The 72,089-nt window shown below is 44.0% G+C and overlaps 1 protein-coding gene and 1 long non-coding RNA gene across 2 annotated transcripts; one reads left to right on the plus strand and one right to left on the minus strand.

Annotated features, from left to right (window-relative positions):
• Window positions 1-6,719: 6,719 nt before the first annotated feature.
• Window positions 6,720-36,026, minus strand: TBL1Y (transducin beta like 1 Y-linked). Its single transcript, XM_031661130.1, is given in 13 exon segments — window positions 6,720-6,953; window positions 8,205-8,306; window positions 11,022-11,187; window positions 11,832-11,959; window positions 12,286-12,360; window positions 17,326-17,435; window positions 24,680-24,752; window positions 25,771-25,777; window positions 27,849-27,885; window positions 27,888-27,978; window positions 28,998-29,217; window positions 29,607-29,739; window positions 35,778-36,026. Coding segments are annotated over 13 exon segments (1,335 nt in total). The 5' UTR covers window positions 35,944-36,026; the 3' UTR covers window positions 6,720-6,926.
• On the plus strand, window positions 21,499-23,843 carry LOC116272385. Its single transcript, XR_004181089.1, has 2 exons — window positions 21,499-21,845; window positions 22,342-23,843. It is a non-coding gene; the product is annotated as an uncharacterized LOC116272385 (long non-coding RNA).
• Window positions 36,027-72,089: the final 36,063 nt, after the last annotated feature.

Below are 72,089 nucleotides of genomic sequence, written 5' to 3' on the forward strand. Positions count from 1 at the left end.
TTTAATTTGACAAGCATGTGTTTGGGTTCATCAATGTGAACTATTTCCAGTAAATATTTCAGGGAGAAGTCATATACATCTTTCTTGAGCAAATCATGTTATTTGTTATTTTTTAGTGTATTGTGTTTCCATGAATTTTCACGGAATTTTTTGTCATTGCTTAAATTGTCAAGCTTTCAACAATGAGAAGTGTTTTATGCTGACCTATTTGTCCAGTTAGCACCATCCTTGAAGGTATTCAAGCTTCTTGATGACAACAAAGTATTCCAGATTCTTTTTGGCTTTTCCTGCCACAAGACATGGAATCAACTACTTTCTAAGGATCCTTGTGTCTTCATACTGGTGAAAGTTTTCAGAAACTAAAATCTTGGCTACCTGGGGCACATCAGGTTGTTTTACAAGAGTATTAGTAGTATGTAGACCTTGGACCCATTATCTTGCATAAAACTGAAATTCTTAATTCTCTCACATTTTTTTTTTGGCATCCCATTGTCCATTCTACAGATCCATGTTTATCTTTATTCTTTTTGCTACAAACCAGTATGATGTTTGTGCTTTTTAAAGCATCAAAATTCCGTTACCTCTTTATTTACTCTCCTTTCTAATTTCAACTGTGCATCAGGAAAACAGTGTGAATAGACTTCACTTATTTTCTATTTTGTGCTCAGAGGCAAGGCACACCCGTTCTGTCTTCCAGGTTCAAACTCTATTTCTTTTTTTCTTTTTTTGAGACAGAGTCTTGCTCTATTGCAGCTAGAGCAAGGCATGTGACCCGGCAGAGCCAATTAGGCATCTCTCTTAAGTTACCAGCTCACGCTCAAGGTAATGAGTTGCAGAGAGGCACTTCTGGAGAGGCCATGGCAGCAGGCAAGCCCACTTTGGGAGGCAGTGTTGAGTGTTCCTCCAGAGTCAGTCCAGCCTTCAGGGTGTGGGCAACACCCACTGCCACATCTGTCATCTTCATGAGCCAAGTGTTGCAGCCTACTTTTCGCAGTTCCTGTCTGCGTGGCCTCTGAGCCTCATTCTCTGATTTCTCAAAGCTTGCCAGTATCAGGCCCATTTATTCCTTTGGGCTTACATTAGCCAGAGTCAGATTTTGATGCTGTCAAACAAGAACACTGAGAACCGATTATTCAGCCAAGATGATGACTCCCAGTTGAGACACCAAGCATCACCAGCTGATACTCATGCATATGGCTTTGACCTGATGAGCACAGCCAAGTGAAAGGGTGACTGGATGCCTTCTCATGGTGACTTGACAGGAACTGGGCCAGGCCTAGGTACTGGGGACAGAAAAATGATCATCAGGATGTGTATTAGGGCAACATAGGAAATGAGACAATTGGGCAAACACATGAAGAGATGATGGCCAGCCTTGGTTCTGAGTGACTTCCCTATAAAGCTGGTTGCTGCAGAGAATTTGGCTTGTTTTGTTATCAATGTTTTGCAGATGGCAAGTGCTCAAGTCACTGTTTTGAAGATGGCAGGTGCTTGAGTACATTGGGGGTGCTACAGGAATGATGGAGTAGAAAGAAAGTTCTTGAATAGGTATGAGAGAACAGCCAGAAGTGTGTTGGCCTGTGAGAAGGAGCTGACAACGGAGGTGTAGTTTGGAGTGAAGACTGGGTGGAAAGATGAATATTCCATCAGATGGATTGTATTTGATTTTAGTTTACTGCCTAACCGTAAGAAAAAAGTGTTTTGCTTTGTTTGGCAGGATCTCACTCTGTCACGTAGGATTAAGGAAAGTGGTGCTCTTGCCATGGGTCATTGCAGGCAGCCTCAACCTCCTGGGCTTAATGATCCTCTCGCCTCAGCCTCCCAAGCTGCTGAGATCACAGGCACTCGACACCATGCCCGACTAATTTTTTTGTAGAGATGTGGTCTCACTATGTTGCCTAGGCTAAAAAACTTTTTATAGTCTACTCATTTCACCCCATTTCAAAGTGAGATTATTATCAACATGTGCAGATATTACAGAAGAGTGCATACTCCCATCTGTTTACTTCCTGCAGAGTATCTCTAAATAAGTATCTTTTACATGAGGGTATAACTCTTCCTAACAAAGGCACTGTTCTGCAGAACATTCACCTCACATTCTACCTGAAGGTTGCTCCTATAAATATCCTCCATTTCTGTCCCTGATTTTCCCTTTGTGTTCTCCAGAAGGTAACGATAACCTACCTGTTCTTGCTTTGCTTAACATGCCTTGGATGAGACACTCCAGAGACAAAGACTGGAAAGAGTGTGTGTTAAGCAAACGATTTGTTTCTAAGCTACCTATGACCTGGAAGCCCCTTCCCTGCCTTACCTGTGCTTCAGGTTGTCTCGCCTTTTCTGGACTGAACCAGTGTTTATCTTACACATTGGTTGATGTCTCCTGTCTCCCTAGGATGTATAAAACCAAAGTGTGCTCTGACCACCTTGGACAAATGTCATCAGGACCTCCTGAGGCTGCCATGGGCGTGCATCCTCAGCCTTGGCAAAATAAACCTTCTGAATTAACTGAGATTGAGGCCTGTCTCAGATATTCGGGCTCTCAGATCCTTCCCAGGGAATCACCCATAAAAGCCTCTGCACCCCTAGCCATTTGCTTTGCACTAGTGTGGAACAAGCAAGATTACAGGGAAATGACTGTGACTCACCTGCACAGTGAAACCTTAGACTAAGAGTAAGCCATGTCTTTGCCTCCCAGAATCTACTGCCTCCTTCATAGAATGCAGATGGAAATCAACATCCATTAACTAATTACATTATTTAACAGTATAACGTACAGAGCAAATGTCAGTAAATGTTTGCCACATGTTAAGTCTGCAGTGTGCAGACATCCATGCCCTAAATTGCCCCATCCTGTAACTTTAGGTTCTTCAAATTACTCATGGCTAATTTGGGAACCCAACCAACCAACCTGCTGATGAGAGAACTTTCATTTGCTTTGACTTTTCCCAGTAGGCAGTCTGAAATAAAATAATGAAAAGGAAACACACTAAAAAGCCTACCTTTCAGCCAGAGGCTGCTGTGAACACCACATCACTGCATTCCACCCCCTGCTCCCTATCTCACACAGCAATCCTGGATAGAGGCATGCAAGGTATTTCCTTCTTGAGAAAATACAGAACTTGGTCTTCAGTCACTGGTGTCAACCTGGGCCCAAGAGCTCCAGAGTGACAGGAAGAAAGCACACCCACCAGGTTCTTCAATATCAAAATAGAGCAATGTATTCATGATGCCAAATACGATCTGTTGATTCTGTCTTGAAACAAATGAGCTACAGCACACAAGGTGATGTTTTTTTTTTTCCAAAGGGCATGAGGGTGAGGTGGTGGGTGGAATGAAATGGGTTGATGTCATTTGAACAGAATCTGCAAAGTGTGGACAAAGAACATGTCCAGCTGTACATCTGACACACAATAAAAACTGCACAAGCCAGAATGCAAAACTTCAGTGATTGCCAGAAGGACCATTTCTGCATTTGACAAGAAATACAAGTTTTTTTTTTTTTAAATGATGGAAAATAAGGTTAACAAACAGAAAATAAGGAACAAGCGGACCCTTACATTTGACAAAGTGCACTTCACTTGGCTTAATGACCTATTTCTTAAGAAGACAAAAAAGTCATGTTCTACAGTGTCGTGAGGGGGTCAGAGAGTTTCACCCTGTAATGTTCTACCCTTCTGGTCCTCCTTCGATAAGGTCATGTCTGCCTTCAAGGTCAAGTTTGGTCAGTATGACTTAGGCATTCCTCACTGTGTTTTAGGAGCTGTAAACAACATTGAACAATAACATTCCACTCAGGCCATTCCTTGATTACAGGGATGGCTCTACTAACATTCCAGCAGCACACAGGGTGAGCAGTGTTGTATAAACGCTGGAGGCTCTGAAAACAGCTATCCATGGTGGTGTTCTGTTGAGAACTGGGGTAGATGTAGCGGGGTGGGGGTGGAGGTGGTGCTAGCTGCATTCTCATGCTTGGTCCTGCATGCAGCCACAGGAAGGACCTCTCCAGGCTTAAGCTAGAGAAGCCAGTAATACAGCCTGGGGTTCTAGGCCTCCCAGACCAGGCTTCTACCTAACAATTCATCCAGACTAAAGCCAACCCTTGGGAGAGACCCTGGTTACTGACCTTCATGTGAAGATTGTCTAGTGAATCGCTTACAACCACATCCCACCATTACTGTGCCACAGTTGTTTCCGGTTTGTCGAGGGTTTAAGTTATGTCCTGATGACAGGCTAACCTCTGACAGCTGATGCTCTGCAGAGATGGATGTATCTTTATTTGGGAGGCGTAAAGATGGTGTCATTTGGTCCTTAACAAACCATACCCTAACACTTAGTGAGTCCCTGGGAGGGGAAATCGTCACCTCATCTGGGGATACTAGCTCCATCAAAGATGGGTGTGGTGAACCCACTACATCACTATGGCCTGCTTTGCTAACTGTTTTGGAACAGAGCCCAAATAAGATACTCATCTCGGAACGAGACATTTTAGTCTTCTCAGGCTTGAATAATTCACATATCCAAGCAAAGGCCAATCAATGATATAGAATGAACAATGGACTCTGGCTTTTGTAGGGGTTGTGGTGCATTCCAAATTCCACAGGAAGCCCTGGACCTTGCCTGATGTCTGATTTTTGGCTCTACAGATGAATGTCACCCTCACAATAACAACACCCCCGTCTCACTTCTGGAACACACAAAGCAGACTGCAACACCGCCAGCGAAAAAGCAGCCCCCACAGGCCAGGCCAACTTCCTTAGCCCTTCTTCTGCCCACAGGAAAAAAAATGGGAGAAGAGGCCCTTGTATTTGACATCTTTTCCCCCTTGCTAATTAAAAAAGTAAGTCAGTGTTGGGTTATGACAATGAGGATGAATGTCACCTGATCCAATGAAATGAAGCACTTCAAGAAACACAAAGCCTTGTTTAATTTTCTTAAAAAAATAGAAGATTCATTAAAATATATATATTATATATACGTAAAATTATATATATATAAAAATATATATTTGTCCTAATCTTCAAGAGAGAAAGAAATTATAAAGACAACAGAAATTATTAGTGACATTCTAAGTCAGTATTTCCCCTTCAGGACTAAAATCTTCCTTCCACATGCATTTTTGGCATTGTTAGAGCAAGTGACGTGCAGGAGCCTCTGCAATGACTCACCAAGCCAGCTCTTGGAGAAATGACCATCACTTAACATGGCTGTGGCAAAGATGTAGCCAACAGGCCAAATCCAGCCAAGCTGTGAGTTTCTAGAACTTCTGCAGTACCTTTTTGTTCTGCCAATGCTCCCTTGAAGCTAGAGGGCATGTGGTCCTTCACTGCTTTCCTGCCAGCTTCCAAGGTATGCACACACTGAAAGATGCAAGGTTCTCCTTCCAACCAGCATGGCTAGGACCTCCCTCACTGGCTGAAGAGCAATCTCACTACTGACCCCTAGGGGTAACCCTTGTCCACTGGAGTTCTCTAACCACCTTTTCTGAGGGTGAGGAGAAAGCCAGGGACTCCTTCAAGCCCCACCTGTGGCTTCTTCAGTTCTTTTTAAAACATAAATCAAACAAAGCTCTCTCCGTCTGTTGGTCATTTTAGGATTCTAAAATCATTTTAACATAAAAATATTTTTTCCCAAAAATATTCCAGGCTCTTTTCTAAGTCATTCTTTTTCTTCTGTTAAAAAGTCCCCCTGCCCTACCTTGTGCATAAAGCACTTATTATGCACCAATGTGCCCTTGAGACTTAAGATCTGAAGCAACCATGAGAAAGGCACAGAGGGAAGGAGGGAAGGGAGAGAGAGGAAGGGAGAGAAAGAGAGAGAGAGCATGAGAGAGCAAGGGGAGGGCAGGGTGGGAGAGGGTAGAAGGGAGAAAGCTGTCCCTCAGAGATTTTGTCTTCATGTCCATGTGGCTGCATCTCTTCAGGGTGCACTGAAAAACCAGACCTCATTGGAAGGTAGAAGGTGGGCAGGGAGCAAAAGAGGAAAAAGACAGAAAATGCAAAACAGTTTCCATCTCAGACATAAGAAGGCCCCAGATGACAGAATTCCAACTGATAGAAAAGCCACCCAACAAAGAAGATTCTGGAAAACAAAGTGTTGGGATTACAAACTTGCGCATCTTATTGGTCTATAAACTGGTCTTTGCACATCCTTTGTAAGAGCAATGGCACTGTCCACATTGTTAAAGAAAACAAATCAGAAAACATCCCAAAGATTTTTTTTTTAATTCCCTATTTGATCAGAAGCATTTGCTTCTTTTTGGCACAGCTTTTAAGATTTCTTTCTGACGGGCCATCACAGAGCCTGTTCCGTCACCTCGAGCTGCTGACCTGCTGCTTCCTGGGCTAAATGTCTTCGATGGCAACCATTCTTTACCCCTTTGACAGGACTGTTCATTTGCTTCTGTTTTTGTTTGCCTTTTTAAAACTTCTTGAGGCTAAGGGCGGTGGCTCACATCTGTAATCCCAGCACTTTGGGAGGCCAAGGTGGGTGGACCACCTGAGGTCAGGAGTTGGAGACCAGCCTAACCGACACCATGAAACCCTTTCTCTAGTAAAAATACAAAATTAGCTGTGTGTCATGGCCGCATGCCTGAAATCCCAGCTACTTGGGTGGCTGAGACAGGAGAATCGCTTGAACCCTGGAGGCAGAAGATGCAGTCAGCCGAGATCACAGCACTGCACTCCAGTATGGGCAACAACAGTAAAACTCCATTCCCCAGCCAAAAAAAAAAAAAAAAAAATTCTGGATAAAGATTATGAAAAAATATACACTCCTGTGGCCTGGGACAAGTTGGTTTCACAGTATACTCTAATACAAGTCAAGTTCATACAGTTTTGGAGCTGATAAATTGTATTTGAACACAGCTGCAACCCCACACATTCATGGCTGGTCATTAGAATTCTTTTCTTTTTTTCTATATTTTGTGTTTACTTTCGCAGATCCAGAACACACACCTAGAAGGAAAGACAAAGTACTTGTCATCTTCAGAGACAACCCAAAGATGTCTTTAGAGTGAGAGGTCAGCAAATTATGGCCCTCATGCGCAATCTAGGTCTCTACCAATTTTTCTAAGTCAAGTTTTATTGGAACATTGTCATGAAGGATCAGAGAACCTCTCAGACTGGCATATGGACATTGGACCAACCAAATCCAAGCAAACAGCACACAGCAGAAAGGCCAGGTTAGGAACAACTCTAGGAATTAACACAGTGGGAGAGACCATTGGCAGGGGTCCCAAAATGGACACCTGCAACTGTGGGGCAGATGGCAACAGAAGTCCAAAATACATGACCTCTGACACTATTTGGGGGCTACACTGATGCTTCGATGGTCAGCCACACTGCTGTCGCCTCAGACGTAAAGGCAATCTCAAGTCTGAGGCAAATAAAAAATCCAGATGTGCCATGGGAGGAAAAGAGTGCCCAGGAGACCTGCAGGATAGCCACCAGAAGCCCAGACTTCTCAGGCTTAGCATGGATGAAAACTGGGACTGCCCTGTGCACGGCAGGAGTTTTAGCAGCATCACTGAGCTCTGCCCACGGGATGCCAGTGGCATCCCTACCTAAGCACAGTCATGTACCACATAATCACCATTCCATCAACAACATACCTCACAGACCATGGTAGTCCCACAAGATTATTATATCATATTTCTGCTGAATGTTTTCTGTTTAGATAGGTCTAGATGCACAAATGCTTACCATTGTATTACAGCTTGCCTACAGAATTCAGTACAGTCACCTACTGTTAAGGTATGTAACCTGGGAGCAATAGGCTTTACCGAAAACCTAGGTGTATATAGGTCTTATCATTTAGGTTTGTGTCAGTTTACTCTATGATGTTTAGACAGATAAAAGCGCCTAACGATGCAATTCTCAAAACACACTCCCATGATTATGCGACACATGACTACAGTAACAACCTAAAATTCCTCCACAAATGTCTATATGTCCTCAGAGGTGCAGAATCATCCTTGTTGAGAAACACCGATTTAACTGAGAAAATGTTAACTAGAATGACATTCTAGAAGGGACAAACAGAAGGCCATTCCCAGATGGGATCCATCCCAAAAGCTTCCTTCAGCACTGGCTAGACCCTTCAGGACATAAACACCACACACACCCTCACTTAGGCATCAGCTGCCCAATTTCTCTTATCCCCCTCCCCAGCACCCCACTCCCTGGTAAACAAGAGGTGTTGCTTACAGAGCCGTAAGATGCGCTGGCGCCCACTTTGTCTCCTTGGGCGTTCCAGCACACCTTGAAGATACCGCCGGTGCCTTGGTAGCTGTGGACAAGACTTCCACTCTGCAAGGCAAGGTAACTGTTACTTACATTGACAGGGGCTCCTATAACAGATGCAGGTGTGGAATGTGCACTCCTTCTGCCCCTAATATTTGATCATGAACATTTTCAAGCATGGTGAAATTTAACGGTTTATAGTAAGTGCTCTGGGGGATGCAGAAATGTGACTCTTGGACTTCCCACCACAGGGAGTGAAACTGATTACTGCTGCCCACAGAATCCACCACCATATTCAGATATTTGGACGGATTCTGAGACTGTGCCCAGCCGAGGACTGATGGAGGTGGGAGAACTCAACAGGCATCTGGGACTCAACTGTCGCCCAGGCTGGAGTGCAATGGTGCAATCAGAAGCTAACTGCAACTTCAACCTCCCGGGTTCAAGTGATTCTCCTGCCTCAGCCTCCCCAGTAGCTGGGACTACAGGTATGTGCGACCATGCCCAGCTAATTTTGTATTTTTAATATAGACAGGGCTTCACCATGTTGGTCAGACTGGTCTCAAACTCCTGACCTCAGTTGATCCATCCGCCCACCTCGGCCTCCCAAAGTGCTGGGATTATAGGTGTGAGACACCATGCTTGGCCAGCTCATGGACTTTCTACAGACCTATAAGGCCATCCCTGACTTCCTACCCTTCCAGTCTCCTTCCCAGGTGTCAGACTGACTTTATGGTCTGAGTTCTCCCTTCTCCTCTAGCTCTTTGACTGTTTCCATCACAGCTGTTTCTCCCAATTAACATCTTGCCCATCTAATCCTGTCTTGGTGTCTGAATGAATACAATTGACCTGAATGAATACAATTCACCTACTAGCAAGGGAATTGACTGTAATTCATCATTAAATGTATTAACATGTTGGAAATTAAAATGTAGTATTTTTTATGTTTGAAAGAAAAATGTATAACATACGTTAATGGAAAACATTCCAGACCTTTGGTTTTTGGTTTAAAACAGCATTAACTTGACATATTTAAGAGAAGAGGGAAGTAGAGGGCTTTGAAAGAGTCAAATAAGAACAGGTGTGGTGGCTTATGCCTGTAATCCCCAGCCCTTTGGGAGATTGAGACAGGAGAATTGCTTGAGCCCAGGAATTCTAGACCAGCCTGGGTAGCACGGTGAGACTGGTCTGTATAAAAATTAATTTAAAAAGTTTTTATAGAAAAGAAGAAAAGGTCAAATAAGCCATCACCCATGATTCACTAATAGTGACAAGCAGGATAAATCTGAAGACCGAGACCAGGAGAGCTGTCTCAAAACCTCTGCTCAACTGGTCTCTTTAAAGGTAGTGTCATATGAACTAAGAAAGGTGCACGCCAACAGTATTATAGATAGGTATTTTTATACTCACAGAACATTAAAGTGGGTTTTAATATTTCTCTTAAGAAAAATGCTAAGCATTTCTTTGATTTACAAGAAATGGCTGAAACGATCAAATGAGTTCTTGACAATAAGCTCTTCCTAACTGATGGTGTCATTTTTTTGATGATCTATGTATTTTTATGAATCCACCCATTACTATTTCTAGCAAGGATTTCACGAACACAGACTCTTGCACACTAGTCCTGAGATGTGTGCTTCCCGGAGGGCTATCTAGGGTTGTGGGGCTGGGCTTGGCATCAGGTTGGCTCTATGCAGGGTCCACCATTTCCTTTCCTTCTCTGAGAGGATGTGGTTCACATGAGGTCCCTGGGAAGCCTGTGATCTCAGTGGACCCCTTGCCAGTGAACAGGGCTCATCACCCATGAGTCCACAGGGGGAATGAACTTGAGGATGTAAATCCACCTGAATGTCAAAGAAGCCAAAAACACCCAGAATGAAAATGCAGGTGAATGGGGGAGGGAGAAGGCCATGTCATTCCTCTTAAAATTAAAGGGACCCCTTGGTTATTTTCAACAGCTCCTAGAGTATAGTCACTTCTCTCTTCCCTTAGAATAGAATGAAGTGCTGTACAGTCCTTTTCAAACCGTCCTATACAATCCTTTATGCAGTGCAGTACTAGTTCCCATCCATTTCTACTCTTTTTAGTGGGATTCTCCTACCCTCAGGTGTGGCCCAAGATACCCACAGCAGCCAGCCACCTTTACTGAAATCCTATGTCCTTTCAGTCCATGGTAAAAGAACAACCCAATATCTACACACCTTACGTTATTCAAACAGAAACTACTTTCATTCGAAAAATGTAAGTGGCATGACAATAGCAAATGCACATTCCTTTCTACTCCCTGATCTTCTCTATGGCAGAGCTGCAGCAGCTGGTGTGGGTGGAGGATCTGGAGTTGGCTTTGTCCCCGTTAGCTGGTCCTCTACTCCCAACCTCCAACTTCCATATCTAGAGAGCAGCATTTCGGTGATAACTGCTAAAAAGAGGAAGAGGCAGGTGGAAGGTTTCATGCCATGGACTCAGAAAAGTGAACAGAAGACAGTGGCTCCTTCAAGGAAGAACATGTGCCAAGGTGAGGGTTTGGAATCAAATGGCCAAGAACCCTGAGGACAGCAGACATGACACTCTTCCTCAGGGAGGGGAGCTGCCGGAGGTGCCTGGTGGGGGAAGAGTTCACAACCCATGTGGGGTGCACGGTGGACAGCATCCACTTGGGTCTGCCCAGGAAGCCTGGGCTTGCTCAACTCCCTCAAGGGCACTGCTCTGAACCAGAGACACCGGAATCGTGGCTGTTCAGGCATCCCTTACTAAAAGGATTCCTATGGGTCAGGAGCTTACCTGAGTATTCCAGATATGAACACACTTGTCAAAGGATCCACTGGCCAAGTACTTCCCATCGGGGCTGAAAGCTACACTGTAGACAGGCTCCTGATGCTTCATGAGTGTATGGGTGCAGACACCTTGCTCCATATCCCATAGTCGCACTGTAGAATCAAATGAAGCACTAGGAGGGTGGGAGAAAGCCAGAAGTTGAAGACCAGACTGGGCAACATAATGAGACCCCACCTCTCTTCATATATATACACACACACACACACACACACACATATACACACATGTATGTATATATACACACACACATATATATACACCCTCCTAGTGCTTCGAGATATATATTTCAAGAAACAGGAATTTTTGTGGTTTTTGGGATGGAGTTTCACTCTTGTTGTCCAGGCTGGAGTGCAGTAGGCTGGTCTGAGCTCACTGCAGTCTCCGTCTCCTGGGTTCAAGAGATGCCTCAGCCTCCTGAGTAGCTGGGATTACAGGTATGCGCCACCATTCCCAGCTAATTTTTGTATTTTTAAATAGAGACAGCATTTTGCCATGTTGTCCAGTCTAGTCTACAACTCCTGACCTTGTGATCTGCCCACCTCGGCGCCTGAAAGTGCTGGGATTACAGGTGTGAGCCACAGCACCTGGGCCAAAACCTGCTACCTCAAAGGTAGGATGATTTTGGCCTCTTCAAAGTGAGCTACCACTTCGTTTCCTCTGAAGGGCTTCAACACAGGTGCAGAGACACACTTTAGCAAAATTTCTCGTTGTCACTGTGTAGGATAGAGCTGTGCTGGCTGTGCTGCCTGCCCTTACCTTGCTAACATGATGCTGGAGTTTGGGTTCCTGGTGGCGGGCCCGGTGGGGCTCCACTTGATGGTGTAGATCTCTTTCCTGTGAGCCTGAAGATTGTGAACGCATGCATCCTGCTTCATACTCCAGATCTAGAGGACACAGGAGCCACAACATAAGCAAAAGCCGTTCCTGCACCCAGGAATGATGTGGCATCATTCTTCTTGGGTGCACACGTGAGGTTGCTGGCCCACAGCGGGATATGGGGTGTGCAGTGGTGAGAAAGGAGGGGTTCTCAGCAGGGAGGCTGGGATTCTCAGCAGGATGCTGACTGAGAAACTGGAGTTCACTGGATGACAGAGGAAGGCAACCCAGTCAGTAATAAATAATTCACACGGAAGAGTGACTGTGAGACTGGTGCTGAGTGCCCAGGGTTGTCTGGGATTAAACAGCCCACCCCTTGCCATGCCGACTCTACCTTCAATGTCATGTCATCTGAGCAGGAGGCCAGCAACATTCCAGAAGGATCCCATTTGATGGCGTTGACCTCATTCTGAAAGAGAGCAGAAAGTCTGAAAAAGACATCAGGGCCTGTGAGCAGATAAGGCCGCCTTCCAGCAGGGGGCAGCAGTGCGTCACCGTCACTGCAGAAGGTCTTTGGCTTCAGGAGACATCAAAGAGCACAGGCCGGGTGTGGTGGCTCACGCCTGTAATCCCAGCACTTTGGGAGGCGGAGACGGGCGGATCACGAGGTCAGGAGATCAAGACCATCCTGGCTAACACGGTGAAACCGCGTCTCTACCAAAAAAGACAAAAAACTAGCCGGGCGAGGTGGCGGGCGCCTGTAGTCCCAGCTACCCGGGAGGCTGAGGCAGGAGAATGGCATGAACCCGGGAGGCAGAGCTTGCAGTGAGCTGAAATCCGGCCACTGCACTCCAGCCTGGGCGACAGAGCGAGACTCCGTCTCAAAAAAAAAGAAAACAAAAAACAAAAAACAAAAACAAAGAGCACAGCCCAACTAGCCATCTAGTTTCCTCTTTTTCTCACTTTGCCTTTTCATTTATATAAAACCACAGCCCTATACCACACATCACCAGCCATCCTCATCCATATTTCATTAGGAAAAAAACCTTCCCTGCAAGGAAGGTAGGCAAGTGAAGAATTTACATACCATAAAATGCAGTAAATAAAACCAGTTATTTTAAAACCTGGGCTTTGAAAATTACTTTTGTATGCACTTTTTTTTTTAAACTTTTGAGGCAAGCTCTCACTGTTGTCCAGACTTGAGTTCAGTGGCCCAATTCTAGCTCACTGCAGCCTTGACCTCCTGAACTCAAGTGATCCTCTGCCTCAACCTTCCAAGTAGCTAGGACTAAAGGCAGGCACTACCACACCCAGCTATTTTATTTTTTTCTCTCTTGATGGAGATGGGTTGCTGAAGCTGGTCTTGAATTCCTGGGCTTAATGATCTTCCCATCTTGGCCTCCAAGGTAGGTAGCTGGGACGACAGGCAGGTTACCAGCACACCCAGCTTGTTTTTTTTTTTTTTTTTTGTATTTTTATAGAGACGGGGTTGCCCAAGCTGATCTTGAAATCCTGGGTTCAACCAGCCCTCTAGTCTCAGCCTCCCAAAGTGCTGGGATTACAGGCATGTGTCACCATGCCAGGTCTCCTGCGTACTTTAATCCAACAGTTCCTTCCCATATCTACACCCATTACAAGGCATTCCTCTCCTGCAGGTGAGTGGAGGTGGAGGGAGGCATAAACACAAGAAGTGAAGCCTCAGCTATTTTGGAGTTCAAGCGGGATAAGGGCTAACTCAGGTGAAAGATGGTGACCGAAATGCACACACAGACAGATACACACATGCAAGGGAAATGAGAGCCAAGTGCTGAGCAGCAGGAACACAAACAACACAGGCAAAATTCTGGCCAGGGGCTCCTGATCCACTGCAAACAGCCAGGTATCTAAAAGCACAGGGTTAGCGGTGGAACCTGCAGGTCTGGACACCTGGGGACCCTGAGGAGAAACCTTGGAGGATAAAGTTCAAAGTACCCAGGGACCAAGGCAGAAAAGGACACACTGAGACAGACACAACCACTTGCAGCAAAGGCTCAGCTGGGAAACAGCCTGCCCAGGAGAAATGGGGCAGGATCCTTTCTGTGGGGTGACAGTAGAGTCCCATATGCCCCAGACAGTCCCACTATCTGATGCCTATTGTCCTGGCCTACCAATTAACTGATTTCACACTGAAAATTAATTTTCTAAATATTTTCAAACTCCTGAGGGCTCCAGTTTGGATGATAAACTGTATGGTCATGCTGCTTTCTAAGGACACGGAGTTTTGAAGGGTGTGAATGGGATAGTGACAAGCCACCTGTGTGCTCTGTGTGGTATGGGTGGCCCAGGAAATGGAGGAAGAAGTGTGATGGCTAAGGAACAGGCTGCTGTGAAATCCCAGGGACGGTGGAGGGGGCTGGCTAGAGAGGGGCTGACAGAGTGTGAGCCTGCAAAGGTGTCTATGAGAATGGATATGTGTTCCAGGAGTAGGCTGCGGGGGTGGCCAGGAGGGCAGACCAGGCCTGTTGGAGACGGGGCTATGAGCATGCTTATGTGTCTATGAGCATGGATATGTGTTCCAGAAGGCTGCTGGGAGAATCTGGAAAGGGTGGAGTGGACCGGTTGGAGAGGAGGTTGAGAGTGTGAGCAGGCTTAGGTGTCTGTGAACAGGGATATATGACCCAGGAGCAGCCTGCTAGAAGAGCCCAGGGAGGGCAGAAGGGGCCTGCTGAAGAGGGAGATGAGAACATGCTTGGGTGTCTGTGAGCATGGATGTTTGTGCCAGGAGCAGACTGCTGGGAGAGACCAGGGATGGTGGAGGGACCACTGAAGAGAGGACTGAGAGAATATGAGCATACTTAAGTATGTGTGAGTGTGAATGTGGGTCCTAGGCTAGCAAGGTGGCTCTAACTGCAACTGTGGAAAGGAAAACCCACAGGCCCAGCATGTGGAGCCCCTCAGCTTGGCCTGTCTGCATCCAAAACCATACAAGGGAACAAATTTTTTCCTGAGAATGGATCCTACAGCCTCCAATCCAAGTCCCAGTGTGTGGGTGGCCTCCAGAGCTGGCTCATTGGTCTACACTCAACCCCACTGACTTGGAGCTTTGTTCAGGGCTATCAGCCACAGTAGGAAGGCCATCTTAAAAGGTCACTTAAAAGGCCAACTCCAGTGCCAGTGGCAAGGTCTGGAGCAGGACAGTTGGCAACCAGAAACAGTGTGTGCAGCTCTATCAAAAATTTGAGGATAGTCCAGGGTCAGAGGGGAAATAAGTTTAGATCAGAAAAAGGGGCATTTTGCAGCCAGGAGATGTAAACATGATAATAGCTGCCTGTGCTCTAAAAGTGCCTTCCTTTGGGGTGGGGACCCTTGGACCAGGGGTGGGGTGAGATGGGCACTAGGGGAATGAAAAAATGGAATCTACATCAGTCAAGTTAGTGATATGATGGAAAATCTCCAGAAATGTGATCCTCTCCTGCTTTAACAGGGGATCCCCTGGCTCCCACCAGGGAAAGATATTCTGGGTGCTGGTGAGAGAAAGGCAAGACGCCATGGGCCCTCCTGGGATCATGGTTGATGTGCTCTGCATTTTCTGGGAGAGACAGGCACACAGACTAGCAGCCAGTGTCAGAGCTGTGGTATTCACATGGGCAGTGGGAGTTCAGGAGGTGCCATAAATCCTCCCAAGGGTGTGGAGAGGACACGTAAATGGGCCTGGAGGGTGGAGAAGAGTCTGTGTCAGACTGAGGGCTGCTGTGGAGACTACATTGGGGAGTGTTCCAGGAAGGGCTTAGCATGGGTGCTTGGCTGCATATGTCTTTAGGAGGACAGAGGCACAGGGTGTTTTTTGACACTAGCCCAGGAGGTCGAGGCTAATAATGTGTTTAACAGTATACCACCAATTGCAGAAGTAAGGTAGAGATCACAGAAATCAGAGAATTTGAGAGAGATTTGATGAAAGACCAGAGAGAGCCTCAGAGCCGACACGAAGGAATTTGTTAAGTTGGCTGCTCTTCATATTGTTGTTCCCTGGTATACAACAGAACCTTTCTCAGTCTCTGCTTGCTTTTAGGATTTTCTTTGTCATTGATTTTGATGTTTGATAACCATATACCTAGGTGGGTAGGTGTGGTTCTGTTTATATTTATTCTGCTTGAGATTTCCTGAACTTCTCAAATTAAATGATTATGTTTTCCAACAAATTTAGAAAATATTAGCCATTATTGCCTCAAATGATTTTCCTGTTTCATTCTTTCTTCTTTCGCCATTATGCACATACCTTTAGGCTGCCTGATACTGTCCCATAGGCCAGTAAGCCTCTATTCATTTTTCAATCTTTTATGTGTTCTTCAAACTGGCAAATTTCTATGATCTCTAATCTTACTTCTGCAATCTTCAATCTGCTATTAAACCCACTGATGAGGTTGGATATTTTTCCACACCCAAATCTCAGGTTGAATTGTAACCCCCAATGCTGGAGGTGGGCCCTAATGGGAGATGTCTGGATCAAGAGGGCAGATCCCTCATGGCTTGGTGCTGTCTTCATGATAGTGAGTTCTTGTGAGATACGGTGGTTTAAATGTGTGTAATACTCCACAATCCCTGTTTTGCTCCTGCTCTAGCCATGTGAGACATCTGCTCACCTTTCACCTCTTGTCATGGTTGCAAGCTCCCTGAGTCCTCCCCAGAAGCAGATGCTTTCTATACAGCTGCAAAACTTTAGGTCAATTAAATCTCTTATAAATTAGCCAGTCACAGTTATGTCTTTATAGCAATACAAGAACAGCCCAAAACACCCACCTACTAAGATTTTCAATTGCGACATTATACTTCTCAGTTGTCAATTTTTTAAAAATTAATTTAAACAGATCTCACTCTGTTGCCTAGGCTGGAGTGCAGTGGTGTGATCATAGTCACTGCAGCCTCAACCTCCTGGGCTGAGACTACAGGTGCACAACACCACACCTAGCTTATTTTTAAAATTTGTTTTGTAGAGACAGGGTTTTGCTATATTGCCCAGGCTGGACTTGAACTTCTACCCTGATGCAATGATCTGGTCTCAGCCTCCCAAAGTACTGGGATTGCAGGTGTGAGCCACTGTTCCCAGACTCTATTTGTTTTTTAATGGCATTTTTTTCCCATTCATTGCAGACGTGTCCCATCTATTCATTTATTGTGAGCATCCCTTCTTTTATGTTCCATATGTTTTTCTCATAGCTACCTTAAAGGCTTTGATGCCAAATCCACCAACTACATCATTTCCACATCAATTGTTCTCACTGCTCACCCCAAACTGGGTGAATCCATCCACCTGAGTTGGCCAGAATAGCTTAAGCAGTCAAGGACTGCAGAAGAAATGGTCTGCTGCTGCAGTATCTTTTAATTCTAGGCATACAAGAATCGGCTCCCACATCACATTCTCATGAACTCGAGACCAGTGACAAGAGCTCTCACTTACTGTGTGTCCCTGGAAGGTTTTGACTGGGCGGTCACAGCTGAGCCTGCACACGTGGATACACATGTCTGTGCTACAGGAGGCGAAGCTCATAGCAGCCTCAAATTCCTGGGCTCAAAGTGTCCTCCCACCTCAGTGTCCCAAGGCCCAAGGGATCCTCCCACCTGAGCCTCCTCAGTAGCTGGGACTACAGATGTATGCCACCACACTGAGCTAATTTTAAAATTTTCCGCAGAGATGGGGTCTCCGTACATGGTCCAAGCTAGTGTTGAACTCAAGCAATCCTCTGGCCTTGGCCTCTCACTCCTGTAATTCCAGCATTTTGGGAAGCCAAGGCAGACAGATCATGAGGTCAAGGTCAAGACCATCCTGGCCAACATGGTGAAATCCAATTTCTACTGAAAAATACAAAAATTAGCCAGGTGTGGTGGCACATGCCTGTAGTCTCAGTTACTCAGGAGACTGAGGCAGGGGAATGGCTTGAACCCAGGAGGTGGAGGTTGCAGTAAGCCAAGATCAGGCCACTGCACCCCAGCCTGGTCACAGAGCGAGAATCCTGTCTCAAAAACAAACAAACAAACAAAAAGTCCTGTGTGTGATCACTATCTCCTTCCTTTCAAGACCTTAAAGACCCTCTCCTGCCATGTTGGCAGGGATGACAAGATGTCCTAGAAGAAAGGCTTCATGACACTTCCTGTGCCCCATAGCCTGCCAGAATCTCCTGCTCCCATGGCACATATAAGAAGGGCAGGTGAGAGGGCTGCCCTGCCTACTCTGCACTTGGCTGCTTCCAGCAGGATCACTGCAATGAGCTAATTTGATTCTACTTCAGAAAGAAAGGAGAAAAAAGGAGAGGAAGAATTTCATGCTATGTTTTCAAGATACCTCAATATATGTAATAATAAAAAGAGCCTCCTGAAACACATTAATGCATCCTACTGACTGGGAGATAATTATAGTAAATAAGAACCCTTTTGGGGATTCAATAGGACATACGCCTCATGGCCTGTGACCAACACCGTCCCTGACTTTGTGCCTTTCTCAGGTTCAGGTGGTTCAGAACAACATAAAGCTGAACTCCCCCTGTACTTAATTACAGCTATGGGTCTTGTTCTCTCCCTTCTGGTTTCTTTCCTAGGATGGCAGCTAGAAATCTGTCAACTTTCCAATGCACCAAAATGCCCAGGGCCCTAGTTAAAAGCCAGGCTCTGGTTTTGTCCTCAGGGCTGGACCATCCCTGAGAGGCACTGGAAGTATGGGTGACAGCAAGGGCACTTAAGTCCTAGCAACTGGGCCTCATTCCTCATTCTGCTCCTTTGCTGACATGCAGCTGCAGATCAATGGCTTCCTGGAGTATCAGCTGCAGATGCTGATGTTGCAAGTTGCCCCTGACAAGGGGGAAAATGAGCAAGATGAGCCATCTCAGGAGATCAGCAAAGTGCCCCCAACACATGGAATAAACTGGAGGTGTGGAAGTTCCCATGGCAGGTACAACCCTACACTCTCATCCTTTGAGTCTGGGGAAGTGTGACTTCAACTGCTCACTCCTGTCCTCTAGCAGAGTGGTGAGGGTGAGGAGCTGTGGGTATGAGTGGCTATTTCCTTTCCTCTCAGATGCCCACTGGCAGCAGTGATCACTGGCATTACTGGGGGACAGCAGGCATGCTGTGCTTAGGTCCTTGGCCTCTCTCCACTGCAGGGGCCTTGCCAGCGAAGCACTCCCTAGACTCACTCCCACCTCATGACAGAGAACGGAGGAGCAGGAGGAAAGGCCATGAGATGCCAAGATGGGAGGACACAGGGGAAGAGGTGCCTTCTCAGACAAACTCCTCCCTTACCCTGAAGGCTCTGAGGAAATTCATCAGGAAAACCACCCTCTTGTTAAGGATTGTCATGAGGCTTCTTGTATGTAGAGGACCTCTGAACCCAGCTGTGTGCATAGAACCCTGATTATCAAAGGGAGTAACTTAGGGATGTGAAAAGTACATGCTCAATTACATGTAAAATGCAGAGAAAGAAACCCTTCCTAGGGTTCCTGCTAATTTAAAAAGGTAATGCGTTAAGGAGCAGGGAGCTCTGGGTTTTGAGGGCTAGCCACCAATATCTGAACAGCTCTTCTTTCCCTATGCTTCCCACACAAGCCAGTGGAAATTACTTTTAGCTACTGAGTGAGCACCATGATGTACCAGGAGAGGAGGTGGGGTTATGGCAACTCCACAAGTCTGCCCAGCCAAGAACTCTCATTGGTTTTCCTAAATACTATGGTCCATTCTGTTATTTCCCAAGTTATGTTGCCCAAGGTAGCTGCAAACACTGAATTAGCCAACACTGAAGCATTGCTTTGAGGGAAAATAGAGGGTTAGCTTCTGCCAGACTCTGCCCACAATGTCCTCACCAACTGACCAATACTATAGAAGCTCATCTTACATGTCTTTCTTTTTTTTATTTTTTTCCTTTGCAGATGTGGTCTTGCTCTGTCATCCAGGCTGTAATGCAGTGGCACAATCATAGCCCACTAGAGCCTTGAACTCTTGGGTTCAACTGGTCCTCCCACCTCAGCTTCCAGAGTAACTGGGCTATTAGTGTGAGCCACCATGCCCGGCTCATTTAAAAACAATGGTTTTTGGCAGAGACAGGGTCTTGCTATGTTGCGCAGGCTGGTCTCAAATGGCTGGCCTCAAGCAACTCCCCCATGTTGATGTCCTAAAATGCTGAGATTACAGGAGTGAGCCACTGTGCCCAGCTGTGTGCATTTCTTAAAGGCAGTCAACGCTGAATTGAGAAGAATCCAGCTTTCTCTGAATATGCTAAATATCAACTGCCCCGGTGCTTCCTTGGTCTCTTACTAAATAAGAGGTACAACCCTGGTCCATGAATTTATTGTCCGTTAGTGCAGGGACCCCATTCGCTTCCCCATCCAGCTCCATCCCTAGGCAGAAGGTATGCATGGGAGGATGCAGGTGTCAACAGTAGTCTTTTCCACAGCCGAGATGGTCTCTTTCATTGCTTCCCCAGTAGCGTGTTTCATTGACAGTTCTTGACCCATTTTCCTACTTCTTGTTTACAACATTGCCTGAGCTAAATGGCAAATTCCTGGTCCAGCCTCTGCTTCAGGCATGCAATTAATATATCTGGAAGTGTGACAATGTGGTGAGTAGTCCAGGAGATGGTGACCAGCACCTGATGACTCTTCCATCTAAAAGGAGGGTCCCTTGACCTCAGGCAGTTGGTCCCACTCTGAGTGAGCTCCTGCAGCCAGGATGCTTGGAGCCAAATGGGTGAATGGCCAGTAAGAGGGCTGAGCTATGCTGGGAATTACTCCCTTTGCAGCTTCCTGTATTTCCTTTGGAAATACCACGAGATTTACAGGAAGCTGCAAAGGTAACACAGACAGGTCCTCTGTCTCCTTCACCCAGGTTCCTGTAAGAATTACTTTTTGTGTGCCGGGCGCGGTGGCTCAAGCCTGTAATCCCAGCACTTTGGGAGGCCGAGACGGGCGGATCACGAGGTCAGGAGATCGAGACCATCCTGGCTAACACGGTGAAACCCCGTCTCTACTAAAATATACAAAAAACTAGCCGGGCGCGGTGGCGGCGCCTGTAGTCCCAGCTACTCGGGAGGCTGAGGCAGGAGAATGGCGTAAACCCGGGAGGCAGAGCTTGCAGTGAGCTGAGATCCGGCCACTGCACTCCAGCCTGGGCGGCAGAGCGAGACTCCGTCTCAAAAAAAAAAAAAGAATTACTTTTTGTGTAGCTGTAGCATTGTATCAAGACTGGAAAGTTGACCTTGATGCAATTTGCCTATAGAGTGCTCTGTGTTGTTTTATCACATGGGTAGAAGTGTATGGCTGCAATTGAGACCCAGAGTGTTCCGTTCTCACTAACATCTCCCTCAGGCTACTGTATCAGCAGGCCACTGTTCCTCACACCCTTCCTAAACTCCTGCACCGCTGATCAGTCCCTGGTTTTTATCTCTTTTTTTTTTTTTTTTTTTTTTTTTGAGATGGAGTCTTGCTCTTGTTGCCCACACTGAAGTGCAGTGGCACAATCTCAGCTCTTGAACCTTTTCTTCCTTGATTCAGGCAATTCTCCTGCTTTAGCCTCCTGAGAAGCTGGGATTGCAAGTGCCCACCACCAGGTAGGCTAATTTTTTATATTTTTAATACAGACAGGGTTTCACCATGTTGGTCAGGCTGGTCTCTAACCTCAGATGATCCACTTGCCTCAGCCTTCCAAAGTCTTGAGATTACAGGCGTGAGCCACTGCACCCAGCCTCTATCATTTTATCATAGTGGGAATATTACATAAATGGAAACATGGGGAAAACACGAGCCTGCCACAGCCACAGAAGGCACTCCTCACAGCTCTTTGCAGCTGTGTTTCTCCTGGAAGAGTGAGCTGCTTTCTCTTCATCTTGAACTGTCTCTTCCAACTGCCTGACACCAAACAGCAAGCAACAAATGCCTAGACATATCTGACCTACTGATGAGAACTGGATCTACCTCGTGGCCAACCAGATTACAGGTAAGTAGCTCATGCAATTCAGAACATGCAGTTTGTGCTCTTGTTGGGCCAGCTAGATAGAAAATCCTTCCATCAGTCTCTGGGGTCACTTTGGGAAAGATTATTTTCTGCTGAAAGACAACACAAATTCCTAAGATAGAAGAATTAGAGGAAGCTGGCCAGTACCTCACTCCTCCAATGCCAGCACTATGGGGGCCAAGGCAGGTAGATCACCAAAGGTCAGGAGTTCGTGACCAGCCTGGCCAACATGGCAAAACCCCGTCTCTACTCAAAATACCAAAATTAGCTGGGCGTGGTGGCAGGTGTCTATAATTGCACTACTTGGGAGGCTGAGGCGGGAGAATTGCTTGAATCCAGGAGGTGGGGGCTGCACTGAGCCGAGATCAAGCCCTCTACTGTAGCCTGGGTGATGGAGCAAGACTCAGTCTCAAAAAAGAAAAAACACTAGAAGAACCTCACTGATGTTTACCTTGGCATATTTTTCTCTGAAAAACAGAAGTCGGAGCTTTCTGCAGTAGACATCCCTCCTTACTCCCCAGGTCTGCATGTCTGGTATTCTAGGGATCTGAACTTGTTACGGAATCCTTCCTGCCAAAAAGGTAGGTTTTCGCATTGAAGCCATGTGATGGAACACCATCAGGAATGGCATTTTTACTAGACAGCTGCTTTGATTTGCACAGTCTAGAACACAGAGTAGCAAGTGTCTGGCGTGGAAACGACACACAGATCATGAGCTGTACATGGGGTGGCCAGGGGCAGGGGAAAGACTGAATAGGAAGGGGGTTTCTGTTTTGGGGTGAAGAACATTCCTGGATGAGGTCATGTATGTGCTGCCTGCATTTGGAGCCGTTTGTCTCCAGTATGCTCAGCACTTTCTACCTCATCAATGGTGTTAATTAAAGCAAAACCAGTAAAGAATTTCACCAGCAGCCCTAAGAGTTGTATTTGGTGTATGTCCAAAGCTCTGCAGGATTGGCCACAGAAGAGATTCTCTCCCTCTCCAGGGCAGCAGAGCAGAAACAGTGTCCTCCCTGGGTCTCCCTCACTCTCTGAGCTGCCCATATGAGGACGCTCATTGAGTCCCTGCTACAGTACCGCGTGGAATAACAGATGCGGATGCCTACACATCATGCCTCAACAGGACTTTTGGCTCATGATCTTGTTTCCTGCAGGACCCATGTCCCCTGCTTGCAGCCCTTCCCAGGCACCGAGATGGGCTGTGCCATCTTGGACAGTCCTTGAGGTTACCCTCCTATTCAGAACATCATTTAAGCACCCCAACTGTCCAACAAGAAAGACACTGACATCTCCTCCTGGACAACGCTCCAGGGACAGCTGATAAAACAACCAACTTTTGCCGCATACATTGAGGGATTCCCTCAAGATGCATCAGACATTCGTCATTAATGGAAGTGGCACCTACCCACTTTTGTCCATTTTAAACCAGTCTAAAGTCTTCCAATAGTCTATCAGCCCTGGTGGTGACCACCAGTCTTTGTTGTAATGTAAGAGGCCACATCAAACAAAAAGACTGAGTTACACAGAGGATGGAATTGGGAAAGAAAATGCAGACTCAAGTGGGAATCTGGTAAATCGGAAGCTCTACAGATTCTAGACCCCGGCTGCTGCATGTGGCCTGGCCTGGCCCCAGCAGGCAAAGGGATGTGGTTATATCCAGAGCAGCAGCCTCACACCTGTGCAAGAAGGCACTGATACCGGAGGTGCAAGGTTGGTCTCCCTACAGACCTACCTTGCTTGCAAGGCCAGCCCCTGGATAGTGACTGAGAATGTAGTTTTCTAAAGAGTTCCTGCCCTTCACTAACAGATGTGAGTGGCTCACTCTGCCAACACTGGCGCAAACAGTGTGTTTGTCACACACCCGCTTTCCTTCACAGGTCTGCAGTTTTGGCTTGCGCTGGGCAGTGGGTGCCCATGTAAGCAACTCCCAATAAAAACCCTAGGCACTGAGGCTCTATGGAGCCTGCCTGCTACAAAACACTTCACAGGTGTAGTTACAACTTATTTCTGGAAGAATTCAGCATGGCCTGTGAGAGTCCACTGGGAGTGGAGCCTTTGAGCTCTGGATTTGGCCATGTGCACTGTTTCCCTTTGCTCATACTGCACTAGATTATTGTACTGTTAGGAACCTTAGCTGTGAATATGCTGAGTCCTGGGAGTCCTTGCAGCAAACTGCCAATCCTGGGTGTGGTTTTGGGAAGCTCCCAAAGCAGCATCCCTCTTGGAATTACAAAAGAAAGGAGCCTGCACTAATTCTGTGGCTGGTTCACTGCTTTGTTTCAGAGTTGTGAGTAGATGAGTGCCAAGGTCATCTATATCTTGCAAACCTTAAGAGCAATGCTTGCCACAAAATGGGTCTCCTTCTGACCATATAGGCTCTCTGGGCTCTGTGTTCTGTGTATTTAGTTACTTTAATGGACATTTCATAAAGTCTAAATTATGTTATTATCTATTTGTATTTATTAGAGACAGGATGTCCCTCTGTCATCCAGGCTGGAATGCAATGGTGCAATCATAGCTCACTACAACCTTGATCTCTTGAGCTCAAGCAATCCTCCTGCCTCAGCCTTCTGGGTAGCTGGGACTACAGGTGGGTGGCACCATGTCCAGCTACCCATCGTCGTGTCCCATCCTATCCTGTCCCATCCCATCTCATGTTTTGTAGAGAGAGGGTCTTGCTATATTGCCCAGGCTGATCTTGAAGTCCTGGACTCAAGGGAGCCTCACGTCTCAGCTTTCAAAAGTGCTTGGATTATAGATGTGAGTCACTGCACCTGGCTTAATTTTGAATTATTTCCAAATTACAAAATACAAACACAAAGACTCACCTGAATGAAAAGGAAACTGCTGTTTTGCTTCTCCTGTGTGAGCATCCCAAATTATTGTTGTCTGTGTGCCGCAAACAAAGGAAAAGTTAATAATTACTCCCACAAAGTTTACTCTGGTAACATGTGTTGTACAAGAAAAGACAGTGAGCCTTTCTCCTTAAAACCAGCACTGTCCAATACAGACAGAAAGCAAGCCTCATGGGCTAGTTTTAATTCTCTAGGATCCCCATTAAAAGTAAAAAAAAAAAACAAAACTGGTAAAATTCATTAACAATCTTTTATTTCACTTTCATATACCCAAAATAATACCATCTCAATATGTAATCAGTATCAAAATCTTACTGCGCTATCTGCAGTCTTTTTCTCCCATCCTAAGTCTTTGAAGTACACCATGTTTCACACTTAACAATCTGGACAGCCATATTTGATGAGTCCATGAGCCTTCTGGTTGTCTGATACTGGTGTCTATTTTAAGGTCAGAGCAAGTCTAACCTATACTTGCATAAATACCAAAATTGTTGGAGATTCTTCCTCATCCCCAAGTGCAGAAAACTGTTGAAAAACCTAGAACAAAGCATCTCTAAAGATCTTTTGGCACTTTTACAAGTGCAGGGCTGCACAAAAGGTCATTTCTAAAAATGCCCCTGCCTGTGATTCCATGAACTGGGGGCACTAGAAATGGGGACAGAGCCACTGGCTTGCACTGGGGCCAGGCATCAATGTACATGTCTGTCAATAAGGAGAAAAGGTGATTTCCACCTCAAAAAACAAAGCAGATCATGAATTCTTATGATAGTAGAATCATCTTCATCTACTTCAAAGTAGATCATGAATACTGGTGCTGGGAATATTATTTAGAGAAGCAGTTCATTGAACAGCATTAGAATTTTGTCTTCATCAGCTGGAATTTCCAACTTAATTATAAACTTTACACCTCTCTGTCAGTCAAGATTTTGCTTTAAGATTGAGTCCTGGTTGGGCATGGTGGCTCACGCCTGTAATCCCAGCACTTTGGGAGGCTGAGGCGGGTGGATCATGAGGTCAGGAGATTGAGAGCATCCTGGCTAACACAGTGAAACCCTGTCTCTACTAAAAAATACAAAAAAAATTAGCCAGGCATGATGGTGGGCACCTGTAGTCCCAGCTACTCGGGAGGCTGAGGCAGGAGAATGGTGTGAACCCGGGAGGTGGAGCTTACAGTGACTCAAATTTGCACCACTGCCTTCCAGCCTAGGCGACACGTGAGATTCCATCTCAAAAAAAAAAAAAAGACTGAGTCCTATTTTATGTTGACTATGAGCATTTTTAAAGGAAACTGAGAAGTGTCTTTGAAACTTGCTAATCTTGGGTCTTGGATCAGTCCTCAACCAATTAGCATTTCTTTATTTGTTTGGCACATAACTTTAATTTTGCCATGTCAAAGCAAATCTAACACTGCAGAGAATATATAAACTCATCATACTTGTGCCTGTCTCATATCTGGGCAGTACTGGATGAGTTAATATGAGAGAGAGAGAGAGAGACCTTATGAATGAATGATCTGTTAACCTAGTTATGTCCTAGTGCAGGGGTCTACAGGCTTTTTCTGTCAAGGGCCAGGTAGTAGGAATTTCAGGCTTTGAGGGCCATCTGGTCTCCCTTATAAACTACTCATCTCTGCTGTTGTAGCATGAAAGCAACCACGGACAAGCGTCAACAAAGAAGTGTGACTGTGTGCCAATAAAACTTCACTTAAAGAAACCGATGAAGGGCCAGATTGACCTATGTGGGCCACTGTTTGCCAAATGCAATTATGACTTCTCTAAGAGTGGGATAATATTTCGAGGTCAAGACTATCATTTTATAACAATTTCAAACAGAAAGCTGTTACTTAAGGTTTTCAAATTATCCTGAAATCAACACAAAATGCAAAGTCTCGTGGAAGCCTGAGCATTGTCCATTATTCAAGCATGGTTTCCAGTTGTAGAGACACAAATTCATGTAAAAACACATCTTTTTTTTCCTCTCTCTCTCAATTCTAGATAACGGTTCTTTTCCAAAGCCATGGCTTGGAATTCCTACTGAGTCTTGGGAATGCATAACTCTTCCAGGAAGGCTGTTTGGGGTCATGATTCCAATGAGCCCTGCCACTGGACACATGAGGAAAGTAAAATCCAGACAGGCCAAGACTTCTGGATGACTCAGATTCAGGGCTGGGATGAAGTCTGCATCCCCTTCCTCTTTGCCCTGGGTTTCCACCCTACTGATGGCTTTTAGATGCACCTGGAGTTAATGCCAGTGTAGCTCCCTGTAGACCTGCCCAGGGGCACAGCAAGTCAATTCTGAACTGACTTTGTGGGCCATCTGGTGAGTGTACCCTTGTGCCCAGGTTGCTTGACTCCTGTTCAGAGAAATCTGCCATCTACTTTGGGAAGCAGCAGTTAATCAGTTGAGGATACCTGAAGCCTGAGAAACACACACAGCCTGTGCTACTCAAGTTTCTCAGTGGGTGAAAGTTCAGGCAGTACACTCCCCACATCACATGACTCCTTCCAGCAACTGACAAATGCAATGTGGAGATTTTCTTCTATCACTGAACCATGTACCTCCCATAAAAGGAAACTGCACAAGGGTCTACAGAACAGCAAAATATATTAAGAGATGATGTGGTACAAATTAACAGAAAGATCAAAATCACAGAAATAAAGTCTAAACAAATCCTTTTCATTTCTTAAAGGGAAGCACAAAGCCTAAGAGTTCCAAGAAGCCAGGATTTTGAGATTTAAAAAATCAGTGGCCAGGCAAAGTGGTTCATAGCTGTAAATCCCATAACTTTGGGAGACCGAGGCAGGAGAGTCACTTGAGCCTAGGAGTTTCAAGACCAGCCTGGCCAATATGGCAAAATCCTGTTTCTACTGAAAATACAAAAATTTGCTGAGCATGGTGGCAGGTGCCTGTAATCCCAGCTACTCAGGAGGCTGAGGGCAGGAGGATTGTTTGAACTCCTGCTGGAGGCTGAGAGGCTGCATTGAGCTGAGATGGTGCCACTGTACTCCAGCCTGGGTGACAGAGTGGCCATGTTCCCACTCCCAATCCCCCCAAAAAGAAAAAGAAAAGCAAGTAAATAAACAAACACCTATAGATAAGCAAGCATTTTACTAATACTAATTTTGTCTACACCTCAGCACTCAAAATGTAATTCCCTTTTGTTCCATTTCAAAAGCAAAGATGGGTCCTTTATGTTGGCCTAAGGTGCTGGCCAAGTTACCTGTTAGTAAAAACAAACATGTTGATTTTGTTGCCATGGTCTGTTCACTCAAGGGTTATGTATGGCAGTTCTCCTTCCATTTCCTGACCCTGCACGAGGTGCAGGATCACTGCTTTCTGTCCATATTTTGCAAACCATCATATGAACCCGTCACAATACACACTCTGAGGCCAGAAAGAGACACAAACCCACAAAAAACAGCTTAGGAGTGGGAGCAATCAAGAAGCTCAGCTCTCAGATCCAGGTAATGGTTAGTGCCATGCAGTGTTAGCACACACTACTTTTAAATCAAAATGCTGCATGAAGACCAAGGAGATGAAGGAGCAATGAAAAACACAATGAAACCATTCACCACTTTGTGTTCTCTATCGAAAGTGACAGAACTAAAACACCATGATGAAAGCTATCATGAGACTTTGCAGAAAATAAAAGCAGTAACTGTGTGCACGGTCAATGCATATAACACCTGTTGCTGAAATCCCAAGCACCTCATGTCTCTCCAGGAGAACTACCTTGTAGCTCCCAGCCTATTTCCCCACCATGAGACCACAGCCTCATTTTGCTAAGACATGTTCACAATGGAAGATATGATTACCAAACAACCAGCTCACTAGTTCACCTTCCACATGGCCTTTATTAAGAGCTCTTAGGGTCGGGCTGTGGCTCAAGCCTGTGTAATCCCAGCACTTTGGGAGGCCGCAGACGGGCGATCACGCAGGTCAGGAGATCGAGACCCTCATCCTGGCTAACACGGTGAAACCCGCCTCTACTAAAAATACAAAACTAGCCGGGCGAGGTGGCGGGCCTGGAACCTGTAGCTACCGGGAGGCTGAGGCAGGAGAATGGCGTGGAACCCGGGAGGCGGAGCTGGCAGTGAGCTGAGATCCGCCACAGCACTAGGTCTGGGCTTAATTGTGAGCAAGACTTTGTCTCAAAAAAAAAAAAAAAAAAAAAAAAAAAAAAAAAAAAAAAGAGCTCTTAGAAGCCAAGACCACCTCTATGGCTAGCCCCCCAAGTTGGGCCTGAGTACATGGAACCACCTGCCTCTTAAGTCTGCACACGTTCCATCACTGCAGCCCATGCCTGGCTGGCAGATTTTACCGATTTCAAAGTGCCCAGGGGGTGGAAGATGCTTACGTTCCAGTCCAGTGAGGTAACATCTTTGTTACTCGGGACATCGTGGCCCCCTTCTCGTATACAGTGCCGTAACACGAGCTGGGTGGAGGCCCTGCTGCCATTCTCATTCAGGTTCCATATCCTTGCAGTTGAGTCTCCTGATCTGCAGAATAAAAACACAGGAGCCTCTGGCATTTGGTTCAAATGGGATGAGAACTCACTGCCGCTTACTCTCTAGCCAGGTGATATCGTCGGCATGTGCTCTTCTGTCTTTTTCATACCAGTGGATCCCTGTCTCCCTCCTTGTCATCTTTGCATTTGGTAAATTTAACTGCCTTATATTGCTCCTCACCCCACCGAGAAAATGACTGGGAACTAAGGCTTCTTCACAATATGAGACACGTACAGAAGTGGTTGAAAGAGCTGCCCATTCCTTGGTCTGCCCACACTGGGGTAAGAAGGGTAGTGCATGTTCCTTAAGGCAGAACTCCGGGAAAGGGAAGCAGCTTGCATCTCCCTGACCCCAGAGCATCCCCATCCTGACTTCCTTACCCAGAAGCTAGCAAATCACTGACAGGGTTCCAGGCACAAATGAACACCTCGGACTCGTGGCCCCGAAGGACTGTGGCTTTGTTGGGTGGAATTTCAACATCCCCGTCTATTTCCATTGGCTTTGAATGATTATCTGTCATAGGAAACACAAAGAGACATGTAGCTTACCAATAAAAGAGGAATGCATTTAAAGGGCACTTTTGTTTCCAGAAACACCTTGTTACTAAGTAACACTACCTCTAACGAGTCTAAATTGTGGCTTTTGTGCAATTTAGCAAATATATCAGGTTTCTTTATAATTTCACAGTCTCTAAACCTCATTGAGAAATAAAAACAGAGAATTTGACCAGGTGTGGTAGCTCACACCCATAATCCCAATGCTTTGGAAGGTCAACGATGGTAAACTGCTTGAGGCCAGGAGTTCAACACCAACACAGGCAATTTTGTGGGACCACATTTCTACAAAAAAATTGCAAGATTACCCAGGCACAGTGGCATAGGCCTGTAGCCCCAGCTACTCAGGAGGCTGACATGGGAGGACTGATTGAGCCCAGGAGTTAGAGGCTACAGTGAGGTATAATTATGCCACGGAACTCAGCCTAGGAGATAGAGCAAGACCCTGTCTCTAAACCGCCTCCCCAAAACAATTAGTTACTCTTTGTAAGTGAGGCCAGCAAATTTTAGCTCATGGACAAAATCTAGCCACCAGCTGCTTTTGCATAAATAAAGTGTGACTGGCACATAGTCACTCTGCATGTTGTGATATTGCCTGTGGATACTGTTAAGAGTTAAATGGTGTCTCTGTAAAATTTATATCTTGAAGCAATTTGTATCTTGAAGCCCCAATTTCTAGGACCTTAGAATAAAGCTATATTTGGAGATAGGGCCTTCAAAAAGGTTAAGTAGAGTAAAATGAGGTCACTACAGTCAACCCAAATGCAATGCAACTGCTATTCTCATGAAAAGAGAGGATTAGGATACAGACACCCACAGAGGTATGACCACGTGCAGACATAGGGAGAAGACATCGTCCATAAGCCAAGGAGAGAGCCCTGAGAAAGGAACCATCCCTGCCTTCACCTTGATCTCAGACCTCCAGCCTCCAAAATCATGACAGCAAATTCTTAAACTGCCTGGTCTGTAGCCTTTTGTTAAGGCAGCCTGAGATGACTCTCACAGCTGCTTTTGTACTATGACAGAATTCAGCAGCTGTGACAGACTGCATGACCCTCAAAGCCTGAGACATTTACTGTCTGTCCCTGTACAGAGAGTTTGCTACCCCCAGTTTATGTTCATGAGAAAGCAGCAATATAGCCTGATGATCAAACAATTAGCAGTGGTTAACAGTTTCCCAATACGGCAAGGAATTAATCATGCTTTGTTATGTCTTCATCAAGGCATTTTGACTGAAAACTCGGGGAGAAGCAATGTGATCTTAGGTTGGTTATCTGCCACTGAGGAAGGGGTATTTTCTACATTGAAAAAATAAAAAAATCTCTTGCCATTCTGCTTGGCTCAAGAACCGTAATAAAAAAAATGTTATATAACAGTGAAACTCTTCAATGTTGGTGACTCCTTCATGCTCTGAAGGTGGCACTGGCAGGAAGAGAGGAAAAATATCTTTCCCCATATAATTGTCCATGGCAATGACAAGAGGGCAATTGGTGTACTAGGTAGCTATGCAGTAGTTGGCGTCCTGAACTCAGGGTGGGCACAGCTGTCAGAGGCTGCACTGTCATCAAAATGCAGTCTTCAAAAACTCCTGCCTCAGTAGGCCAGGCTGTGGCTCACACACAGGGTGCAAGGTCTCATAAGGTGGTCATGGTGGATATTCTAGAATTTCAGCCACGGTGGACTAGTCAGGACTGGCCACATGCACAGGGGAGACAAAGCCAGGCTCTCAGTTTAGTGCACTGATTTAGTGCTCTCGCTTAGTGCACTGACACAGTCTAGAGAGAAGGTTGCAGGCAGAAGCAGTGAGCACTTCTCCAATGCCTATAGTTGGGAGTTGACCTCTGGGGGTATAGACCAGGTAAGCAGCCCATCTGGAGCAGGGGTCAGTGGGACGGCTCATGTTCTGGGCAGGGCACATTTATGTCTCAGCACTGTGGATTCCAAGCATGGATCCCAGAAACAGGGCCTCCTTTGTCTCGGCTCTAGTTGTTTTTTTTTTGACATGGAGTTTCGATCTTGCTGCCCAGGCTGGAGTGCAATGGCACGATCTCAGCTCATTGCAACCTCCACCTCTCGGGTTTAAGCGATTCTCCTGCCTCAGCCTCCTGAGTAGCTGGGACTACAGGTATGCAACACCACACCCAGCTGGTTTTTGTATTTTTAGTAGAGACGCAGTTTCTCCATGTTGCTCAGGCTGGTCTCGAACTCCCAACCTCAGGTGATCTGCCCGCCTCGGCCTCCCAAAGTGCTGGGATTACAGGCATGAGCCACTGCACCTGGTCTGCTCTACTTTTAAATAGTTTTTCTGAGAGTTAGTTGATAGAAGGTGCAGCATGTCTGAGCAATTTTTATGCTATGACTATTCAAGTGCTAAAAAAGAAATTAAAATTCCAATACCTGCCTTCATAGGATGCCAAGCATCTCTGAGGGGCTGCTGCTAAGAAGGCTGAGTGGACACTGGTCTATAAACTGACCAGGAATGCTCAACTGAATGCTGCCTTTCTTTGATCTTATGTACAGTGGTTTCTACAGAGGCTCACGAATCACACCTCCTCGTCTACAGCAATCAGACAAATACCATCTAATAACCATGTGTACAAGGGTGGCTGGGGATGACCAGTACCAGCTGGAAGTTTCCTACATTTTTGAAAAGACAAGACATTTCATTAGAATGTATGTTTCCGTGGCATCATTTGTGCATGTAGGAAGTTCCCACTGGTAAATGCCATCATTCTTTCCAAATGTCCCCTGTCTTCAAACCCCTAGTCCATGGGTTCAAGTGCTGTTTTCTTACTGGAGCCACTTTCATATCAGTCCTTTGAAAATTTTCTTTTTAGAGACAGGGTCTGTGCTCTGTCGCCCAGGCTACAGTGCAGTGTCATGCCTTGATGGCTCACTCCAGCCTTAACCTCCCCAGCTCAAGTAATCCTCCTGCGTAAGCCTCCTGAGTAGTTGGGACTACAGACATATGCTGCTACACCCAGGTAATTTTTAAAATTTTTTGTACTTGAGCCTCCCAAAGCTGTGCGATTACACGCATGAGCCACAGCTCCTGTCCCATATCATAATTCTCAGTCCAAGCAGAACCACCAGGCCTTCAAATTGAAGAAGCCAGCCGTGTAAGTGCCATAGGGTAATAGTTTTGGGCTCCTGGGTAGGTTCATTTATGATGGAGACAACCTTAAATGCCACAGTCAGGAAAACCATCCTGTAAAGTGGCCACTTTTCTCACAAGTAGCAGGAAAAAACCAGTTCTTTTTACTTTTAATTTTTTGAGACAGTGTCTTGCTCTGTTGGACAGTCTGGAGTGCAGTGGTGCTAACTCAGTTCACTGTAGCCTCCACCTCCTGAGCTTAAGTGATCCTCCCTGCTCAGCCTCCTGAGTAGCTGTGACTACATGCATGTGCCACCCCACCTGGCTGATTTCTGTATTTTCTGTAAAGTCGAGGTCTTGCTCTCTTGCCCAGTCTGCTCTTGAACTCCTAGATTCAATCAGTCCTCCTCCTTTGGCAAGAGCCAAAGTGCTGGGATTATAGGCAAGAGCCACCACATCTGGCCAAAACAACAGCTATTAGCTGGGCGTGGTGGCTGACACCAGTAATTTCAGCAGTTTGGGAGGCCGAGGCAGGCATATCACCTGAGGTCAGGAGTTCAAGACCAGCCTGACCAAAATGGTGAAACCCTATCTCTACTAAAAATACACAATTAGCTGGGTGTGGTGTTGCGTGCCTGTAGCCTCCGCTACTCGGGGAAGTTGAAGCAGGAGAATCACTCGATCCTGAAAGGCAGAGGCTGCAGTGAGCAGAGATCACACCACTGCACTCCAGCCTGGGTGACAGAGTAAGACTCCATCTCAACAACAACAACAACAACAGCTCTTGAGGATTAAAGTAAAACTGGGCTTCAGGTCTGGCCTCAGACTGCTGAGACACGACAGTGGTAGAGAGCACAGGCTGCCTTGCTGCAATACAAGGGCACTCTGCCAAGGGAACAGTAGAAACGCTACAGGTAGCCCCAGGCCCAGGAAATAGAGCAGAAGGCCTATCATGCAGGAAGGTGTCCATTGAAGGAGGAGCGCCAGTGGTGGGCCCCAGGTGATATCCCTGTCAGTGTGAAGAACCACATGCAGGTCCTAACGAAACAAAAGCCATCTGCCTGCAACTGGCCAACTTGGTTGAAGACACGTATGTGTCTCTACTCTGTCCACAGCCAGGGTTAACATGGACTCCATACTGGAGTTTCTTAAGTTTTTTTAAAAATTGGTGCAGAATAAAACTGAACATCAGGTCTGGCCTCAGACTTAACAATGATGGAGAGGACAGGCTGCCTCGCTGTATTAAAACTTTCTTCCTTAATAGACACCAACTTCTGAAAGTTCATGAATACAAATTACTTTCTGTGATGTAAGACTGTTGTATTGGTCCATTCTCACACTGCTAATAAAAACATAGCCAAGACTGGGTAATTTATAAAGGAAAGACGTTTAATGGACTCATGGTTCTACATGGCTGGGGAGTCATAGTCATGGCGGAAGGCAAAGAATGAGCAAAGGTATGCCTTACATGGTGGCAGGCAAGAGAGCTTGTGCAGGGGAACTCCCATTTATAAAACTTTCAGATGTCATGAGACTTTTTCACTACTACAAGAATAGTAGGGGGGAACTGCCCCCCATGATTCAATCATCTACACCTGGTCGTGCCCTTGACACATGGGAACTAGAGATTTGGGTGGGGATGCAGCCAATTCAAGGTGAGATTTGGGTTGGGATGCAGTCAAACAACCATATCCATTACGAAAACAACTACAGCCATTTTCTTAATTTTGAAAATCTAAGGGTTGTGCCCCATGTCACTGGATAGTTAATAAATGACCTGTAAATACAAGCTGAGTATTCTCTTACTCTCCTTTTCGTACCCCACAATCATGGACCTTATAAATAAAAAACCAGAAGATCTTTTCATTTTACCCAAACAGACGGCCTTTATGTCACACTGTTCAATAGAAGAGATATTAATAGTCTAGGAGAGCTTTCATTAAATGCTAGATCTGATTCTCCAGTCAGAGAGGCACTAATCCCAGCACTTTGGGAGGCCAAGATGGGCGGATCACGAGGTCAGGAGATTGAGACCATTCTGGCTAACCCGGTGAAACCCCGTCTCTACTAAAAAATACAAAAAACTAGCCGGGCGAGGTGGCGGGCGCCTGTAGTCCCAGCTACTCGGGAGGCTGAGGCAGGAGAATGGCATAAACCCGGGAGGCGGAGCTTGCAGTGAGCTGACATCCGGCCACTGCACTCCAGCCTGGGCGACAGAGCAAGACTCCGTCTCAAAAAAAAAAAAAAAAGAATTTGTTCACTGGGGCACACATGTGTACACACACATCCCCACCCAGGAGTGCACCATGCATGCAACATATGCATGCTCTGAACTTACATGCATGCTGAAGTGGCTTCTCTACAGGGTTATAGAGCAGTAGTATTTCCAAGTGGAGCAGGTTCTCTGGGTAGAAGTTCAGACTCACTGACTGACTTGCCATGTCCTCGCTGGCAATCACCTAATAGGGAATGATGTCCTGGGCTTTTGCAAAGGCCAAATAAGCTCATGCCCTCAGCAGGAACACTGAGCTCAATGATTATACCACAATTTGGCCAAAAACACTCAACATGGAGTGCTGGAGGCTGAGACTAAATGTGTCCATGAATTAAACACTGTTTTTTATGATGGGCAATAACCATGTGTTATAGCAGAGTTCTCAGATTGGCAGTGCACACAATTTCCTGATGTTGAAGATGAAAATAAAGAAAATCAGGTTGAAGGGTTGTGATGGAAAACTCGAACAGGAAGCTCTTCTGGCTAGATCAAAAGCAAACAATAAAAAGCAGCTACTACGAAATTTATGGCAGGTAGGTTTTTAAGAAGGCATTTGGATTGGCCCAGATTTAAAAGAAAACAATGAACCCAGAGAGGCCCACCAAACTTCCAGAGCCCGCGCACTTACTGATTGCATGTGCTCCATTCACTATGGCCTCTTGGTTCTTTGGAGGATTTTGCTGGGAAACAGTAGCTGGGGTTACAGTTGCCACCTTTGCCATTGCTGATGCCTCTGTGGCTGCTGCACTGGCTTGCTGCTGAGTGAGCTTCTCCCCAAACGCCTGCTGCCGCATCTGCACCACATCAGGAATCACAGCATCTATCAGGGACAGGGACTCTATAGGGCGGCTGTCGAACACTGTTCCATCCTGGGGAAGCAAGCCAAGCAACAGCCATCAATTCACACGGGTGAGGGCTCTGGGAATGGTCTCTATTCTCTGGGCAGGAGAGATACAGGGAAGTGGAGCATAAATAGCTGGCTCCCAGCAGCCAGGGGTGAGGGGGAAGTAGCATAAACCCTGTTAGTTATAAGTTCTAAATTTTTTTTCAAAGAATCAATGTCAGTATATTCAATTCTTTACCTTCACTTTTAAACTTAAGTTCCTCATAAAGCAACCTTTTTCAATTACCTGCTCCACCCGAACTCATTCCAATTACGTACTCCACCCTGACTCATTCTGGTTACCTGCTCCACCCTGACTCATTCTGATTACCTACTCCACTCTGACTCATTCTGCTTACCTGTTCTGCCATAACCATTTTTCCTGCCAAACCACTCACCCTGTCACTCTCTTGAAATTAACCAATCGGAGTTAGGTTAGCCTGTGTGGTCTAACCCTAGCCAATAGGGGAATGACACAGCAGGAGGGGCCACGTGCATCAGGGATAAGAACCCCTTCCCCTCCCTTGTCCAAATGTGCGCTCACCATTGCTCCATCTGTAAGGGCTCACCCTTCTATGGAAGTAACTTGCCTTGCTGAGAATTAAAAAGAATATTTTATATTCGAATGCTATTTCCTTTGTGGCACTGAAACTTTATATATAACAATTTGGGGGCTCGTCCAGGATTACATTCCCCACCAGGGACTGTCTCTGGTTCTCTCTTGTGTTCTCTCTTGTGAGAAGGCACACCCCGCCACTTGTCCTCAGGGGTAAAAAATCAGAACCCACCCAGTGTGAGGAATAACCCGAGCTCTTAGCAACACAGGGGAAAAATAAAAAATAAAAAACTGGCCAGCAATCTAGCTTAAAGGATCCTCACATTCTGTGGCGACGACTCTGTGCACAGACCAGGGAAGGAAAAGCTGGGGAGCCAGCAAAGTATTTCTTTGGTGGTGGGGACCACGATAAGGAAGCCACAGGAGGTTCAGTGAAGTACTCCTTGGTCGGGATGGCTTAGAGGTTAAAAAGAGGTGAGACATTCCCACTGTGGCAGACTGAACCTCACACACATCTCCAGTAGTAGAAAACGCAAGACATTTCCAGTGGGGAAACTAAGCCTCTGCCCAAAATGCAAGAAATTTCCAGTGGGGAAACTGAGCCTCACCCCAAACCCAAGAAATTTCCAGTGGAGGAAATTGAGCCTCACCCCAAAAGGCAAGAAATTTCCAGTGGTGGAAATTGAGCCTCACCCCAAAAAGTGAGAATTTTCCAGTAATGGACATTGAACCTTAAACTTGACCCCAAAACCATCAAGATGGGAAATACCCCAAGCAAGACAGGGAGCAAGAAAGATAAAGATGGTAACAAAGATATCCCCCCCGGATAGCTCCCTAGGTCTCATGCTAAAACACTGGAAAGATGATGAAAGAACTAAACATAGAAAAAGCAACAAATGATAAAACATTGCTCTTTTATTTGGACTCACTGACCCATCCTCAATGCCTCAATTTTCTGGCCAAAGTCTGAGTCAAACGAGGATGTAATGTGTCAGTTTCTAATCTGATATGTTAAAGCTAAAAGTCCACTATGTTTCAAGAAGCAGACTATGCCCTTTGTTGGAGGCAAGGACTTGCCCTCCTGTTTCCCTTAACAACAAGTAGGGAAGAACCTAATCTGGCACCTCAAAATGAAAGTCAGAGGAGCCGGCTCTCATGCCTAAAGATTCCAGTGCCTGGGATCCCCTAGTCTATGTTCTCCCATTCAGTGTCCCCAATCTTTCCCCTCACACAGCCACTGCCTCCTCAGATCCCATTCCAAATTCCCCCTCTACTCATGTTAGCCCTCCTCTTTATAACCCTGACTCTTGGGAATTACCATCCCACCACACTGTTCTCTCCCAACCTAAATACCCCTCTCTAAAATGACTCCAGCATGAGGTAGAACAATGTAAAAAAGATATTCAGAATTTTCCATTTCCCTCCGTACCTAAGAGGTCAGCTTGGACCCTCTTCCCTTTGAAAGAGGTATCACAAGGAGCGGGGGGCACTGCCTTCGTAAATGCTTCCCTAATAAGTTCAGAAGTTCAGAATTTTAAAAAGAAGCTTAAACTGCTACTAGATGAGCCTTACGGAGTGGCAGACCAAATTGAACAATTCTTAGAATCTCAGTTATACATTTGGGTCCAGTTAATATCCATCTTGGGCATTCTCCTTTCAGGGGAGAAACAGTAGCTCCATTCCCCCCGGTCCCTTCCCTAGAGGAAGGAGGAGAGGGGAGAACAGCAGCATAAGCAGCTGGTAGAGGCACGGAAAGAACAGCAAACACAGAGAGAGAGAGAGACAGAGAAAGAGAGAGAGAAAGAGGGAGTCAGAGAGAGAGAGAGAAAGTCAAAGAGAGAAAGAGACAGATAGAAGTAGTAAAGAGAAAACAGTGAACCCTATACTTTTAAAAGTCAGGGTAAATTTAAAACCGGTAATTGATAATTGAAGGTATTCTCTGTGACCCTGTAACACTCCAACCCGATTTTGTTGTCAGTATAAACAAGGGCATAGCCCAAAAGCACTCAGGCCACTGAAAACCCATAGCTTTCCTAATCAAAAATCCTTAACCCAGTAAACCCCGAATGGCCCAAATGCATTCAATCTGTAGTGGCATAGTGCTTTGCTAATACAAGAAGGTAGAAAAATAACTTTTAGAGGAAACCTCATTTGAGCACACCTTACCAGTTCAGAACTATCCTAAGTTCAAAAAAAAAAAAAAAAAAAAAAAAAAAAGCAAAAGGTAGCTTACTAACTCAAAAATCTTAAAGTATGGGGCTATTCTGTTAGAAAAAGATCATTTAACATTAACCACGGATAATTCCTTTAACCCAGCAGGTTTCCTAACAGGTTATCTAAATCTTAATTAATTACCATAGAAAGGTCCAACCAGACCTAGGAGGAACTCCCTTCAAGTTAGGATAATAGATGGTTCCTCCCAGGTGACAGAAGGAAAAAGACACGATGGGTATTCACTAAGTGATGAGGAAACTTTTTTTTTTTTTTGAGACGGAGTCTCGCTCTGTCGCCCAGGCTGGAGTGCAGTGGCCAGATCTCAGCTCACTGCAAGCTCCACCTCCCGGGTTTACGCCAATCTCCTGCCTCAGCCTCCTGAGTAGCTGGCACTACAGGCACCCACCACCTCACCTGGCTAGTTTTTTGTATTTTTTTAGTAGAGATGGGGTTTCACCGTGTTCGTCAGGATGGTCTCAATCTCCTGACCTCATGATCCGCCTGTCTCGGCCTCCCAAAGTGCTGGGATTACAGGCTTGAGCCACTGCGCCTGGCCAGGAAACTCTTGTAGAAGCAGAGTTAGGAAAACTGCCTAATAGGTCCCCTCAAACATGAGCTGTTAGCACTCAGGCAAGCCTTAAAGTAGTTACAGAACTAGGAAGAAACCATCTATGCCAATTCTAAGTTAATTTGGACTAAATCTCTTATTAATAGCAAAGGATAATTGAAATCGCAAGCTTACAAGGTTTTCAATGAAAGTAAATTTTGCTAAAAGTTAGCAGTGTAACATGTATTATGCTAACTTCTAATCTTGTGACCTGGGGCAGTCTAGTCCACAGACATGAGGAAAGTTCACTTTGGAAAAGAATGGTTATCATCTTTGAGAGAGGGAAAAAAAAAAAAAAAAAAGGGTGGGGGGAGAATGGGAGAATTTATGTAAAATGGAATGGTATATAGCAAATTCTTGTCCTAAAATAAATTTTAACTGGTTGTTTAAAGAAAGGGATGTTTGCAACAAGTCAGAAAGTTGAGGCATGTCAAACAATTGTCTGTGAAAATTGTGGGGGGAAAAAAGTTATAAAAGGGAATTTATGCAGGAAATGTTATATAATTTAAAAGCAATTAGGCCTCCTAAATGTGAAACTATAGAAGAAGCAGTTTATGTGCAAAGTGTATAAGGAAAGTAAAATATACCTTTGTAAAAGGATTATAAGGATGCACAAGAATGTGGATTTTTACCTACATTGAAAGGTTAAAAAATACATATTTTGTTTTAAAGTTTTAAAAGTTTTGAAACGTTAATTGAACAGAAAATTATGTGTGTAAAGATATTGGATAAAGTTAAAGGGGTGTCATCCAGTGTTTCTGTGAAATGGACATTAAAATAAAAGCACAACAGGTTTTTCTTAAAGCATCAACCTGCTCTTTAAGAAAAATTATGAAGGGTTAAAAAGACTCTATAAAAATCTTACCTTATGGTCAGACATTAAAAATTGAATATGCCTACAAGGTCTTATTAAAACTAAGTTTACCATTAATAACATTAATATAAAGGTGAAATTTAGCTTATCCGGTATAAAAATCATACAGGAAGCATTGTCAAATATGATGCTTGCTTTCTTTGGTCTAAAAACGAATAAAAATAGGTGCTAAAGGAAATTTCTCAATAAGATGGCACCAAGGACTACAAAGCCCACTGCTGATGTCCCCAGATTTAAAACAAAAGGTCAGTTTCTTCAAAATTACATACTTGGTTTATCTTCCACTTTCCTTTCCCTGAAAACTAAAGTCTTTTAGCACAGGTACCACTCCTAGAATTTCCGGTAAACCAGCATCAGCCTGAGGATCACCTTCTCATCAAAGGGTGAAAAGAAAGGAAACTCGAGCCAGCCTAGGAAGGACCCTACCTTGTGCTGCTAACCACTGAGTTCCTACAGCGGAAGGGGGAGGGACTCATCACCACCAAGACAGCACCACCCCCTCCAGAGTCGTAAGCGATAGTCCCAGGGGAAAACTCTACCAAACTAAAGCTAAGAAAAATTTAACTCTTTTCATCTATTCTATTTCTCTTTCTTCTTTCCTTGCTCTATTGCTGACCATCTAGTTATTAACATAACCTAGTCAATTTCACCTCAAACCACTGCATTTAATGCTTGCCTTGTTATGCCCTTGGGGATTTGCCAAGTCAAAGACAGCTCTCTACTTCAGGAAAGTACCTCCGTCCCTCCTGACTCTCCTCAGACTAGGCATTAGTAAACTAGGACCATTTAATCCAGGGAGATTTTGATAAAGACTCCAGTGTCAACCAGGGGTCTTGTCCCCAGTGCAGAGCTTCTATGCCATAGTTGGTCCAATATTCTGTGGACCGCTAAAGAGCAAGAATGGACTGCCCCAACTGGTTTTTGCAATTTCCTAAAAACCATACATGCATTTTACTAGAGGGACAGCACTCCCTGCTAAGTGGCAGGTAAACCAGTGTAATTCTATACAGGTTATTATCTCAAACCTCAAAGTTCTTCCCCATTCCTAAGCCTGTTCCCTTCTTTAAGTTGGTTTTATGGTATAGGGGCTGTGATTTCAAGGACAAACCCTGTTAGATCTTTGATCCCCCACTGCCTGTACCTTCTTCTAAGCCTTCTTCCAAAACCTCTCACAACAGAACAATTGCTCCTCCTCCATCTAATGACAAGATCAAGATGACTATCGTAAAATTTAAAGACTTAAAACAAACTTTGGCAATTAAGACAGGATACGAAGATGCTAATGCCTGGTTGGAATGGATCAAATATTCAGTTCACACATTAAACAAAAGCAACTGTTATACTTGTGTACATGGCAGGCCAGAGGCCAGACTGTCCCCTTTCCACTAGGGTGGTCCTCCAGTCCACTGGGTGTGGGCCGCATGGTAGCTCTTTTCCAGGATTCTACAGCCTGGCGTAATAAGTTGTGTCAAGCTCTGTCTCTCTCTGCTATATCCCGAAGTCCAGCACCCTGTGAGTCAGCCCCCGAGGGCCATCCAGTTTCCGTCTCCCAACACTAAGTTCATTTTGTGTCTCTCACGACAGGGAGGAAACCTCACGTTACTTGGAGACCCGAAGAGATGCAGTGAGCTTAAGAATTTTCAAGAGCTTCTCAATCAGTCAGCCCTTGTTCATCCCAGAGCTAATGTGTGGTGGTATTGTGGTGGACCTTTACTGGGCACTCTGCCGAATAACTGGAGTGGCACTTGCGCTTTAGTCCAGTTGGCTGTCCCTTTCACCCTGGCATTTCATCAACCAGAGAAAGGAAAAATAAGACACTGTAAAGTGAGAGAAGCACCTTATAGGTTCTTTGACTCTCACATCTATTTAGACACAAGTGGAGTCCCACGGGGAATATCAGATTAATTTAAAGCCTGAAATCAAATAGCTGCAGGATTTGAGTCAATATTTTGGTAAGTGACAATAAATAAAAATGTAGATTGGATAGACTATATCTACTACAACCAACAGCAACTTATTAGCCACACTAGAGATGCTGTTAAAGGAATAGCAGAGCAATTAAGGGCTACTAGCCAGATGGTTTGAGAAAACAGAATAGCCTTAGACATGACATTAGCAGAAAGAGGAGGAGTTTGCTTCATGATTAAAACTCAATGTTGTATCTTCATCCCAAACAACACTGCCTTTGATGGAAGTATAACAAAAGCATTTCAAAGTCTAACTGCTCTGTCCAATGTGTTTGCCAAAAACTCAGGGGTAAACGACCCCTTGACAGAATGACTAGAAAGTGGTTTCGTACATGGAAAAAGATAATAGCCTTAATTTTTACCTCCCTCACAACTGTAATGGGTATACTTATTCTTGTTGGGTGCTGTGTCATACCATGCAACTGTGGGTTGGTACAGAGGCTCATAAAAACAGCACTTACTAAAATCTCCGTTAACTATCCTCCACCTTATCCAGAGAAGCTTCTTCTTTTGGAAAACCAAGCAAAAAAACTAAGCCAAGACATGTTAAAAAGTCTGAAAAGAAAGAACTGTAAGGAAATGCAACAGGAGGGATTCTTAGATATTAAGTTCCAAATTTCTTTTCAAAGAATCAGTGTGTCAGTGGGTTCAATTCTTTGTCTCCTACTTTTTAAACTTAACTTCCTCATAAAAGCAAGCGTTTTCAATCACCTGCTCCACCTGACTCACATTTTCTACCTGCTTTGCCCTGACTCATTCCAGTGCTCATTCCAATTGCTCCTGACTCATCCCGATTACCTGGTCCACACTGGCTCCATTCTAATTACCTGCTCCACCCTGAATCATTCCGATTCCACTCCATTCCATCCATTCCTTTCCATTCCACCCCTGAATCCATTCCATTCTATTTCCATTCCATCCATTCCATTCCATTCCATTCCACTCCATTCTCCACCAGCTCCATCCATTTCCATTCCACCTACTCCACCCCATTCCATTCACCTAAGTCCACTCTGATTCAGTCCAGATTACTGCTTTCTATTATATCCTTTTCCCCATCCAGCAGCTCACCTGCGTCATTTGTCCAGAAATTAGCCAATCAGGATTAGTTTAGCCAATAGGGGAATGACACAGCAGCAGGGGTCAGGGCTCTCAGGGATAAGAACTCCTTCCCCTCCCTTGTCCAAGTGTGTGCTCACCGTTGCTCCGTCTGTAAGGGGACACCCTTCTACAGAAGTAAATAGCCTTGCTGAGAATTAAAGAGAAAATTTTATATTCGAGTGCTATTTCTTTTGCGGCACTGAAACTTTATTTAAAACATACACCATGTGTCAGCAAACTTTTTCTGTAAAGGAACACATAGTAAATATTTTCAGCATCCTGGGCCACACTGTGGTCTCTGTTGCAACTACCACTCAACTCTAATGTAGTGCAAAAGCAGCCACAGGCAGTACATAAAGAAATGGGTGTGGCTGTAATCCAATAAAACTTTATTTACAAAAACAGATACAGCCCAGGTTTGTCCTGAGGGCTGCCATGTGCTGATCCCTGTTATAAAATCACGGAAAAAGACACTGTTCATTTCTCTTTTCCAGTTCTCCACTGGAAGTTAGAGTATACATCCCTAGAAAGACCTTGGCTTTGCAACTAAAGGTTGCACAAATAGGAATGTAAACTTGAGAAAATGCCTGAAAGAGTTTCAGCAGCTACATCTCCCTGTATCTGTTGTTTGGGACAGTTTTAGTGGCCACATCTCCCTCTGTGTGCACTATGGGAGAGAATTAAGAAAGCACAGGAAGCAGATCTGGAGAAGGATCTCTTCCCAGGGCTCCCTCTGGCTTCTTCCACATTATCCTACACTCATTCTTAGAATGTTAAGCTCACCTGATCATTCAGAGGAAGCTTGAAGAACAAAGATTTAAAAGTGCACCAATATGGGTGTTGGGAATACACCAAAAATTCTGCATGCAGACTTACATGGAGGTAAGATATGCTGAAAGCTTCGCATGCATGCTTGTGTGCATAAATGAGAAAAGCAGAAGCAGGGAGAATGACTACAGAGTGCAAGCTATTGGAGTCAGCCCTCCAGGACTGGGCTGTGAGTCTGGCTTCATGTGGTCATGAAACAATGGCCTGACCTTCAGAGCACCCACTCTGTGGGTCAGGGTCCCTGCGTTCCCTGCAAGAGAACACATGAGGGGCCAGGGATGGAGCTGCCTAGGGCGCTGGAGTCCTTCTGGCTTCCCTGGACATGAAAGGGTAGTAGAGCATGGTGGCTCCCTGCACCCCAGAGCAGGGTAGTCAGGCCTCATGCCATGGAGTGGTACAGCAGGATGGTGCTAGGGGGTAGCACAAGGACCATGGCTGGCAACCACAGCACAGTGGGGCAGAGAGCCCTGCCTGGAACGGCAAGGTTCACCTCCTGTACTCTGGATAGGTCAGGAAAATGTACGCAAAGGAAAACACCTCAGCAAAGAGTTTCCTCATGCTGCTGAGGTTGGTTGGTGGTTTTCTTTGAGGTGAAAATTACATCATAGAAAATTCACTATTTTAAAGTGGACATTTCAGTGCAATTAGTACATTCACAATACTGTGCAGCCATCATCACTGAAAACACCAAAATGGTTGTTTTGTTTTTGCGTTTTCGTAGAGATGGGATGTCACCACATTGCCCAGGCTGGTCTCAACCTCCTGGCCTCAAGCGATCCTCCTGCCTCGGCCTGCCAAAGTGCTGGGATTATAGGCGTGAGCCACCATGCCCAGCCAACCAAAATGTTTTCATCATCCGAAAAGGAGATATCGTATCAATTAAGTGGTCACTGCCTGCTTTTTTTCTCTTGCCTGCTTTTATATATCTGTGGATTTGCCTGTTCTGGACATTTCATGTAAATGGTAGCACGTCCGTGTGCCCTTTTGCGTCTGGCGTCCTTCACTCACCATAACAGGTTGTATTATGGATCAGTACATTATTCCTTTTTGTCACTAAATATTATTCCATTGTATGTGTAGACCACACTCATCCTTCAGTGGATATTTAGGTTGTTTCCCCCTTTTGCCTACTGTAAGTAGTGCTGCTATGAATATGTCTCATGTACAAGCACTTTGGGAGGCCAAGGTGGAAGGATCATTTCAGCTCAGGAGTTTGAGACAAGCCTGATCAACATAACCAGACCCCATCTCTGCAAAATATTAAAAAGTTAGCTTAGCATGGTGGTGTGTGCGTGTAGTCCCAGCTACTCAGGAAGCTGAGACAGGAGATTGCTTGAACCTGGGATGTCAAGGCTGCCGTGCGCTATGATTGCACCACTGCACTCCAGCCTGCATGACAGAGTAGGGCCCTTTCTCAAAAAAAAAAAAAAAAAAAAAAGTATCTGAGTTTCTGTTTTCAATTCTTTGGGTGTATAGGTAGGAGTGGAATTGCTGGGTCAGATGATATTTCTATGTTCATGTTTTTGAGGAACCACTGAACTGTCTTCCACAGCAGCTATACCATTTTACATTTTACCAGCAATATGTGGTGGTGTGCACTTGTAGTCCCAGCCCAGGAGGTCAAGGCTGAAGTGAACAACAATGCCAACCTGGACAACAGAATGAGACCCTGTCTTAAAAAAAAAAAAAAAAAAGAAAGAAAAAAGAAAGGAGAAAAAGTAAGATGTAAAATAATTCTTAGCTTGTGGACCCCAGAATACTGTCAGGATTTGCATCATAGGCTGCAGTTTGTGCACTTGTGGTGGAAAAACCAAACCCAAAAAGCCTGGAAAGGGAAGATTTAAGGTCACAAAACATGGTGGAGGAGAATATATCGTGCAAAATACACAAGAATCCACATGCCTGTGCACCCAGAGTGACACTCCACCTCCAAACAAACAACCAACCAACCAACCAAAAAACAAACAAAAAAAATCCTCCCCAAAATTCTTAAGAAGTCTTTCTTTCCAGAAGAACATCAACATCCCTCCCCACCAACCCACATATTAAAAGCACACATACTTAACTGAGTTTTTAAAAGGAGCCTCAGTCTAATTTGATTAATACTTGAAACAATTTTTTCACTGTTTCCAACAGTGACACAGTTTCCAGTTTCTGGAAGAGTCAGAAACAGTTGGAAACTAGACGATGAATTAACTGGCATGTGTCTACTCCAAGCCCTAGGAGTGGCAATAGTAGACTCCCTCTGCTCGTTGGCTCTCCAACACCCATAACCAACAATGTATACCCTTCTGGAGGGCATTCATATTAGCCTATACAATCATGCCAGGGGTGCGTTTGCTACCCCATGGCCATCATACGGGCTTAGAGAAATACAGCTTACATGAATCATCAAATACAATCATCAAGTTGTTCAACTACCTTCAGCTACAAGTGGTTCTGTGAAGTGTGACTCTGTTAACCATCTGCCCTGAATGCCAGACTCCAATGAGGCATAACCATGCAATAAGGCATAACTATGCAAAGGTATTCCAGTGGTAGAGACATTGTTTTCATTACTAGTGATAAGTTACATAGTTTTGTTACTAAAGGGCAGACCACACCTACCCACTTTCACTTGTAATGCGATTTGTATGAGGAGGTAAGAAAGCCAATGCCAACAAGCCCCCAAATGTAACTTGGTTTGTGTACATATGTAGTCAGGCAGGGGATCAAGATTTCTTTTTAAAGACTGTGCGTCTCCGCAGCACACCTGATTGACAGCCACTGAAAATACTTAAGAGGCTCAGGGTGAAAAGAGATGGACAGCAATGAAGGATGGGAAACTAGACTGGCACTCTGTCTTCAGGCAGCAGATGGCTCATTAAAACTACCGGAAAGTCTGGCTAACATGGTGAAACCCCGTCTCTACTAAAAATACAAAAAACTAGCCGGGCGAGGTGGCGGGCGCCTGTAGTCCCAGCTACTCGGGAGGCTGAGGCAGGAGAATGGCGTGAACCCGGGGGGCGGAGCTTGCAGTGAGCTGAGATCGCGCCACTGCACTCCAGCCTGGGCGACAGAGCCAGACTCCGTCTCAAAACAACAACAACAACAACGACAACAACAACAACAACAACAACAAACTACCAGAGAGGGCCAGGCACGGTGGCTCAAGCCTGTCATCCCAAAACTTTGGGAGGTTGAGGCGGAAGGATCACCTGAGCAACATGGTGAAACCCCTTCTCTACTGAAAACACAAAAATTAGCTGGGCGCATGGCAGATGCCTGTAGTCCCAGCAACTCCTGAGGCTGAGGCAGGAGAATTGCTTGAACCCGAGAGGCAGAGGTTGCAGTAAGCTGAGATCGTGCCACGGCGCTCCAGCCTGGGTGACAGAGAAGGCAAAGGAAGGGAGGAGAAGGGGAAGGCAAGAGGAGGGGAAGGGGGAGGGGAGAGGGAGGGGAGCGAAGGGAAGGGAAGAAAAAAGAGAGAAAGAAAGAGGGGAGGGAGGGAGGGAGAAAGGGAAAGAAAAAAGAGAAAAAAAGAAAAGAAACCAACAGAAAAAAAACTCCGTGGGTGCATCTGTCTGGCTGCATTTACAAAAGCCTACAGGAAGGGATCCAGTCAGTGATGAGGATGAGGAAAGAAAACCTTATATAGAAATAAAGAAGGAAGATGTGGTAACTGATGAGCAGGAGGAAAGAGGACCTTTCGCTGAAACAGGTGAAGAACACAAGGGGTAAAGTGTTTAAGTCAGTTTTGCCTGACACATAAGGTATTTTAAGAAAAGTCAGCTTTGGATCATGTAATGACTGTTCTATGTAGAACATTTCACATACGACATTTCTTCCCAAGAAACATGGAATTTTATGTAGCATTATGTTAAAATTTTGATGTAACTGTTTTTAACAGGATTAATATCAAGAAGCTAGAAGATATGGCAGGTTATGTTTTAGAAACTATTTGTAATTTATGAAGTCATACAAGTGTTACAGTAGGTTATATGAATTAGTGGAGGATGAGACTTCTTAAATGCCTTCGCATTTAACATTAAGTATTTAATGTAATTTGTTTGACAAATTTTTCTTACCTTTTTAATTGTTAATGTGGAATGTAAGAATGCTTCTAATAATGCTGAAGAGAGAGGGGTTGCTTTTCTTTCATACATGTGGACATTTAATTGTTTGGGGGCTATTAGAAGACACTGGATGAGAAACAGTTCTATTCGTTCCTTTTAGTGTACACAGATTAAGTCAAATACATACAACACTTTAGGGAGTAGGAACTGTTGAACTATTTGTTGAGTAAATAGTAAATTTTCAAACACAGTTACGTTTTTTCTAACTTGATGAGGCCGTATCACTGACCATCTTATCCCTTCAACGGAAACCATGTTACCTAGTCTATTGGTGATAGTAAATGGGCCACTACCTGGTGAAAAAATATATTTCACGATGTAAGACTGCCAGTCTTTTTCTGTCTTTGCTCCATCTTGACCTTAAGACCTTCATCAACCGATTTTATCCAAGCAAAGTACATGACTCTTGGATCCGCTAAAATAATATTTCACTGATATCTGGCATTACAAAATTTAAGTGAGTATTTGGAGCTTCATGTAATGATTACAGTTTTTTTTTCAATTTGAAATAAATAAGCATCCTTTGAATATTAAAAGCTGTTTCCTTTTGACATTTAATTAACCCTGTTTCCTTTTGACATTTAATTAACGCTCTTTAAAATGTGAGATGTAAAGTGATGGTTTGTCAGTGAACTCGACTTTTTCTTTTAGGCTGCTAAGGACTTTGAAGAGGATTATCATAAAGTTATGTGTCAGAGACTGTAAGTAGTGCATATTTAACCTTAAAATCTCAGATTGATGTAAGCACTGGAATATTTTATTTGCAGAAATGTGTATCACATTAATATTTCTTTTAAACAGCTGTAGGAAGAGTGAGCACTTATTCAGTTGCCTCTTCAACCTGTTATTATGATGACTGAATAAATAACTTGAACCTACTTTCTATGATACACAATAGCTTGAGCTGCACCAAACCATATGACAATGTTTTGGTAATTCTGTATTAATCAGTATATATCATGTATTATTTGTCTGTTAGTTAAATGCCAGACCTCATTTCTGTGATCTGTTAAACACTAAATATAATTTAGTTTTAGCTTTAGCCTGTGAACCTGTATCAGTTCCAAAAACATAGAAAATACAGGCATGGAAAAAGTACATTTTTCTGTAATAAAAAAAGACAAAAGAGTGATGCCTCTTAAAATATGTTTGTACATTGTCTTACAAAAATCCAGATTTAGATGAGAAAGGAATCTTCATGTCATTGTAATCATGGGTCAGGAGGAACCATGATATTGTGTTACATGGAACAAGTTTGTGCTGTTTCATGACTGTCTTCTATTACAACACCTTAGCCTTTTCCAATGTGTGCCAAAACACACAGCTTTTAATCAGGTTAGAGTAACATTAAACAGAATCAGGCTGGCTAACACTATTTTAGAAAGAGCAGAGCAAATCTGTCAACTCTAATTAAAAAACACATTTTTTTCCTCCCAAATGAATCCTGTAGAAAATTCTTCCAAGAGAATTGCATTATGCTGGTGTGTGTGTTATGCTGGACCATTAGTGTCTCTTCTGGGGGGAGGGTGTGTGTGTGTGTGTGTGTGTGTGTGTGTGTGTTATGCTGAACCTCAATTTAGTGTCTTCTCCAAGATTTGTTACTCCTGCTGCTCAAAACAATTGAGCTGCTGTGTGTGTGTGTGTATGTGTGTGTGTGTGTGTGTGTATCGGGGGAACCAGCTCCCAATATTTCAATGTAGGTTCTTTTCTATTTTCCTAAGTGTTGGCCAGCCTGAGAAATAAAAAGAGAGTATGAAGAGAGAAATTTTACAGCTGGGCCACCAGGGCTGACATCACATATTGGCAGGTTCCATGATGCCCCCCTGAGCCACAAAACTAGTAAGTTTTTATTAGGGATTTCAAAAGTGGAGGGGTGCACAAATAGGGAGTGGGTCACAGAGATCACATGCTTCAAAAGGCAATAAAAGATCACAAGGCAAATGGCAGAGCAAGATCACAAGGCCAGGGTGAAATTAGAATTACTGATGAGGTTCTATGTCCCACTGGGCACGTATTGTCTTGATAAACATTTTAACAGGAAACAGGGTTCAAGAGCAGAGAACCAGTCTGACTAGAATTCACCAGGCTGGAATTCCCCAATCCTAGCAAGCCTGGGGGCACTGCAGGAGACCAGGGTGTATTTCATCCCTTATCTTCAACTGCATAAGACAGACACTCCCAGAGCGGCCATTCATAGACCTACCCCTGGGAAGCATTCCTTCCCCAGGATTATTCCTTGCTGGGAAAACAATTTAGGATGCCCAGATTTCACACCATTCAAAACACACTTTTACAATTTGTGCATCACAGGATCCTGAGGCGACATACATTCTCACCTTATGAAGATGACAGTATGAAGAGATTAAAGTAAAGACAGGCACAGGAAATTATAAGAGTATTGATTGGGGAAGTGATAAGTGTCCATGAAATCTTCACAGTTTATGTTTAGAGACTGCAATAAACACAGGCATAAGAAATTATAAAAGCATTAATTTGGGGAACTAATAAATGTCCATGAAATCTTCACAATTTATGTTCTTCTGCTGTGGCTTCAGCCCGTCCCTCTGTTCGGGGTCCCTAACTTCCCACAACATGTGTTTGTTATGCTGAACTTTGATTTAGTGTCTCTTCTCCAAGATCTGTTACTTCTGCTGCTCAAAACAATTGAGCTGCTGTGTGTGTGTTTGGGGGGGGGGGGTGTGTTCATGTGTGTGCATTGGCTATGCTGAACCTTGATTTAGTGTCTCTTCTTTAAGATCTGTTACTCCTGCTGCTCAGAAGAATTGAGCTCCTATGTAAGGTGTGTCTGTGCATGTGCATGTGTGTGTGTGTGTGTGTGTATATGTGTGTTGGCTATGCTGAACCTTGATTTAGAAGGTTAACAGACCTTCTCCAAGATCTGTTATTCTTGCTGCTCAAAACAATTGAGCTGAGCCTAATCCCCACTAAGAAGAGTATGGTCAAAACAAGTCTAAAGAATTGTGGTTCTGTAGAGATGAACTGGCTATCAAACCACTGTAAGAAAGGGAAAATAATGACCCACTAACAGAACCATCCAGTAACTTTCATGGAAAACACTTTGAGTAAAATATAGCTCTCTATAAATTATCTGGTATGGAATCAATCTGTCTTGCACTTTGGGAAAAAAAACCCTGCCATTTATTAAGTTTCCAATAATGCAATCCTATCATTCAAATCTCTTGTCAACAGCACATAGCAGTAACAATTTATGGCTTGGTGATTTATTATTTTGCAGATTACAGATAAATAATCCATTGAGATGTGAAAATGCCAGGCTTTCTACATTTGCCTACCATGATGAAGTGATTAACTGTCACAGAATACATATTGGAAAATAGTGTGACATAAGGTTGTTGGAAGATACAGCAGTTTTAGTTTGTCTGGTGGAAACAAGGAAATTGGCCAGGCACAGTGGCTCAAGCCTGTAATCCCAGCACTTTGGGAGGCTAAGGCAGGCGGATCACAAGGTCAGGAGTTCGAGACCAGCCTGGCCAATATGGTGAAACCCTGTCTCTACTAAAAATACAAAAATTAGCCGGGAGTAGTGGCAGATGCCTGTAGTCCCAGCTACTCGGGAGGCTGAGGCAGGAGAATCACTTGAACCCGGGAGGCAGAGGTTGTAGTGAGCCGAGATCGGGCCATTGCACTCCAGCCTGGGAGACAGAGCGAGACTCCATCTCAAAAAAAAAAAAAAAAAGAAAAGAAAAAAAGAAAACAAGGAAATCTACAGATAACAGAAAGAAAATACAATGTTGGCTTCAAGTAAAGACTTGGCTTCCTCTACATGCTCTTCATTATCAGAGAGACCTTGCGGCCCTTCTTCTGACACTTAGAGGATCCAATTAGCACCCATTATGTTGGTGTCTCCACCGTGGTCTGAAGCCACAAGGAAGCCATAGCCAACAGCTGCCTGAGGCGTGATGGCAGTATCATCCCATGATCTGACAGATGTTCTCTCAACTCCTGACTCAGCTCTACTTTGAAAATGTGTCCTCTATCAGACCCTTGCCACCGCCTCCATCCTTCACTTGGATACTGAAGTGACTTCCCAACTGGTCCCTGAGTCTGTCCTACACCTGTTTATTCCTCACACAGTATCTTAGTACATGCATGCTACTAATACTTTTGACTGGGTTAATTTATAAATAGCAGAAATTTACTGCTCACTGTATTGATATCCTAGAAATACAAGATTGAGGCACAAGCAGACTTAGTGGCTTCTGAGAACTATGTTTCTGCTTCCAAGATGTCATATTCTGTGTCCTCATATGGTGAAAACTGCAAATACACTCCCTAATCTCTTTTATAAAGGTATTAATACCATTCATAAAGGTGGAACCCTCGAGACTTAATCGCTTCCCAAAGTCCCCACCTCCTGATGTCATCACATGGGGAGTTTGGTTTCAACATACACATTTCGGCAAGATACTAACATTCAGATCATAGCATACACTAGAGCATTCAAAGAGATAGGTGAAAGTCAGAGCAAGTCACTCTTCTATTCAAAGCCTGCCAGGGGCATCCTGCCTTTCTCAGGACAAAAGGCAAGTCTTTGCAATAGCAGACAAGAAGCCAAGTGACTGGTGTATCCCCCTACCCCATCTTCAACCTTCTCTCTTAGAATGTGCATCCTTGATATCTTGCCTTCAGCTGTGCTCTCACCTCACTCTTTCTTAATTATGCAAATCTCACTCCTGCCTCAGACTTTCCTCTTCATCTTTCTGCCTAGAGCACTCACCCTTCCATATAACCACTTGATTCAGTCCCTCAACTTCTCCCAGGTCTATGCTCAAATGTCATTTGATAGAAGGAAATCCTTGGCTGCACCCTGTTAAGGAGACTTTCCTCTTCTCTACAAAAGTTGCTGTCCTCCTTACCTGTTGCAATTTTTCTCCTTGGTTTTCTTCACTTCCTCTGTGTGTTGTATTTGTGTGTGTGCATGCGTGTGTGTGTGTCCCCTTCCTATTGCATCTTTCTTCATGATACTTTTACAGAACACTTGAACTACCATCTCCAAGTGTTGGACTATACAACTGTAATAACTACAAGCTGAATCTCTTCAAAACACACAGCACAGACTCACTGAATTTACTGGTACTATAAGGACACTGTCATTTACCTCCCCCAATTTTTTTTTGTTTTTTTGACACAAAGTCTGGCTCTGTCGCCCAGGTTGGAGTGCAGTAGCGCGATCTTGGCTCACTGCAACCTCCGCCTCCCGGGTTCACACCATTCTCCTGCCTCAGCCTCTCGAATAGCTGCGACCCTGTAGTCCACCACTATGCCCGGCTAATTTTTTGTATTTTTAGTAGAAACGGGATTTCACCGTGTTCACCAGGATGGTCTCGATCTCCTGACCTTGTGATCCACCCGCCTTGGCTTCCCAAAGTGCTGGGATTACAGGCGTGAGCCACCGCACTCGGCCTCCTCCCCCAATTTTTTTACTAGTTTCACAAAATTGCAGCTGTGAAATGCTTAGGAAGCATTTGTCACATAAGTGGCCGTTAAAATTTTATTATTCAGCATTAGCAATGGCATTCAGTGTGCTTCTCTTAACATCTAGTAATAGGTCAGGACAGTAGCTCATGCCTGTAATCCCAACACTTTGGAGAGGCTGAGGTGGGAGGATCACCTGCACCTGGGAGGCAGAGGCTGCAGTGAGCTGATATCACACCACTGCATTCCACCTTGTGCAACAGAGTGAGACCCTGTCTCAAAAATAAAAACAAACAAAAAAACCGAACTGCAAATTAAAATGCCAAAACACACAGATTAGTGGATTAAAGCACCATGCTAAATGCTCTGTATGAAATGTCAAAAAGGAGAGGACTTCTGGTGGCTTGGATTCCTCAGCATCATGTGACCAAGCACAGTGAAGTGCTGGATCTCACTAGATTTGTCATCAGACATTTACTCAATTTTCTTCAATTTTTAACTCTACTGCACAACATATGAACATGAGTTAAGCAATTCTAACCATGCAGACAATGTGTAGGTCTTTCATCAGTGGATGGGCACCACAAAGTAAGCTTTACCAAATCAAAAGTAGGACTGGAGTCAGCTGAACCATGCAATGCCTCTTCCTCTCTCTCTTTTCTCTTGAGAGCCAACAGTTCACCCTGACCTTTACTGTACTGTGTGTTGAATCTCTCTCTGTTAGGACCACAGCTCTGAGGCTGCAAGCACCTGTTAAACATGAATTCCAAGCTCACTATCCCATGGGTGACAAGCAACATTGTGACCCACCTCCCATGTCAGCTGGTGCCATTATCTCAATGACTCCCTACACACCAGAACTACCATGTCAGTCTGCCACTCAGGAGCCCCAGGGGCCACCAAAATGGCCATCCCAGAATACTAGCCTATCAGGATCCCAGGGCATGGCCCCAAGCACCCAGCTTCAGTACCTCTGCAGCCCGCTCAGCTCATTGCCCATGCTTTTCCAAAAACAGGTTTATAGGGGCGCTGACAAATACTGACTACCTGCAAAATTCAAACACTGGTTTGAAACAGGCCTGTCTGTAGTGGAAATCCTGTACTCCATACACACTGTTTAAAAAAAAAAAAGTAGGGCTGGGCGTGGTGGCTCACACCTGTAATCCCAGCATTTTGAGAGGCCAAGGCAGATGGATCACCTAAGGTCAGGAATTTAAGACCAGCCTGACCAATATGGTGAAATCTTGTTTCTACTAAAAACAAAAATTAGCCAGGTGTGGTGGTGGGCACCTGCAGTTCCAGCTACTCAGGAGGCTGAGACAGGAGAATCGCTTGAACTTGGGAGGTGGACATTGCAGTGAGCCGAGATTGTGCTACTCCACTTCAGCCTGGGCGATACAGCAAGAAATAGAAGAGCTTTTGCAGAAACAGGTTAAAGAAAAAAATTTCTATTCTTCTTACCATTTAGAGAATCAGCCAAGCAAAACAACAGTTGCCCTCTCTTAACAGAAAGGTTTGTCAAGTGAATACTTGGAGCAAAATAAGCCTAATTAGTAACAGCTAACTCACCCATATGTAAACCCACAATGAAAGCATATGGGAACCTCCTTTCCCCTCAAAGTCACCAACCATGGCCTCATCGGACTTAAAACCAAGGTTGAAATGATGTTTCCATATGCTCCTAACATAACCCTCTAAACCAGGTGGACAGACATCCTGGGTAACTGCGGACGGGTAGGCTCTGCACCCTCAGGATTTCTGTAACTACAGGTTTGCAAGAACAACAGGACCAGAACCCACATCCCATCTAGAAACTTCTTTCTCTCTGATGCCTGCCAAAGGTTCACTTTTCAGTTCATCATCATAATGAAGGCGGAATTTTTGCTAATTAGGTCAACATCGTTCATTAGGCAATAAAAGGACCAAGAGATGTATGACTTCCTCCTTGGTACAACCAAACGAGTAAGAAGAGCCCTGTTTTGCTTGAAGGCTTACACTAGCAAAATTAAAACAAAAACAAAAACAAAAAAAACCCTGAAAACTGGCAATGCTGGTTTGCAGTACCACATGGGTCAGACCTGAAAGTCCTACGGTTGGAGAAACCCATCCTGCCCTGAGTGCACTCAGCGTCTGTGAAGAGTCAAGTGTAAAAAGCGGCTCTTTTTCAAACCATTTCCAGAATGTAGATGAACTCTGAATTTATTTAGAATGGGTTATTATGTGTTATGATTTCTACATAGAAAATACTTTCTAACCATATCATTTTATAACAAATTAACAATAGCTAATGTTTCCTTTAAAATATTTCAAGCACACAAAAAAGTATGAAGAATAATACAAACACATATCCACCATCTGTTCATTTTGCCATATTTGCTTTAGATTTTTAATGCTTAAAAATTACATAATGGTTGAAGTCCCTTATATAGAGCAGGAACTCCCCCCCTGCTGTAGTTCCTCCACAGTGTAAATCTGATTTTGAAGCTAATCATTCCTATCATTACTTTTGCACTCACACTACAGGTAAGCCTATACCAAGGAGAGCTGATGTCTTTGGAGGTAACGTAGTGTACAGTTCCTGCCATAACTTTCCCCTCCAAGTTGTACTTTGGGATTTATCTCTGCAGATACAGGCAGTTCAACTGTATTTGTGACAACTGCAGTATGCTCCTCATTGTCTGAAAAATCCATCCTCCTGTTGAATGACATTTATTTTTTCCAACTTTTTGTGAATAGAACACTAACATGTGTACTTGTCTGTTTCTTTACATATCCATATCTAAAGTTTACAACTAGATATGGAATTGCAAGAAACTGTAAATGCTTTGTAAAAAATCTGATGAAGTGTCATACCGTATGGTCATTCACAAACATGTCCTCTTTCACTTCTTATTAGGCCAGCTGTCTTATGTTACAAAATTTTTATCAAGAGATCTTGGTTGGAAAGGGGAAACAGTACTTTGCATTTTCTTTTTTTCTGTAGCAAGTTTACATTCTACAAAAAGAGAAAATATAGTTAACAAATTTCATTTAAATAAAAACTATAAACTCAGATGATAACAGGAGGCTCTCCATTGGCAAAACAACAGCTCAGAAGAGGCACAAGGACCCAGAGAGTTTTGAAACCCCAGGAATCACACAGAAAATGTATAAGTATATGTGTTTTCTTGGGGAGAGGATCATAGCTTTTACCCAATTATCTGAGAGTCCAGACCCAAAAAAAAACATTTAGTAAGGCACTTTTTCAGTTTCTAGACATGGGCAGTGATGTGGGAGTGAACATCAGCCAACAGCTGACAGAGCCCTGGGTGGACATTCTACCTTCCCAAGCAGACGATAGACATCAACATACCTGGAAATAACATTTTTAAAATATAAATGATTTCAGAATCCTTTAACATATACTCAGGAAAAAATAATGATTCATAACTCAAGTAATGTGGACTGCTGTTTATATGCAATATTAGAAAATAACCTAGGTTTCCACTGAGAAAAGCCTCAAGTCCACAGCTTTTTTCTCATGTCAATGAGTTAGTTAAGACTGGCTGTGAACACTGAACTGCCATTTCAGTCATGGAAAGGAGACACAGTTAATGCTGTGGGACTATTTCTCTCTATATTAAATATTCCACATAATTTTTCTTTTTTAATTATTGGGTAATCAGGCAATCAAAACAAAAGGAAGCAGACAATTTAAGTTGGAACAGATTTACACAGATTGGAGGGATGGGGCTCCAATGTGAACAGACCCCACCATGCAGCTTCCCAGCCTTCCAGAAGCCCTTTGTGGGCTGCTGGGCTCGTCACCTTAGCAACAACTCTAAACATATGTACAGTGACACCAGCTGATTTCTGAAAGGTGTAAAAATGGAATAATGGCATAAATAAATTACAGATTCAAGTAAGGACCACCCACCACCCCCTCTTCCACCCCATCCAACCCCTAAATCCCACTAACACTGGAGGCAATGCCATGTACGCATTAAACATAGCTTTAATCCCTTACACACCAATTTATCTGCATAATCACATGCTACAAAAACAAAATAAGGTCCTTGAATTAACTCTCTCTGCACAAACATATGCACAGACAACAAATGGCCGAGAGACGGCAGAATCTGGCAAGGGCAGACCAGCCCACAGCAGCCACAGCCCACCTATGGGAGTGCTGCATAGTAGCCAGCCACAGCTCTGCTTCCCACTCTGCTTCATGCCACTATGGGCTCTTGGTCCTCTCTCTCAAGACCTTTCCAGATTTTGGCATCTGGGGCTCTGGGCCTCAAAGTGTAATGCAGGTACTGACAGGTAGATCTCCACCAGAAGAGCAAAAAAGATGAGGTTAACTGCTGGGTAAAGGTTCCAGGCAGAATATTAAGCATGTCTGCTAAAGTAGAGTGACAGTCCAGGCTCAGACCTCAGAAAGAGTTTCTATCTTTGAAGAACGCAGTCCATTTCATCTGAGAGTTGGGAAACATGGAATTTTCCAGAGATGTTGAGTTATTGGGAAGACAGCATTTAGTTCAGGATAAACCAGCAATACTCTGGACCAAGTTTGCAAAAACTGATGGCCCAACAGTATCAAGGTGAAGGCTGAGGAGAGATGAAGCAGGGAGAAGCCAGCATGAGCTGCTTGCCACCTGCATTCAGATCTTCCAGTACTCCAGGTGTTATGCAGCACATGCCTTTTCCTTACTTCTTCACTATCATCTTTTGAAGGATTATATGGAAAACTAGGCAAATAAATCCCCAAGTATGAGCTGACATTCTCAATAGAAAAAACAAACTTGATGCTTCATAGTGTAAAAATCTATTCATGGGCCCTACAGATATAGTTCTCATTACAGTCCTCATTATAATTAAATATCAAATACTCCAAGGAAACACACAATTGCATGTTAAAACATGAAAAAAATTATTGCAGAATAACCAAACTTTTGTTCCCTCAGAGAACCTTTCTGCAATAATTTACATCCAGCTGACAAAGGAGTGGCCAGAGGGAGAACAGAAAGGAGAATGGAAAGAGGTGAAAGAAAAGAAGGTTCATATCACAGATCTGAGAATAGGCATCATTTACATGCTTCACAATTCTGAACTCAGGATACCAAACCCATAAAAATTATTTACTCATGTCTGTTTACAAATCTGAGTGCATTTTTTTTTTTTTTTTTTTGAGACGGAGTCTTGTCCTGTCACGTCAGCGGGAGGGCAGTTGCACAATCTCAATTCACTGCAGCCTCCGCCTCCCAGTTTCAAGTGATTTTCTTGCCTCAGTCTCCCAAGTAGCTGGGATTCCAGGTGTGTGCCACCACATCTCGTTGTTTTGTATTTTTAGTAGAGATACTGGTCAGGCTGGTGGTCTCCAAATCCTGACTTTAACTGATCCGCTGGCCTCCCAGTGCTGGGATTACAGGTGTGAGCTAGCATGTCTGGCCTAATTCCTTTTGTTTTGTTTGTTTGTTTGTTTGTTTTTTGAGACAGAGTCTTGCTCTGTTGCCCAGGTTGGAGTGCAGTGGCACGATCTCAGCTTACTGCAACCTCCACCTCCTGGATTCAAGTGATTCTCCTGCCTCAGTCTCCCAATTAGCTGGGATTTAAGGTGTCTGCCACTACGCCTGGCTAATTTTTGTATTTTTAGTAGAGAGACAGGATTTCACCATGTTGGCCAGGCTGGTCTCGAACTGCTGACCTTATGTGATCCACCAGCCTCCGCCTCCCAAATTTCTGGGATTACAGGCACGAGCCACCATGCCTGGCCCAAAGTCCTTTTTTTTAAAAGCAGTACCTATGTTCCCAAAAAGACAGGAAAATCAATATTTAAGTATAAGCTCCAACACTTAATTGCTTAAACTGAATATGTTGCAAACTATTTCTAAGTAAAAATCAGCTCACATTTGTGTTTTTTTCTATAATCAGATTTGTGTTTTTCTGTGTAATTTGCTAAAAGCCAGGGCACAGAGGCATTCCTAACACATAGTGAGCAAATGAGACAGAGCCTGAGGGTGACTGGAGGGATGGTGAGGGTATCACACAGAACACAGTGCCTACTCTTGGATTTGCCAGAGAATTTTACTAGTTTAGAACCTCACCCCAGTCAGAAAACACAAAGCAGCAATGGGCCTGAACTTGGTCAGTCACTTCCTGAAGACAGGCATCCATAAACTACCACTTACCTTCAGAGAAAGACTAACGATTTATTACAAACGATTCACAGCTCACGGTTTCCAAGGAAGGGCTTCCAACTAAGAAGTCACAGGGCAGCCCGAGTCATGGCATGCCTCCCTCCAGCTGTCCCTGTAACGTCAGTGTCATACACAGTTTATGCTTCACAGATCATGAGGCTCTGCTCTTTGCTCCTATGGACCAACAGAGTAGGGGAAACTAAGGATCACAAGCTGTTTGGAGTGCAGGGAATCCACCTATCCATGCAGGGCCAGCTCTGACTCTCTGAACCGAGGTTCACATTATGGACACAAAAAAGTTGGCGCAGGCAGCCAGCTGCTCCTCAAGCCCAGCCCCCACACCTGCTCCCAACTGAAGTTATAAGTCCAGGACTTCCTGGGCCTCAATCTCCTCATCTGCACACTGGGAACAATCACCGGGGTCAGTGCTGTGCTCTGGAAGGAGCATGCAGCACAGTGTGTGCTGAGCACACGGGAGCAATCTTGACTTAGGACAGTTTCCCAGCCCTAAGTCATGACTAAGGCTTAATCATACATTTCAAATTACATCTGCACAGTGCTTTACTTTCATATGTTATTTGATTTGGAGCCTCTAACTAACCTCAGCTAACAGATGGTATTATTTCCACATTGCAAACAAACAGATGGTAGCTGCACCATCCAAGACACGCCCTTGCTGTGAATGCTGGGTCAGCCCTCCAGGCAAGATCAACAACTCCAGACCCCATCAGAGCCAACACAGGCCACTGCTGTCTGCACACTCCTGGGATCTGTTTGTCTGAACTGACCGACACAGATTTCACCCTCTTGAGGATACAATAATCTCATCTGTCAAAATGAATCACGAATAAAGCCTCCTCCTGAATGCTGCCTCAGCATCAGGAAAATAAGCCCACAATGAGAAATGCAAGCATGCAAGAAGACCCACTCCGTACCAAGGACCGCAGGAATAAAGAGGGTCAGAAATGAAGGCGCCCCCACACATGCTGGGAGCTGCCAACACCTTCAGACTGGGAAGAACAAAGAGTTCCCAAGCACGAGGGCATGGCAACACAGTAGAGGGACAGGCCCCGAGGCTGGAGGTAGCTGGAGCAGCAGCACTCACCAAAAGACTCAATGCCATGCTCCCCCTCAGTACCCTGCTTAGGGGGCTCTGCCCTGTGAGTAGATCAGCACTGCTATGAAGGGCTGGACCTGGGAGGCAGTCACCTTCCACTCCTCTGTCCCTGCAGCCATGGGAGGACACAGCACCAAGCACCACAAGTAGGCAGAGACCAGGCCCTCCAGTGGCACCAGATTCTCCAACTTCCAGCTTCCAGAACTGTGAGAAATAAATTTCTGTTCTGTATAAATGACCCAGTCTCAGACATTTTGTTACAGCAGCATAAACGGGCTAAGGAAAAACAGTAAATGCACTAAGAATCCACTTAAAAGACAAAGTTTGTCAGAATGGAATAGAAAAACTAATCCAGCTAGCTCAGCATGAGTTAAACGATACCTAAACCATGAAAATCAGCAAACATTTCAGAAAAGACACACTGGGCACACATTGCACACATCAGGCTGGGTTTGCTCTATCAATGCTGGGTAAAGACTTGAGGCCAGAATGCATTTCAGGACATAAAGTGAGCCACTATAATATGGCAGAAAGTTTCTTTCCTAAGATAACTAAGATGGTCCAAACATTTATGCAAATAAGAGAGCCTCTGAGTAAAGGGCAAGAATCAATAGAACAGGCCAGACACTGTAACGTATAATCCCGGCACTTTGGGAGGCCAAGGCGGGCAGATCACTTGGGGTCAGGAGTTGCAGACCAGCCTGGACAACATAATGAAACCCCATCTCTGCTACCACCACAAACAAACAAACAAACAAACAAACAAACAAACAAACAAAAACAAAGAAAATTAGCCAGGAATGGTGATGGGTGCTTGTAATCCCAGTTACTTGTCAGGCTGAGGCAGGAGAATCCCTTGAACCCAGGAGGCAGAGGTTGCAATGAGCTGAAATTGCACTCTAGCCTAGGTGACAGAACAAATCTGTCTCAAAATAAAAATTAAAAAATCAATAGAACGGAGAAAATGAGCCTCAGCCACGGAGCATATATTAAAGTACCTTTCAGTAAAGAACAGACCAAGGAAGTAACCCCATCAAATCAGGAAGACAGAAAATCTGAAAGCAATACCAAGCTTGAGCTACCAAGGACATATAAAATAATCCAATAATCATGCCATCACCATTTTTCAGTGTTACAGGGAACAGTCATCAAAACTTGACCACACACAGAACTATAGAGTAAGCCTAAAAACTGTTAGAGTCACCTTCTGAAATGACAATGGAATTCAGATTGGAGGAAGGGTACCCAGAAAACATGACCACAAATCTGGGAATTAGAAATGCATTTCTAAGTACAAGGGACAAGAGGAGACCAGGGTGGGAATTAAAAATATTAAAATTGGAAATGACAGAGATGCTACATAGCAATTTGGGAGATCCAGGTGAAGCAGTTCTTAGAGGGAAATGTATTTATACTTATTCCTAGAAAGCATACTAATAAAGAAGTTCTAAAAATTAGAACATAACAATAGAAAGAAAACATGAGAAATATAAGAACATAAACAAAAAGCAAGTATAACAGAGGTTAAAAAAGTCAAAGATGAGTTTTATTTTAAATTATCAATAAAATAAAGAGAACAAGCTAAATAACACAATAGGAAAGTAACAAGACAAAACAGGAAGGAGAAAACTTTCTTTAAAGCAAATGACCCAATCTCCACAGCTGTTCAGTAGGAGGAAGAGAAGGCTCTGCTGGGTGAAAGGCCACCTATAGGGGGTCAATGAGCACACAAGAGTGGGCTCAGGCTGGAGTGAAGCACTGGGCCCATGGGGTGTCCCTCCTTGGTCTGGACTTTAGAGGAAACAGAAAGAAGCTTGCTGAAATTGAAAGGTGAATGAAAAAAGAGATTTTTAAAAAATAAATATATACATTATAACATATTTGTATCAGTCAGGTTTCATGGATTAAGTAGGTGGCACATGTTGACAGATTTACTGTGAGGAACTGGCCCACATGACTGTGGGGATGCTGGGCAGGCTCTCGGGTAGGAGCCTTATTTCTAAATCCAAGGCCTCTCAGCAGCCTGAGTCAGGCCCATTACACTACCTGGGACATCTGACCTGACTCAGTACAACACGCTGCAGATTAGAGCAGCATCCACCAAACAATGCCACAGGAGCACCTGTGTGCATGCTTCTTTGAGTCATCCAGCAGTGTAGCCTCAAAAAGCTGACACATAAACCTGACCATATATTTGTGCACATAAATATGCACACATAAAAAAAGGTCTGTTCTTCAGGTAGTGAAAATGTGATTATTTTACATTCTATTTTTCCTTATTGGTTTTTCCTAATTTTCTAAAATGTTGAGTACTGCTTCAGTAATAAAGGTTACTTTTTTTTAAGACAGAGTCTCACTCTGCTGCCAGGCTGGAGTGCAGTGGTGCGATCTCGGCTCTCTGCAACCTCTGCCTCCCAGGTTCAAGTGATTCTCCTGCCTCAGCCTCCTAAATAACTGGGACTACAGCTGTGAGCCACCACACCTGTCTAAGTTTTTGTATTTTAGTAGAGACGGGTTTTTGCCAGGTTCACCAGGATGGTCTCCTTCTCCTGACCTCGTGATCTGCCCGCCTTGCCTCCCCAAGTGCTGGGATTACAGGTGTGAGTCACTGTGCCTGGCCAATAAAGGTTACTTTAAAAAAAAAAAAAAAATGCCGGGCGCGGTGGCTCAAGCCTGTAATCCCAGCACTTTGGGAGGCCGAGACGGGCGGATCACGAGGTCAGGAGATCGAGACCATCCTGGCTAACACGGTGAAACCCCGTCTCTACTAAAAAATACAAAAAAAAACTAGCCGGGCGAGGTGGCGGGCGCCTGTAGTCCCAGCTACTCGGGAGGCTGAGGCCGGAGAATGGCGTAAACCCGGGAGGCGGAGCTTGCTGTGAGCCGAGATCCGGCCACTGCACTCCAGCCCGGGCGAAAGAGCGAGACTCTGTCTCAAAAAAAAAAAAAAAAAAAGAAGTGACTGCAAACATCTTCAACAATAGAAAAACATTGTCTTTCACCAGTAAGGACAGTATCAGTCACCTATAGGTGTTTCTCAGAATGTTCTCCATCAGACTGAGGAATTCCTTTCTCTTCTTCCTTTGCAGAGAACTTTCCTTGTAAATGGGTACAGAATTAAAAAAAAAAAATTTTTTTTTCTTTTTTGAGACAGTATCTCACTCTATTGCCCAGGCTGGAGTGCAGATGTGATCTTGGCTCACTGCAGCCTCCGCCTCCTGGGCTCAATGACCCTCCTGACTCAGCCTCCAGAGTAGGTGGGACTACAGGCACACCACCATGCCCAGCTAATTTTTGTATTTTTTTTAGACATGGAGTTTCACCATGTTTCTCAGCCTGGTCTGTAACTCCTGGACTAAAACAATCCTCCCATCAAAGTCTCCCAAAGCAGTGGGATTACAGGCATGAGCCACCATGTCTGGCCCCAAATACCATTTTTTAAAAAAACCTTCTTACATGATCTGCAGCACTTCTTTTTATCATGTGAGTATGGTATATTATATTGATTTTTAAAGGCTAAACCAAATTTAAACTTCTGAGATAAACCCCAGTTGCTCATGAGCTATTGTTATCTCTTTATCTCCTACAATTTAATTTGCATCTATATTAATGTGGATATTTCTCTTAATTTTGGCATCAACGTGTCCCTGATTCATAGTAACAGTGGAATGCATACACTTCTCTGCTGTTAAAGGACTTTTATATATACTGATTTTATTTATTCTTTAAACATATAGTACAAAAGACCAGGTATGTTACCTGGGACTGATGGTTCTTTCTTATTTATTTTATTATACTTTAAGTTCTAGGGTACATGTGGACAATGTGCAGGTTTGTTACATACGTATACATGTGCCATGTTGGTGTGCTGCACCTGTTGACATTTACATTGGGTATATCTCCTAATGCCATCCTTCCCCCCTCCCCCAACTCCACGACAGTGTGTGATGTTCCCCACCCTGCATCCAAGTGTTCTCATTGTTCAGTTCCCACCTATGAGTGAGAACCTGCAGTGTTTGGTTTCCTATCTTTGCAATAGTTTGCTCAGAATGATGGTTTCCAGCTTCATCCATGTCCCTATAAAGGACATGAACTCATTCTTTGTTATGGCTGTATAGTATTCCATAGTCGTTGATGGACATTTGGGTTGGTTACAGGTCTTTGCTATTGTGAATAGTGCCACAATAAACATAGGTGTGCATGTGTCTTTATAGGAGCATGATTTATAATCCTTCAGATTATACAAATCCATCAGTAACAGGATGGCTGGGTCAAATGGTATTTCTAGTTCTAGATCCTTGAGGAATCGCCACACTGTCATCCACAATGGCTGAACTATTTTACAGTCCCACGAACAGTGTAAAAGTGTTCCTATTTCTCCACATCCTCTCCAGCACCTGTTGTTTTCTGACTTTTTAATGACTGCCATTATAACTGGTGTGAGATGGTATCTCACTGTGGTTTTGATTTGCATTTCTCTGATGGCCAGTAATAATGAGGATTTTTTCATATGTCTCCTGGCTGCATAACTGTCTTCTTTTGAGAAGTGTCTGTTCATATCCTTTGCCCACTTTTTGATGGGGTTGTTTGACTTTTTCTTATAAATTCGTTTAAGTTCTTTGTAGATTCTGGATATTAGCCCTTTGTCAGATGGGTAGATTGTAAAAATTTTCTCCCATTTTGTAGGTTGCCTGTTCTCTCTGATGGTAGTTTCTTTTGTTGTGCAGAAGCTCTTTAGTTTAATTAGATCCCATTTGTCAATTTTGGCTTTTGTTGCCACTGCTTTTGATGTTTTAGTCATGAAGTCCTTGCCCATGCCTATAGTCTGAATGGTATTGCCTAGGTTTTCTTCTAGAGTTTTCATGGTTTTAGGTCTAACATTTAAGTCTTTAATCTATCTTGAATTAATTTTCGTATAAGATGTAAGGAAGAGATCCAGTTTCAGCTTCCTACATATGGCTAGCCAGTTTTCCCAGTACAATTTGTTAAATAGGGAGTCCTTTCCCTATTTCTTGTTTTTAACAGATATATCAAAGATCAGACGGTTGTAGACATGTGATATTATTTCTGAGGGCTCTGTTCTGTTCCATTGGTCTATATCTCTGTTTTGGTACCAGTACCATGCTGTTTTGGTTACCATAGTCTCGTAGTATAGTTTGAAGTCAGCTAGTGTGATGCCTCCAGCTTTGTGCTATTGGCTTAGGATTGTCTTGGCAACGCAGGCTCTTGTTTCGGTTCCATACGAACTTTAAAGTAGTTCATTCCAATTCTGTGAAGAAAGTCATTGGTAGCTTGATGGGGATGGCATTGAATCTATCAATAACCTTGCCCAGTATGGTCATTTTCATATTGATTCTTCCTATCCATGAGCATGGAAATGTTCTTCCATTTGTTTGTGTCCTCTTTTATTTCACTGAGCAGGGCTTTGTAGTTCTCCTTGAAGAGGTCCTTCACATCCCTTGTAATTTGGATTCCTAGGTAGTGAATGTGAGTTCACAATTCACAAATGTGATGAGATTTTGGGCTGAGAGGTTTCTCAGAGATTTGGCTGAGATTTCTAAATATACCATCATGTCATCTGCAACAGGGACAATTTGACTTCCTCTTTTCCTAACTGAATACCCTTTATTTCTTTCTCTTGCCTGATTGCCTTGGCCAGAACTTCCAATACTATGTTGAATAGGAGTGGTGAGAGAGGCCTTCCCTGTCTTCTGCCCAGTTTTCAAAGGGAATGCTTCCGGTTTTTGCCCATTCAGTATGATATTGGCTGTGGGTCTGTCATAAATAGCTCTGATTATTTTGAGATATGTTCCGTCAATACATAGTTTATTGAGAGTTTTTAGCAAGAAGGGCTGTTGAATTTTGTCAGTCTTTTCTGCATCTAGTAAGATAATCATGTGGTTTTTGTCATTGGTTCTGTTTATGTGATGGATCATGTTTATTGATTTGCGTATTTTGAACCAGTCTTGCATCCCAGGGATGAAGCCAACTTGATCATGGTGGATAAGGTTTTTGATGTGCTGCTGGATTCAGTTTGCTAGTATTTTATTGAGAATTTTCACATCGATGTTCATCAGGGATAGAGGTCTCAAATTCCCTTTTTTGTGTGTGTCTCTGCCAGGCATTGGTATCAGGATGATGCTGGCATCATAAAATGGGTTAGAGAAGATTCTCTCTTTTTCTATTCATTGGAATAGTTTCAGAAGGAATGGTATAATTTCCTCCTTGTACCTCTGGTAGAATTCGCCTGTGAATCCATCTGGTCTGCGACTGTTTTTTGATTGGTAGGCTATTAATTATTGTCTCAATTTCAGAGCCTGTTATTGGATTATTCAGGGATTCAACTTCTTCCTGGTTTAGTCTTAGGAGGGTATATGTGTCCAGGAATTTATCCATTTCTTTCAGATTTTCTAATTTATTTACATAGAGGTATTTATAGTATTCTCTGATGGTAGTTTGCATTTCTGTGGGATCAGTGGTTATATCCCCTTTATCAATTTTTATTGCATCTATTTTGATTCTTCTCTCTTTTCTTCTTTATTAGTCGTGCTATCAGTCTATCAATGTTGTTGATCTTTTCAAAAAATCAGCTCCTGCATTCATTGATTTTTTTTTTTTGAAGGGGTTTTTTTGTCTCTATCTCTTTCAGTTCTGCTGTAATCTTAGTTATTTCTTGCCTTCTGCTAGCTTTTGAGTGTGTTTGCTCTTGCTTCTCTAGTTCTTTTAATTGTGATGTTAGAGTGTCAATTTTAGATCTTTCCTGCTTTCTCTTGTGGGCATTTAGTGCTGTACATTTCCCTCTACACACTGCTTTAAATGTGTCCCAGAGATTCTGGTATGTTGTGTATTTTTTCTCACTGGTTTCTGCCTTCATTTCGTTATTTACCCAGTAGTCATTCAGGAGCAAGTTGTTCCATTTCCATGTAGTTGTGCAGTTTTGAGTGTGTTTCTTAATCCTGAGTTCTAATTTGATTGCCCTGTGCTCTGAGAAACAGTTTGTTGTGATTTTTGTTCTTTTTACATTTGCTGAGAAGTGCTTTACTTCCAACTATGTGGTTAGTTTTAGAATAAGAGATGTGGTGCTGAGAAGAGTGTACATTCTGTTTGCTTGGGGTGGACAGTTCTGTACATGTCTATTAAGTCTCCTTGGTGCAGAGCTAAGTTGAAGTCCTGGATATCCTTGTTAACCTTCTGTTTTGTTGATCTCTCTAATATTGACAGTGGGATGTTAAAGTATCCCATTATTATTGTGTAGGAGTCTAAATCTCTTTGTGGGTCACTAAGGACTTGATGTATGAATCTGGGTGCTCCTGTATTGGGTGCATATATATTTAGGATAGTTAGCTCTTCTTGTTGAATTGATCCCTTTACCATTATGTAATGGCCTTCTTTGTTTCTTTTGATCTTTGTTGGTTTAAAGTCTGTTTTATCAGAGACTATGATTGCAACCCCTGCTTCTTTTTGCTTTCCATTTTCTTGTTAGATCTTCCTCCATCCCTCCATTTTGAGCCTATGTGTGTCTCTGCGTGTGAGATGGGTCTACTGTATACAGCAAACTGATGGGTCTTGACTCTTCATCCAATTAGCCAGTCTATGTCTTTTAATTGGGGCATTTAGCCCATTTACATTTAAGGTTAATATTATGTGTGAATTTGATCCTGTCATTATGCTGTCAGCTGGTTATTTTGCCCGTTAGTTAATGCGGTTTCTTCGTAGCATCGTTGGTCTTTACAATTTGACATGTTTGTGGTTCCTTTCTATGCCTAGTGCTGCCTTCAGGAGCTCTTGTAAGGCAGGCCTAGTGGTGACAGAATCTCTCAGCATTTGCTTGTCTGTACACTTTCAGGTACACCAATCAAACATAGAGTTGGTCTTTTCACATAGTCTCATATTTCTTGGAGGCTTTGTTCATTCCTTTTTACTCTTTTTTCTCTAAACTTGTTGTCTCACTTCATTTCATTAATTTCATCTTCACTCACGGATACCTTTTCTTCCACTTGGTCAAATTGGATACTGAAGTTTGTGCATGTGTCATGAAGTTCTCATGCCATGGTTTCAGCTCTATGTGGATTGTGGTTTTAATTTCCAGTGCCCTAATGAAAATGAAAAATGATGTGTCTTGTCTTTTCATGTGGGTTTTTTTGGAGAGATGAAGGGACTATTCATGTATCTGGTTTGCTGAGGCATCTGTCTTTACCTGCATGTCTGCCATTTGTTCATTTCTGAAAACTGGTTTGTCTGTTGATTTTTGAGAATTCTTTGTAGATTCTAGACACAAATTCTTTACCTGGTATATGTTGTTTGAATTGCTTTTTTAAACCAGTACTTGGTATGTATTTTTCTTTTCTCTTTTAAATTATTATTCTTTGTTTTAGGTGGAGCCTTACTCTGTTGCCCAGGCTGGAGCATAATGGCATGATCTCAGCTCACTGCAACCTCTACCTCCTGAGTTCAAGTGAGTCTCCAGCCTCAGCCTTTTGAGTAGCTGGTATTACAGGTGCAAGCCACTGTGTCTGGCCTTTTATTTTCTTAATAGTGTCTTTTGAACAGGTAAAGTTTTTGGTTTGAAGTCCAACTTAATAGTTTTCTCTTAGGTACTTTGTGCTTTTTGTGTCTTCTAGCACCATCTGTTCAAAAGATTATTTCCTCATTCCATTGCTTTACCTTAGTTAAGAAATCAGTTGACTGTATTTGTGTGAGTCTATTTCTGGTCTTTTTTGTTCCATCATTCCATTTATATATTCTTTTTGTAATGTCACACTGACTTAATTACTATAGTCTTTTCTTTTCTTTTTTTGACACAGAGTCTCACTCTGTCCCCCAGGTTGCAGTGCAGTGGTGCGATCTCGGCTCACTGCAACCTCTTCCTCCCGGGTTCAAGCAGTTCTCCTGTCTCAGCCTCCTGAGCAGCAAGGAATACAGGCATGCACCATCACACTCACCTAATTTTTATATTTTTAGTACAGATAGGGTTTCATCCTGTTGGTCAGGCTGGTCTCGAACTCCTGACCCAGCTGATCCACCTACCTTGGCCTCCAAAGTGCTAGAATTATAGGTGTAAGCCACTACACTTGGCAATGATTACTGTGGTTTTATATTAAGTCTTGAAATCATTAATGTTCATCTTTCCACTTGATTCTTTTCCTGCAGTGCTTGAGCTCTACTAGGTCCTTTGTATTCCCATATGCATTTCAGAATCAGCTTGTCAATTTTTATATGTAAACAAGTCCGCTGGGGCTGGGTGTGGTGCCTCATGCCTGTAATCCCAGCACTTTGGGGTGCCAAGGAGGTTGGATCACCGGAGGTCAGGAGTTTGAGAGTAGCCTGACCAACATGGTGAAACCCCGTCTGTATTAAAAATACAAAAATTAGCCAGGCATGGTGAAAAGTGCCTGTAATCCCAGCTTATTTAGGATGACTGAGGCAGAAGGATTGCTTGAACCTGGGAGTTGGAGGTCGCTGTGAGCCGAGATCATGCTACTGCACTTCAGCCTGGGCAAGAGAACGAGAACCTGTCTCAAAAAAAAAAAAAAAAAAAAAAAAATTCAGGTAGGATTTTGATTTGAGAATCTTTTGAATCTATAGATCAATTTGGAGAGAATTGGAGAGAATTATGCTAATAAATTAGAGAACTTACATAAAATAGACAAATTCCTTAAAACACACAAACAACATTAGTTTATTCAAGAAGAAATCGTTTAAATAGTCCCATATCTATTGCAGAAACTGAATTTTTAGTTAACATGCTTCCCACAAGGAAACCATCAGTTCCAGGGAGGTTCCAAGATGGCTGAATAGGAACAACTCCAGTCTACAGCTCCCAGTGTGAGCAACGCAGAACACGGGAGATTTCTGCATTTCCAACTGAGGTACTGAGTTCATCTCACTGGGGCTTGTCAGAAAGTGGATGCAGCCCACGGAGCAGGGTGGGGCATTGCCTCACCCTGGAAGTGCAAGGGGTCGGGGAATTCCCTTTCCTAGCCAAGGGATGCCATGACAGATGGTACCTGAAAAATCAGGACACTCCCACCCTAATACTGTGCTTTTCCAATGGTTTTAGCAAACAGCACAGCAGGAGATTATATCCCACGCCTGGCTCAGAGGGTCCCATGCTCACAGAGCCTCACTCACTGCTAGCACAGCAGTCTGAGATTGAGCTGCAAGATAGTAGTGAGGCTGGGGGAGGGGCGCCCACCATTGCTGAGACTTGGTTAGGTAAACAAAGCGGCCAGGAAGCTCGAACTGGATGGATCCCACTGCAGCTCAAGGAGGCCTGCCTGCCTCTGTAGACTCCCCCCCTGGGGGCAGGGCATAGTTGAACAAAAGGTAGCAGAAACTTCTGCAGACTTAAACATCCCCATCTGACAGCTTTGAAGAGAATAGTGGTTCTCCCAGCATGGAGTTTGAGATCTCAGAACTGACAGACTGCCTCCTCAAGTGGGTCCCTGACCCCTGAGTAGCCTAACTGGGAGATACCTCACAGTAAGGGCTGCCTGACACCTCATACAGCTGTGTGCCCCTCTGAGACGAAGCTTACAGAGGAAGGATCAGGCAGCAACATTAGCTGTTCTGCAATATTTGCTGTTCTGTAGCCTCCTCTGGTGATACCCAGGCAAACAGATCTGGAGTGGATCTCCTGCAAACTCCAGCAGACCTGCAGCTGAGGGTCCTGACTGTTAGAAGGAAAACTAGCAAACAGAAAGGACATCCACACTAAAACCCCATCTGTATGTCACCATCATCAAAGACCAAAGGTAGATAAAACCACAAAGATGGGGAGAAACCAGAGCAGAAATGCTGAACATTCTAAAAATCAGAGTGCCTCTTCTCTTCCAAAGGAACGCAGCTCCTCACCAGCAATGGAACAAAGCTGGATGGAGAATGATTTTGATGAGTTGAGAGAAGAAGACTTTAGACCATCAGTAATAACGAGCTTCTCTGAGCTAAAGGAGGATGTTCGAACCTATCTCAAAGAAGCTAAAAACCTTGAAAAAAGATTAGGTGAATGGCAAGCTAGAATAAACAGCATAGAAAAGACCTTA

Source organism: Papio anubis, chromosome Y, assembly GCF_008728515.1.
Source record: "Papio anubis isolate 15944 chromosome Y, Panubis1.0, whole genome shotgun sequence".
Classification (NCBI taxonomy): domain Eukaryota; kingdom Metazoa; phylum Chordata; class Mammalia; order Primates; family Cercopithecidae; genus Papio; species Papio anubis.